This window comes from Coturnix japonica, chromosome 1 (assembly GCF_054131305.1).
Source record: "Coturnix japonica strain WE chromosome 1, WE-NBRP24, whole genome shotgun sequence".
In the NCBI taxonomy this organism is placed as follows: Eukaryota; Metazoa; Chordata; class Aves; order Galliformes; family Phasianidae; genus Coturnix; species Coturnix japonica.
Genome location: NC_140663.1, coordinates 138,337,014 through 138,409,102, shown reverse-complemented (window position 1 = coordinate 138,409,102; position 72,089 = coordinate 138,337,014).

The window sequence follows — 72,089 nt, the reverse complement described above, 5'->3', positions numbered from 1 at the left end:
ATCCAGTAGTGTATGCAGCAGCAATTCTTCAACCTGGAGACCAAGTTTTGCATTTAAGGGAAAAAGGTTTCTCAAGTCTTTACCTAAGTCTTAAATGAAGTCTTACAGAGCAGTAGTCCAAAACACCATATCATCTCCTGTGAAGAAATTTAAGTCTGTTCCAACCAAAACCAGGGCACTGCTGTAAAGCAAAGTGATTTGATTTATATTGCAGCGTTGTTCAGAATCTCCTAGATGAGTATCCCACCAGTGATGGTAATTGATGTTGGCTTCCATGGAAATGTTAATTTTGTAGCAGTCAGGGTCAATCTGTTCTCAGCAGTTACGTTCACATGTAATATAATGATGACCACTGTGAAGCCTCTAACAAGTAATCAAGCTTACCGAAAGAAGAGTAAGCTTTCAAATTACAGTTGTGCAAGTAAGTGGGTTAGAACTAAGAGCAACACACAGCAAAATACCTTATCCTTGTCTCTCATCTGCAAAAAGGAAAAAATAAAATAAAATATTTTGCATTAAAAAACAAAAAGAAACAAACAAAAAAACCAAAACATCACCTATCTGTTCATAAGAATACAGTCTTCCACAGTGGAATTTTACAGTCAAATGCTTACTTCCTTTTAAAAATCTCTTTCTTCTAATACTGATAATACTACTGCTACAAACATTCTAAGCATTTGTACCTATAAGTTTTATCTTAAAAAAAAAAAAAAAAAAAAAAAAGGAAGACTGTAAAAATATGCATGATGATTCTAGACAATATTTCTGTGTTTTTATAGTAGTTCTTGATTTTTATTCACTTATTTATTTGCTAGACTATTACCAGCCTTTTCCACACATCTTTAAAGATACAAATTGTCACCAAGAAGATGCTCCTCTTCATAATTCTGCATGGCTTTCCAACAAAGTAATCTCATTCTAGAATGACTATCAAGTTCTTCAACCACATGAGGTAAGCTATTTAATATGAAAATACGAAGTTTTATAATTTATATTTACTTAAGTATATTTGAGTATTCTACTTCATTTGGAAGTAGTCACATTGAATGAAAAAAAAATAATAATAATAAAAAAATCCATAACCATTTAAGCTTTGTCTTAGCTCATTTAAACTTGAGAAGAGAAGGATTCTAAGTGATGTCTTCATCTACCTGATGTGTGGTTATGGATTAGGTAAGGTCTCTGAGTAGCAGAGCAAGAGTAGATCTGCAATAATTTTTCCAGACAGTCTGTGTAATAACCATCCTTGGAATTATTCATAATTTGACTGAATAAAGACATATAAGCTTGTTGATCTTGCATCAGTAGTACACTGGACTGAATATTTTTTTCCTTTAATATTGAAAAATTAAATGTAAATACAGACTTTATAAAAAATAGAAATTAAAATTTGTATTTTGAAAATATGATTTTGGTAAGCTTTGTTTTGTTTCCAGACGTTTTCTTCCCTTAGCTTTTAAAATGAGGTCTTTGTCTGCATGGACAATCCCCATGTAGATTCTATAATCCATCTTGGACAAGCCAAGTTGGTTTGTTCAAAACTGAAGAAAACAGGGTAATAATTAACTAGTTGTAGTCTGATGCACAATCTCACTTCCTTGTTCTATTACCTGAATTAGTATAGATGTGACCTGCATCTTTTTAGTTTCCATTTCCACAGTTTAAAAGGTGAATGAAACAAAAAATTGGAGAGTGGTGACTGAGTTACTGTAAAATTTGTGATTTAGTACCTGAACATGTGATTAGTTGCAAAAAGAAAGGGATTTATTTATTTATTTATTTATTTATTTATTTATTTTATTTTATTTTATTTAAAAAATAACACACAACAAATAATCTCACAAATATTTAGCTATTTGCGGGTAGTTGTTTTCCTTGAAAGCCATTTGCTACACCCTTCAGTGTAACTGAAGAGTATCAGTGATCATAGACTCATAGAACACCCCAGGTTGGAAGAGACTCACAAGAATCACCGAGTCCAAGTCAAAATCAGAGCTGACATTCAGATTATTCGTTGATTACTGATTGCTATTTGAAATTGAAAGTTTCTACCTCAATCTTATAGCTAACTAGAAGATGACATAATTATTATCATTGTAATCGTCAGCATCATTATTATTTGTATATTAGTTTTTGACTATATTGAGTGATATCCTCAAATTAATATTTATTTTTGAAATTGACTGTTATGGAAAGGTAATTAGAGAAAAAAAACATAGAGGTGGTTGGAGCAAATATGCAAATGGCATAGTGACCTCTAACCCTAATATGGGTTTTATTTTCTTTTCCATATCTTCTTACTTATGTATCTTCAAATTGTCTGGAGGAATAACTTGCTCAGAAATTTCCTGTCTTCATTTGGAAGAACCTTTCTAGAGCAGTACAGAGACAATATTTCCTTTCTCTTCCATATTTTCTTTCTATTTTGTATTTTTTGTCTTGGTATAAACTAAAGTATCGGTTTTCCTTTAAATTCTCTTACAGAAAATAGTCTTAAGTAACACTTGTTTTACTGAAGATGGTTCCCTGTTACCATTCATTCAGGAGATTAAAAAAAAAAAAAAAAAAAAAAAAAAAGTAAGCTACACAGTTGCAAAGAAAATAAAAACAGTTACAACAAACAAACAAGAAATATCGTTCCCTAAAAGGAAGTCAACTGTTTACAAGGGTAGATAACAGCAAAACAAGGGGAAATGGTTTTAAGTTGAAGGAGGGAAGATTTAGGTTGGATGTGAGGGGGAAGTTCTTTACTATGAGAGTGCTGAGGTGCTGGAACAGGCTGCTCAGAGATGTTGTGCATGCCCGTACCTACCGCACCTAGAGGTGTTCAAGGCCAGATTGGAAGGGGCCCCAGACAACCTGGTCTAGTGTTAGATACGAAGGTTGTCAGCCTGTTAACGGTTTACAGACTGGTTCAGTCGGATTCTGTGACTAGTGGGGTGGAGGGATTTCACAAAATCTGCACCTACAGAAAAGGGAAACAGGAGATCCCAAAACAATTAAAAACAGCGGCAACAATCTGAGGAGAAACAAACTAATTTACTATATATGGTATCATAATGCAAGATAATACACTATAATACAATAGAATTAGAACTGAAGCTAATAAATCAAATATAATGAGAGAGTATCTGAAAGTTGTAGGACTTATACTGAAGTGATGAGCGCAGTCGGGATGGACAGCAAGGAGGAGAGGCAAAGAAGAAAGTTGAGAAGAGCCGAAGAGCCCAATCAGTCGACCTTGCCAGGAGTTATATCATCTCCTCTCTGACTGCAAAGCCCTCTGGGAAATGTAGTTCTTGTTCTTTTCTGGGCAGCTACCCAGAACTGGAGTATGTTTTTGATGCTCCATATATGATGTGGAAAAACAGTAAACAAAAATCATAAAACCATGACACAGCCCAGTCTGTGGCAGAGGGGTTGGAGCTTGATAATCTTTGAAGTCCTGTCTATGATTGAGGGCCATTCCACGATTCTATGATTCTGTGATTTTATCTTTCCAGACAAAACATCCAACATAAAGCTAGACATGCACACAATATGCGAACAATTGGCTGAAGAGTTTGAAGTGGAATAACATCAGGCTGATGCTAGCTCTAGAGCTTCATTTCAGGGTACGTTTTCTCCAGTTAGTTTTTAATGATGTGGACAAGTTTTGAGTTCTCACTGAGCTTGCAGATGATATTAAATGAGGAAGAGATGCTGATTCCCTTTAGGGTAGAGAGGCCTTATAGAGATCTTGATGGCTTAGAGTGCTAGGCAGCCAGAAGTTTAAGAAAAAAAATCAGAATCTGCACCTTGGACAATGTAATCTTGGATATATGTGTAGGTTGGAGAGTAAGTGGCTGATATGCAGTCTTGAAGATGTGGGCCTAAACACAGATAGAAACAAAGCCACTAGTAATGGGGTAAGATCTGGAAATCTGGATTGTTATTACAAGAATAGCTGTCGCAGAATCACAGTCGGATTGTTAAAACCATGTGTGATGCCTGATCTCCCTGTCTAATTTGTACTGACTACTTGTTTCAGGCAAACTTTTCACTTTTCAAGGATCTTTTGACCTAGTAGGCAATTGTAACAGATTATATTTGACAGTAGCATTATGTGTCTGATGTGCTATTATTATTGAATGAAATAAATATTTTACTTCATCTTACTTGCTGAATAACAAACCATCCATAGAAATCTTGTCTACATTTTCTGTTTATATCGGCATGTTTCTTCTGAAATGGCATGAAACAATAAACTGTTGATAGGAAGCATTCATCATCCTGTGTTTCACTAATTTTAAAAGACAATCAGTCACAGAATCACAGAATTATCAAGGTTGGAAAAGACCTAAAACATCATCCAGTCCAACCATCACCAGTACTTCCCAGCTAAATCATATCCCTCAACACAACATCCAAACGTTTCTTGAAAACCCCATGGTTGGTGATTCCACCACCTCCCTGGGCAGTGCATTCCATAGCCTGACCACCCTTTCCAAGAAGTAATATTTCCTAATGTCCAGCCTGAATCTCCCCTGTCGCAGCTTGAAACCATTCCCTCTAGTCCTATCACTGACTACACGAGAGAAAAGGCGGACTCCCAGCTCACTACAACCTCCCTTCAGGAAGTTATAGAGAGCAATAAGGTCTCCCTGAGCCTCCTCTTCTCCACACTGAACAATCCCAGCTCCTTTAGCCGCTCCTTGTAAGGCCTGTGCTCCAGACCCAGTTCAAATCAATTCTGTATGAAATTAAATAATATTATTTATTTCCCATTTTCAAAGTATGAAAAATCTGTTTTAAACTCCATAATTTCCACAAGGGTTAGAAGTATATATTAGTAATTAAAATCATGTCTTGTTGCTGCATGATATGAATCAGATGGTACAGAAAATTTGTTACTATATTCTAGTGTCATGTTTTTATGATTGGTTACTGTTATTCCACATCATAACATCATGTAGTGCACTGGGAGCTAAAGTGTTGATGGTCCAGTTCCAGGTACCTGCCCGGAGGAGAAGAACTACATTCCCCAGGGGACTCTGCGGTCAGAGAGGAAATACAACTCTTGTCAAGGTCACCTGATGGGGCTTTTCATCTCGGCGCTCCTCTACGTCACCTCTCTTTGCTGCTGCCCATCCCGACTACGTGCATCGCTTCAGTATCAGTGTAATGCCTTCAGCTGTTTGGACAGTCTCTCTCTGTCCAATATTTGGACAGAGATAAATCAAATATTTGATTTATTAGCTTCAATTCTAATTACATTGTAGTATAGTGTGTTATCTTGCATTCCAATACCATATTTAGTAAATTAGTTAGTTTTCTCCTCAGATCACTGACACTGTTTTTAATTATCTTCGGGTCCCCTGTTTCCCTTTCCTGGAAGCATGGATTTTGCAAAATCCCTCTGCCCCACTAGTCACAGAACTGGGCAGAACCAGCCCGTAAACCTTTGACATCTAGTGATTTCCTGACTTTCAAAGGCATTTGTTTCATGAGTTAGCACCAACATCAGCAATGATAGGTCTTTAAAAGAACTTTTCTCAATTTTCATTGCTATATAGAATGACAAAATCAGAACTAATATTCCCTTTTGAGGAAGTTCAGCTTCTATTCTCTATAATTTAGAAAGAATATAATCACTAGCCACATGTGAGATTGAAATACTATGCTTCACTTAAGTTTCCTTAAAATACAAACAAAACCAAATCATTAATAAAATAGAAGAGTGATATCCTACAAGGCAGAAAAAAATATTCAGAACTGATTAAAAAAAACATATTTGTAGATGATTAAGACATGCTTAAAAGTCTGATTTTTTTTTTAAATGTACCTTTATATATTACGCACATTTGCATATACAAAAATAAAAGAAAAAAACAAGTACATCTTAGATGTGATATGAATACATCTCAATAACTTTCAAAGTGTCAGTGCGTGGGAATGTGGGTGTATGTGTGTAGATATGGAGGTGTGCAATTTAGCACATATAATTTTCAGATCTTTTCCTAAAGTCAACTCTTACCCAGAATGATATCACCAATTTATGTTATCCTTTTCCTACTTTTTCCCATATTTAACAGAACCCTCTGGAAAAGAAGAGTACAAAATTATTTCTTTTTGTACAGTGTTTGGCAGCTTTACTACCTGCTATGCTGCCATCTGGCATATTTTCTCTCAGAATATTTCACAATCAACAAAAGCTCTTTGTGGAAGTAGGTGGCATTAGTGTTCTTAGATGATATTAGCAAAAAGGGAAAATAAGATGAAGATACAGACCATCGTTACCATGGGATGACTAACTTCACTCCCAGAATGAACTTTCCTTTAATATTTAGATACTTTAGTGATTGACTTCGTATCACTAAAGCCCAAGGATCAAGTTGTACATAAATGATGATGTCGTGGGGAGGAAAGAGGTACTATTCTTGGTGTGCATGAGATGACTCATTAAATGAAGAGGAGTACGGATGAATATTGACATTATATATACAAGACACTTGGAAAGACTGTGTTCGCAAAATGGCTTACTGTAGTAAATTGGAGATACTGTATCATAGGATTTTTTAATATTTTATTTGCAGAATCCATATGGTATCATGTAGCACACATTTTTACACACATATTTTGTATGAGACAGTTGATTATGTATCTCAATTCACTTCATCAGCCTTCATAACAAAGGACAGGATGATCCAGGCAGGTAGAGCTTACCATGCAATATATGATTACCAGAGCAAACCATGTAATATATGATGCTTATTTGCTACAATTAAAAAATTCAAGTGTACAAAATAATAACAAAAAGAAAAGCCAACAATTTACTGTTAGTCTAATGGAGATCTTAGCAATCAAATCAAGGAATTTTCAGAGAATCACAGAATTATATGGGTTAGAAGAGACCTCTGGAGACTGTCTAGCACTGTTAATCTCCCTGTTAACACTGTTTCTCTAGAGTTCTTTACACAAGAAAGTGTCCAGATGGGTTTTTAATATCTCCGGAGAAGGAGACTCCACAACTTTTCTTGTAGTCTGTTCCAGCGTTTTTACCCCCAAAACAAAGCTTTTTCTCAAGTTCATGTGGAATCTTCTGTATTTCTTCTTTTGCCTGTTACCCAAGGTCCTGTTTTTGGGCACCATCAAAAAGACTCTGTCCCCATCTACTTGACACATGCCTGTTAGATATTTCTAACTACTGGTAAGATCTCCTCTCAGTCTTCTCTTCTCCAGGCTAAACAGTTCCAGGTCACTCAACCTTTCCTCATAATGAAGATGCTCCAGGCCCTAATCATCTTTGTTGCCATCTTCTGGACTCTCTCAAGAAGACCCCTGTCTTTCTTGAACTGGGGAGATGGGAACTGGAAACAGTACTTCAGACATGGCCTCACTAGGGTAGAATAGATAAGAACCTCCCTTGACTTGCTGGCCAGTACCTGAGGATACTAGTAGTCTTCTTAGCCACAAGGACACACTAGTGGCTCATGGTCATCTATTGTCCACTAGGTTAAATGCAGCTCCTTCTCCACAGAGCTCCAGTAGATTGGACCTTAACCTGTACTGATGCATGCAGCTGTCCCTGTGCAGATGTAGAACTCTACAGTTATCCTTGCTGAACCTCACAAGATTTCTCTCTGTTCAATTCTCCAGCCTGTTCAAGTCTCACTGAATGGCAGTACAGACTTCTGTTGTGTCAGCCACTACTCCTGGCTTTGTATCATCATCTAATTTCCTGAGAGTGCATTCTGTCCCTTCATCAAGGTCATTGATGCAGTTGTTGAACAAGACTAAAGCCAGCACTGACTCCTGGGGAACACAAAATCACAAAATCACAGAATGACCTGGGTTGGAAGGGACCTCAAGGCTCATGAAGCTCCAACCCCAATGCCTGGCAGGGCCTCCAAACTTCCACATTTACTGGATCAAGTTGCCCAGGGCCCCATCTAACCTGACCTTGAACACCTCCAGGGACGGGGCATCCACAACCTCTCCGGGCCGCCTGTTTCAGGACATCACCACTCTCCTAGTAAAGAACTTCCCCCTAACATCCAACCTAAATCTTCCCTCTTTCAACTTAAAACCATTTCCCCTTGTCCTGCAATTATCGGTCCTTTCAAAGAGTTTATTCTCCTCCTGATTATAGGTTCCATTCAGGTACTGAAAGGCTGCAATGAGGTCACCCCACAGCCTTCTTTTCTCCAGGCTGAACAAGCCCAGCTCCCTCAACCTGTCTTCATAGGGGAGGTGCTCTAGCCCCCTGATCATCTTTGTGGCCCTCCTCTGGACCCTCTCCAACAGCTCTCTGTCTTTCTTGCACTGGACACAGTATTCTAGATGGGGCCTCACAAGAGCAGAGTAGAGAGGGACAATAGCTGCCCTATCCCTGTTGGCCACCCCTCTCCTGATGGAGCCCAGGATCCCATTTGCTTTCCAGGCTGCCAGAGCGCACTGCTGGCTCATGTTAAGTCTTTCGTCCATCAGGACCCCGAGGTCTTTCTCTGCCGAGCTGCTCTCAAGGACCACTCCTCCCAGTCTGTACAGGTGCCTGGGGTTCTTCCGGCCCAAGTGCAAAACATTGCACTTTGCCGTGTTGAACCTCATTAGGTTCACACAAGACCAGCTTTCCAGCCTGTCGAGGTCCCTCTGAATGGCATCCGTTCCCTCCACCATATTGACTGCACCACTCAGCTTGGTGTCGTCAGCAAACTTGCTGACAGTTCACTCCATTCCCTCATTGATGTCATTAATAAAGATGTTAAAGAACACCGGTCCCAAGACAGACCCTTGAGGGACACTGCTTGTTACCGGCCTCCACCTGGACACAGAGCCATTGACCACCACACTGTCTGCGGCCTTTCAACCAATTGCTTATCCATCTAGTTGTCCACCCATCAAATCCACTTCCCTCCAATTTGGAGATGAGGATGTGATGGGGGACCATGTCAAAGGCCTTGCTCAGGTCCAGGTAAATGACATCGGTCACCTTCCCTTCGTCCACCAACGCCGTCACTCCATCATAAAAGGCCACAAGATTAGTTAAGCATGACCTTCCCCTGGTGAAGCCATGCTGGCTGTCTAGGATCACGTGCTCGTTCTTTATGTGATCAAGCATGCTGTCCAGGAGGATCTGTTCCATAATCTTCCCAGGCACGGAGGTGAGACTCACTGGCCTGTAGTTCCCTGGGTCCTCCCTGCTCCCCTTCTTGTAAATGGGAGTGATGTGACCCTTCCTCCAGTCATCCGGGACCTCACCTGACAGCCACGACTTCTCAAATATGATGGAGAGCGGCTCGGCAACCACCTCAGCCAGCTCCTTCAGGACCCTGGGATGCACGCCATCTGGCCCCATAGACTTGTACTCATTCAGTCTAAGGAGGCACTCTCGGACTTGCTCTACCCTTACAGTGGAAGGGATTTACCTCCTTGGTCCCCACATAGAGGTATGGGGGTGCAAGACTTAGGGACATGAAAAAGACTAGAATCCTGGCCACCAGTGAAGACCGAGGTGAAGAACTCATACATACTCATACTCACAAAGACTACTCCCAAGTAGTGGAAAAAAACAACAACTCAGTAGAAAAGAACAGTCACTAAAAGAACTGCAGTTGTATTTAGACATACTAAATAGATGTAGAGGGTCATTTAAGTAAAATGTTACCACGCTAAGGGTCTGGTCAGTTCATCTTCAGAATATAGTCTAGAATGACAGACATTATTGTTGTGCACATCATGTATAAATCAAGAAAAAGTCTCACCAACTGTGTGATGTAAGTCATTCATCATAAGATATGTTTACACGCAATACATGCATCTCTTAACAAAATTACTTTATTCCTGAAACATGCTTAGTACTGCAATTTTGAGATAGTACAACTATAGTACAGGTAAGGATTTTCTCTGATCTTTTAGATGAAAGATAAAAAAAAATAGCCATGGCCTGGCTACACAAATTATATAAAATCTTTAAGATTCAGGAGTTAATTAAACATAGAAGATCTATCAAATACTTCTACTCGGTATTATTCTATTTTATGATTACATTTATTCTAATTCAATAGGAATTAAACCAAATTTTTGTAGTGTGAATGAAACTGTGATTTTTATTATATCTGGATTAGTGATACAGTTATATTATTACTAATACAGTCAAGCTAAAAAAGCTTTATTTCAACTAGCATTGTGCACTGACTTTATTTTATTTTATTTAAAATAAAAGCTCTCTATTCTGGCACTTTATTCCTCTTATGTTTATGTGACCATTAATTTCAGTTTTGAAAATATGATCTACAACATGAGTATCTTTCAACACACTGTGATATTTTATCACACAAACAGTTATTACACTTTCAAAAGAGTCAGCAGCTAGACTTCATATTTGCATAGAGCTCAAACATAAAATGTTAGCTTGATTAGTTATGAAAGTAGGAGAGTTTGTAGATATCACAGCAACAAGCGCTTAGAGTTTAAAATGACTCAATCACACATCTGTACTGTCAGGATAGTTATACTAAACATAGTTTTCTAATTAAAATATTTATACATTCTGTTGCTTTTGATTGTAAAAATATCCTTTCTGGTATAAACCTAATATAGAAACACAGTATTTTAAATCCCTGATTTCCCAGCTTCAGTTTCAGGATAGGTACATTTTTAGGGCACCAAAATGTTATGTAGATAAACTGCAGTAAGTTAAGTATATAATATATCAGTTTCTGGTTTATTTTCCAGGACAAGAGATTATTCCCTGAGACAGTTGTTATTATTAAGCAGAGCCAAAATTTTGCTTGTCAACATCTGAATAAAACATTTAAAAGTACTCTGCTAAGGGGAATACAGAACCTGTGACACCTAATACGTTAAGTTGTGCATATGTTTCTTACTCAAGTAACAAGTTTGCTACTGGTAGACATTCCCCACTCTGCACATATATATCAACCTGCACACATTTACGTGAGTGAGATTGGAGTAGGACAACATATAATCCTGCTTTGTGGGAAACCAAGACAGAACAGCAGATATTCCAGCACAGTATCTGAGTGCTTGGAATCCTCACAATCCCCTGAGAGCATTAATGTCAAAAGCACCTTATAACTACAGCTGAGGTAGTCTAAACAACAACAAGGTCTAAACAACAACAGCAAAAAAAAAAAAAAAAAAGTCTTTGACCTTTTCTGTTTCTTGTGCTACAAGTGAGACAGAAGTACTCAGTAATGGTTATTTATCTCCTGCCCTTTGTACACATCTGATGAGATGAGCTGCATCACTTTCATTCTAATTAACACTACTGACAGATCTCACACTTAAGAGTTTGCTTGTTTATATTTATTATAGAATTATTTATTTATAATAAATTGATAAATTATTTATTATGGAATTCTGAAAGATAAAGGCTTTGCAACCAAGTGAAAATTTGTATCTCTCTGCCTACATTTATTATCTTTCTATGAATCAAAAATCCAGGATTTGAAGTATTTTACTGAAAACAAAACAACAACAAAAACACATGTAAAAATGTATTTTAAAGACATTGCATTATATTCATTGAAGAGGTTTCAGATATGAAGACTCATAGACTACAAGTAGACAGTTTTATCAGAAAATGTTTTAAAGTGATAATAAAAAAGCCCTCTGATTTACTGAGTTGATTAGTTAGGAAATTTTGATTCCTGAATGTTATAGATCTAGTAACTATTTTTTCTAATTTATAGAAACTAATAATAGTTTTCTAATTTCAAACTATTATATAAAGTAACTTCTCAGCATACAACAGAATTTCCTCTTAATTATACACAAACATAAAAGATTTATTTTTTTGCACTATTCTTTTTCTAATGTGACTGTAGACACACACAAACCTGATCAAATGGAAAAAAATAAACAAATAAACAACAACAACAACAAGGAAGCAAACCAACCCACAGAGCAACAAATCAGTGATACAAGAAAATAGGTATTTTCAACTGCTTACATTCTAGTCTCACGTTGCAGCAAAATACACTTTTGTTATTGGATTCCTGTGGCTCCGACAAAGTGTAGCATTTGGTCAATTATACCAACCAAAACTTTAAAGCATAGAATTACTCAGAAAATGAACAGATTTTAGATTAGAATTCCATACTCACAGCACATATATATAAGTTTAGAGAGAAGTCATGACAGATATTCCTATTTTCCAGCTCCAAAGTACTAAAATTAACTTTCCCATGAAGATTATTCATAAAGTGCACATGCAAAAGACCCTTCCAGTACTCCCCACTCTGCCCCCCACACAAATACAGCCACCAAGAAAAGAAGTAAAGAGTAATCCATGAAGCAAAATTGCACAAGTTGTTATTTTTTTTCAATTTCCAAAAATACAAACATTCCAAAAATTAGTAGGTAGATTATAATAATTCATTACATTCTCAATTTGCACTAAATATGACCGTATTATTAAAATGATTTTTTTTCTTAAACAAATGAAGAGCATTCAGCAGGGCTTGGAAAGGCAAGGCCCTCTTAATATAATTTATAGCAAACAGCAATTGATCTTGATTTCTACAAACCATAATTCCACTTCACAAAAGATTACTACCTGTGAAGTTACATGTATCTTTTCTACATTAAGGTAAGTGGGAGTTTAAGTAGAGAATTTTGTGAAAATTATTAAAAGTATTTAAAAGATACCTCATAGGAAAACTTCTTAAATTAAAGCCCTATTATGTATGTTACTGTAATACTACAAAGAACAAAATACACTGCAGAGGGTGGGTGCAACACATTTTGGCAGAGGTACCTGAGGTCCCCTACAAAGAGCCTGTTTTCTGTTTGTTTGTTTGTTTGTTTGTTTTGTTTTGTTTTAATTTATTTTTGCAGGTTTGAAGTGTGTATTATGGCATAAAGATATTCTTGTTACTTTGTATAGCTTTTATAAATTTTAACTTTTACAACTCTTTATGAGTTCTTATATATTGCTGAAAAACTGTCTGTTTAACATCTAAATAGAATATTTTTAATTTTGTAAATTGTATTCATATTAAAATTTTAATTTGAATATACACCCATTCAGTATGTGTTTATGATACATTGAAATATCAATTGATATATCAATATATAAAATATCAATAATATTGAAGTTGAACACACTGTAACACAGCAGTACAATATCAGACAAATGATATATTTTTTGTTGACTTGCCAAGCGTTTATTAAAAATATTGTCTCAAAAGTTGAATATGAATCATCTCCAGCAACAAAAAGAGCTTAGTAACATAATGCATGTGGCACTTTTGTTATTTTTGTACACAAGCTTCCCTAAATAAAGCAAGGATTGTTAGAGTACAGCTTTGTAAGTCTACTCTCTTGAAAATAAAAATAAAAGTAAAAGGCAATCAACCATTTTTAACATTTTTCTTTCCTTAGACAGTATCATTTATTTCCACTGTTAGGATCATTTGGGTCTCTGCCTCTCTAAGTTTTATATGTGACATTTGCGTTAAGGCTTATTACTAGAACTAGAGATAAACCACCAGTCTCATCTGCATAAATTGGATTAAACTAAAAAAGAAATTAAAGTGTTTAAGAGCTGTACACAAATACCATACCTATGTTCAGTGTTCACCTGTAATGAAAATGTGTTTTCAGAAATTATTTGACAGTTTTATTTGACTGTTGATATTCATGATTCATTATAAATACAATTATATTTCTGGTGGCAAGTGCTTATTGCTGGAAATATATAGAAGAGGTTAGCATTCAGGAACCATTAGGAATATAAACACAATGAATTAAGTAACTGTGATATACTACCAATTAAAACTGCACAAGTATTTCGATACAGGTTTGACTCTCATTTTTCTTTATGCCCCTCTAAAAATAAGCTTTTGACAAAATGTAATGGTTTAATAATTTTGTAATTTTGCTATCAGTATTCCACATCATAACATCATATAAAGCATGAATAATTTTACTGAATGTGCAACTTACAGAAGAAGACTACATATCCCAGGGAACATCACGGTCAGAGATATGTCACGGGACCTGGACACTGTATTATCTCCCTCCCTGGCTGGACTGATGTCTTTCGAGTTCTGGCATTCAGGAGAGCCTGTGGGAGCCTTCGCCGTTTCACCTAGAATTTACAGTAGGCCTCTCGGTTTTGGGACTCATTCTCTCTCCTATCTTGCTTGATTCGTTAGCTTAATTTCAATTATATTATATTATATTATATTATATTATATTATATTATATTATATTATATTATATTATATTATATTATATTGTGTTATTCTGTATTTTGATATAGTATTTAGTAAATAAGTGTGCCTCTTTAGATCGCTGCCTCTGTTTTCCTAATTAACTTTTCCTTTCGGCCTAGCGGCTCTGTGAGGCCTGCCACCCCCCCGTCACAGATGCAGGTAGATTTTCATTTAAACCGTGACACAAGAGTTATTTATTCATTTGAAATTCCAGACCTTACTGCTTCCTCTAGATTTTTATATCTGATCTGCTTCTGTCACCATCATTACTTCTCTGCTAAGGAAAATGCTTTACTTTCACAAGCCTAAAATCAGTAATTTCTGGTGCTGTGTCTACAGCAGCTATTTTGGAATATTTTTCTAACCATGAGATTCTATTTGCATACTCGTAAACATATGTTCTCTTGTGCTCCTTAACATCATCAGTGGTACTTACAGTGGGACTGAGCGCACTCTCAACTAGTTTGCTGATGACACCAACTATTGTGGTATGGTTGACACAACTGGGAATGGGATGCTATTCAGAGAGACTTAGACAGGTTTAAGCAATGAACCCCAGGGAATTTCTTTAGGTTCAATAAACCCAACTACAATTTGTTGCAGCTGGGTCATGACAACACCTGCTATCAGTACCAGCTGGGGGATGTAAGGATGGAACATCTACCATCTGTAAGATGTAACCATTTAGTAGAGCATCCCTCCTATGTTGGGGGTTCCAGACCCCAAAAAGTACTCTAGATGGGGCTTCATGAGAACAGAGTAGAGAAGGATAATAAAAGACCCTGCCCTGCAGGCTACATTTTAGATTGGATGTAAGGAAGAAGTGTTTTCTTGTTTTGTTTTGTTTTTAACAAATAAGTGTGTTGAGGCAGTAGAACAGACTGCCCAGTGATGTAGTGGAAGCCCTGTCCATGGAGACATTCAAGGTCAGGCTGGACCAGGCTCTGAACAACCTGATCTAGTTGCAGATGTTTTAATTCACTGCTTTGGAGTTGGACGAGATGACCTTTGAGTGTCCCTTCCAAAGCAAAAGATTCTATAATTGTCTCTCTAAAACATGATCCTTCCTTTGCATTTTCTATAGATTCATGGTTATTGTATACTTAAGTTTGTTTTCTATACATAACTGAAGCAGAGAGGTAAATGAAGGGCAGAGCAGGAAAGAAAATAAATAAATAAATGAAAAGAGAGAGAGAGAAAGAAAAGAACCCTGAGAAATTTGAGATCTGATAATGGGTAAATTGAGTAGGAAGTTGTGAGATACTTTTCTAGGAAAGTAAGATGCTCAATGCAAAGTAGATTTCTCCAATCAGTAACAATTCCAGCTGCACTACTAAATATTCACTTAGAACAGACATTCAGAAGTGGGCAAGTCAAGTTTGGAATGTTAAACAATCCTACAGCTGCTCTGCGTCTTTCTTTTGCATTAAAAACTGTGCTTTCTTTGGGAGAAAATTCACATTGCGGATGCCAGTATTTTTCCTATCATGAAGGAAACTTTATTATTATTATTATTATTATTATTATTATTATTATTATTATTATTATTATTATTATTATTATTATTATTAGATAGTCTACTGAAAGGCTAAAGGTCTCTAGGTATGACCTTCTATTTCACTAACAGAATCAGCTGTGACTGGGAAGTGTTGAGTTGCGGATATATATATATATATATATATATATTTGTCAGTTTCATTTTTATTTATATGATTTATTCCCCTTCTCCAATTTCACATCCTTCATCTGACTTGTAACACTACCTTCAAAAGAGGCATTTGTCAGTTTGGTAGCTGGCAGAGAACAGAGGCTGGTCTTCATTATTCTTGTCTTCTCTCTTCCTCAGACATTTCATAAAATCCATACTATATCTTCCAACTTTGTGAAGGTTTTTGGGTGCTTGAATACTTGGATGCTTGGTACTTGAGAATGCTTTTATTGTGGATAAATTGATACTTACTTACTGATGTTTATGAAATGAATTATGCCCTGGAAATCCAATTAATATGATCAGTGTGTCTCAGATGGCAATGTCACTTACCAGACACACAGAGATCTGATTCAGTTGTCTAAACACAGCATTCCAGTCTATCTGGGTTTCCCTAAAGCATTTCTTTTGGTTCCATGTCCCTCTCCAGAAGGACTGAGATCTCTAGTAAAAACTGTATTTTATCAACCTGCTATGTGCAGTTATGGAGAAAAGTGTATTTACAACAACACTCTGCTAGTTTGTCTGATGGGAATAATTGCCCAAATGCACTTTTTCTGTGGAACCTCTTTGATTGTGAAAAATCTATGATCTTTGTTTTAATAAATTGTTTTCACATAAAAACAAACAAACAAACAAACAAAAACATAAAAACTAAATGTTAATGTTAAACATATTAATCTCTATTTTTTTCTGTATATAGATCTATATGGAGAGAAATATCAGTAAAGACTTAACAAGTCTCTTAGAAAAGACTATTATTTGAGTAATACAACAAAAATAAAGACCCTGTGTAATGTTACGGCAAATCAAGCACTGATGACAGTTAGCCCCTAAATTGTGACTATATAAGCAGAAACAGAAATAAAAGCAGAGATTGTTGGAATTTGTGAATGTTGAATGTTCTTCAGCAAAAGCAAACGAGTGAAAGTTAAGTCTAGACTCAAATTTTACTTTTAAAAGAAGCAATCACAAGTTGCAGTATAAAATATTGGAACTGAAATGTCAGTGCTGTTTCTGATTTCTTCAGTAATACTAATTAGACAGAAAATATCAGCATTGCTATTTATTTTTTTTTTAGAACACTTTTTTTTTTTTTTTTTTTTTATTTTTAAGTTTCTCAAGAAGTGTGGAGGAGGCTTCTAAGGGCAACTTAATTCAAACAGTGCCATCTAGGGCCAGGGAGATGTCAGCAATCTACATTATCAGATGGCATACATGGCAGTGTTACATGTCACAATTTTGATTATAGTCAAAGTTTTATGGACTTCATGAATATTAATATTTGTATAACTTTTCATATACTTTGCTATCACTATAGGTGACAACACCACTGTAACATAACATAAAATTAGGAATGCTTACACAACTCTATTTCTGAAATACAGTTTTACTGTTAAAAACAACCAAATATTCCCCCATGGTGCATACAATAATTTGAATACAGTTTCAACACTTTGAATTTTTCTGGGGAAGATTTTACAGTTAAGAGTATTCTTATTTTTGCAGTTGACAGAATTTGTTTTTCTTATATTTTCATTACCATTATTTTAATTAAAAGAAAGAAAGAAAGAAAGAAAGAAAGAAAGAAAGAAAGAAAGAAAGAAAGAAAGAAAGAAAGAAAGAAAGAAAGAAAGAAAGAAAGAAAGAAAGAAAGAAAGAAAGAAAGAAAGAAAGAAAGAAGGAAAGAAGGAAAGAAGGAAAGAAGGAAAGAAGGAAAGAAGGAAGAAAGGAAGAAAGGAAGAAAGGAAGAAAGGAAGAAAGGAAGAAAGGAAGAAAGGAAGAAAGGAAGAAAGGAAGAAAGGAAGAAAGGAAGAAAGGAAGAAAGGAAGAAAGAAAGAAAGAAAGAAAGAAAGAAAGAAAGAAAGAAAGAAAGAAAGAAAGAAAGAAAGAAAGAAAGAAAGAAAGAAAGAAAGAAAGAAAGAAAGAAAGAAAGAAAGAAGGAAAGAAGGAAAGAAGGAAAGAAGGAAAGAAGGAAGGAAGGAAGAAAGGAAGAAAGAAAGAAAGAAAGAAAGAAAGAAAGAAAGAAAGAAAGAAAGAAAGAAAGAAAGAAAGAAAGAAAGAAAGAAAGAAAGAAAGAAAGAAAGAAAGAAAGAAAGAAAGAAAGAAAGAAAGAAAGAAACAGCTAACAGCTTTTTACAGAATTTTTGAAGAAAACAAGACTTCAATGATGTACCTTCAAAGCAGAGATACTGACAAGTTGACAGAAGAAAGCAAACACTGCCACAGGCTGTGCAGTACCTGTTTCTTTGCTGAGCAGAAAGCTGCAGAATACTGGAATATGTCTGGCTCAATTATATTTGAGCAGTCACAAAGCAATTGCAATAAATAATCATACAAATGATTATGTTGACACTTTTAGACATCTGTGTTCACACAATTTACATATTGCTTTACACTTGTGAGATCCTTCCTATAGGTATGAATGCTTGAAAACACATGTCAAAATAGTCACACAGTTTGTTAGTTGCTGTTGGACAAAAGGTAAGCACAGTGTAAATAATAAGTATGTAACTCAGTTATTTGTAGACACTTTCTGGATAAGTTTGCTTGCATTTTGTTTTTGTTAAATGCTTTACTATTGTATACTAAGGAAAATCAAGACAAATATACTTTATTAGTTTTGTGAGGATGCTGTGCTTCAGATATTTCTGCTTCACAAATCTTTACAGGAACAGGTAATGCAAGCAAACACAAGTTATTAGGTTAAGCAATACCAGTAGTGTTGAGGACATTCACATCATAGAATCATAGAATAATAGAATCACCAAGGTTGGAAAAGATCTAAAAGATCATCCAGTCCATCCGTCCACCTACTACCAATAACTCCCACTAAACCATGTACCTCAACACAACATTCAGTCGTTCCTTCAATGCCCCCAGGGTCAGTGACTCCACATCATGGATGTTCCAGAATTTTTATTGCTTTGGATCAACTGTAATCTGAATCTAACAAATGTAGCACTCAATACAGTTCTAAAAGCAACTGCTATACTCTAAACCTTGTTCTGGGCACAAGGAAAACTTCATATAGATCAGTTATAAATCTATTTTTAGCCCAGTAATGTTTTATCTGCCTAAGACCCCAGATCAATCAATCATCAATCAAAACTTCATTTCAGTCTAGAAGACACTAATAAGAAATTTGTCCCTCCTCTTCAGTATTGTGCCCCTCCATCCTATTTCATTGCTCACAGCTATAGTTTGTGCCCTGCAGCCCCCCGCCCCAAGTGGAAGAAACAGGCTGTCTGATGTTAGTGTTGTTCCCCTCAGCCCTAGGTCATGCTTGGGTCCCTGGGGGTGTCTTTCTCCTCAAACTTCACCACCATTATCTCCCTTCTAGGGGTCTTGTGGAGGAGGCAACTGGTGCCTCTCCATCTCCTCAAGGAAAGGGCCATCAATCCTTCTTTTCAGGGTCTGCTGTGATCACCAGTGCCACTGGCAAGCAGCAGCTCATTCCAGAAGGTGACTGTCACCAGAGCACGGAGACAGGGAGACACGTCTCCAGCTGTCTCCAACCAGTTCCAACTGATTCCAACTACTTTCCAGCTGGCTCCAACAAGCCAAGATCACCCAAACCTCTTGTAAGAGAGGAAAGGGAGTGTTATGAGAATAGCATGTGACATCAAGATTATTTTCATCTGTAGGTAACCTGTTCTACCTTCTTCCCAGCTACTGGGATTAACAGAAGGCAGAGCCCCAAGTAGAGCAGGAATGCAGAGGTACAGATCTGTCCATGAAGATTGTCAAGGGGCATGACAGAATAGCACCCTTGCACCTACGTGCATTTGTGCCACAAATGTTACCACTCTTTTTGTTGCTGTATTTCAAAGAATTCAAGGCATGAGTACTCTGGCTCCCATAACTTGTGGCCAACATCTGAGCCACATATATTATTTATCCCTGAGAAAGCAAAAGAAGCAAGCAAACAAACAAAAAATCAATGAGCAAACAGGTACTACAGTAGTGAAATAAAATCTCTAATGGGTTAAAAGTCAAGGCTGCTTTCAAGTAAGAGAAGTACACAAAGATATACTGCAGATCACTAAACCTGTTAGAATAAAAGCACTGGTTTCATGAGTTAAGTGATAATGCAAGGAAGATCAGAGCTCTGAAAATAATCAAGCAGATGAGTTTGCTGCACTCCCAGAGCATCCATCTAGTTTGTTACCTTTGGCACTTGGCAGCATTCATCACTAGTCTGTACATACTGCTGTGTTAACAAGACAGAAACCTGTTGGTGTTTCTTTCTGCTACTTATTAGGGCAATAAAAGTATCCTGTGGTTGCAATTCCATCTGCTCAGGAGTAAACAAGTCACTTGGACAATGGAATAAGGACCTAGAACTTTATCTTTTTTAACAGCTTTTGCAGTAATCCTCACTACACAAAATATAGCCTGTTTCAGTCATTTCAGTATTATGTGTTGGGAAGAGCTCCAGATATTATGCATTTACCTGCACAGAACCTCATTCCAAAGCAATTGGACGTGTTGTATAAGAAACACTGCTGATTTTGCTGGACAAACTCACAGATGGCACATGTTTAGCTACATTTATGCAGCTGATTATACCAGGACAGAATTTGTGCCAGCACTTTCATTCCCTAAGGTTATTTTTATTTTATTTTATTTTATTTTATTTTATTTTATTTTATTTTATTTTATTTTATTTTATTTTATTTTATTTGCTGAGTAATTCTTGGAAACTAACATTATTTAGAGAAAACTAGCAAAATCATTGGATTTTCCCTGAACATTGGAAAGTGTAAATGGTACAAAAGATCAATAAATACTTGATCTGGGTTATTATGATTGTATTTTCTAATAAATTTTAAACTAGCAAAAATCAGCTTTTCTATTTTCATAAAAAACAGCCTATGATTTATGATTCTTTTTCCTTTGAATGTTGTAATGAAAGCGAAGTTTCTTAGAATTTCCTAGATGTACTACTGATCATCAGAAAAATGCATTTAGGTAAAAGATGACTGATTTGGTTTAATATTGACCTTCTGGATAGAACAAACTATACTTCACATATGAAAATAATTTCAAATTGAGCAACCAAATTGTCCCATTCAGTTTCAGGAAGGAACATGCTGATACTGAAATGCTCTAGCTTTTCAAAAAAAAAAAAAGTTAACAAGTAATCATTTATTGTCAGATACATTTGACACAAATCACTATTTTCATATTCCTTTGTACCTTTCCTAGAACTGCATTATAATAAACAACTACTCTCCTTAATTATAAAAAAAATATTTACTTTGAGTATGCTAAACTCAGAATTTTGCCACGTTGGTAAAGAGTTGCTGTCTTCATAGAATATAGCTTGGCTCAGAACCATGACATTTTTTCCTGACAGGCAAAATCTCTGCATCTTGCCTGGAATCAGATGGGATATGTATTATTCATGATAGTGTAGCGTTGCTGAGATTCATGATAGGGCAGAATTATGGTTTGACTTTCCATGCTATATTCTCCCAAATATTACCTTCCTCTCTACCTCCATCTCATATTCATTTTTAACTCTGAAAATTGTGGGCTTGTAACTGCTGGTGAAGACTTTTATAGCTAAGGAGGACATAATGGGGCAACAAGTAATGTGAGTAACCATTATCTTCAAGGATATTTGTAATAACTTTTTTTTTTTTTTTAAATACATAAATTTGTAACATATATTCTTATTTTTCTTCTGCTGCTGCTTATTCTTGAGGGAGAAGGGAGGAAGAATTTTCTTTTTTTTTTTTTTTTTTCCCTGAAGTTTTCCCCTGACGTTTTCTAATGATATAAATGAAGTTCTTAAATTGTTGCTGAAAATACAGGAATCTTCATAATCTTCCTACAAATTGCTCCTGTTAAGTTTTCTCCTTATTATTTTCCTTGCGCCTCTCCCACCTGAATACATGAGCATAAGCTTATGGGTTAGGTGAATGGTCCAACAGTGTACCATCAGGACAATGGCTGTCATTTCTAGTTACTCTGTGATGACTGAGATAAATGTAGAGATAGTCTGTATTTAAAAATACAATACAGTAAAATATAGTACAGTACAACATAATAAAACAAAGTAGCTCGATAACATGCAAAAAAATGTGTTACATTTATTTTATTTTATTTCTATTTTTTCCCAAACAAACAGGGCTGAGATTTTTCCAATCAGTTCAGAGGCTTAGTCACATACCCTACACTAAAATTCTCAGCCCTAAGTACCCTATTCTAAGTAGTGTCTACCCACACAGTCCTCACAAATTCTTCTAGTTTTCCATGGCTGCTGCTGAAGCCTAAAATCAGAAGAAAATGAAAGCTTAATCCAGCTGGAGATGACAGCAAGGTTCTTTTAACCAGGTTGTTACCTGCAAGCACTACAATCTTCTTTTTCGCTATGTGGTGTGTTTGTTTTGTCTCCCTCAACAACTTAAAATTTCCCTTTCACCAAGTGTTCTCACTGCTTTTCATTCTACATTCTGGTATTAATGACTGTAGATTACTGCAGGAAGTGCTGCACAGGAAGTGAAAGAGGCTTTGGCACCTTTGCTTACACGGAAGCAAAGAAAACATGAAATAACAAAGTATACTGTCATCAATGTTCTGTTTCCATATAAGGACTGTTTAGGATATCTTTTTCCATTTTCTTTGCTACTTAATTTGCTTATGTATGTTATTTTGAGACAACAGAGTAGCAAATATCTTCACAGGTGAAAAATACAGAATGAATACTCCCCTCCCCCCCTTCCTCCTTCTATAATTATTTACAGATATTGAAAGAGAAAAGGTAAAGGCATTTTTCAACAGTTACATCTTTTTCTGTCTTATTTTCTATGCTGTTTTCAAAACCACCAAGAACCTTGTGCAGAAATAATGAAGATCAGAAAAAAAGAATTCCTGGTTTTATTCCAACGATTATTATTATTATTTTAATGATTAAAAGTGTTTATTGTTTGTTTTTAAACTGAATTTGTTCTAGTTATGAGAAAAAGGAAAAAAAAAAAACAAAAAAAAACCCACAATAACTTACTTATTTTTTCTGAAATTTCTAATCCTCCTGGAAGACATGCTCAGACATGGAAAAGAAAGAGGGGAGGTGATATTGTACAACCAGCATGGTTTCACCAAGGGTAAATCCTGCCTAATCAATATAGTGGCCTTTTATGATGGCATAACTGTGTCAGTGGAGCCACTGATATCATCTAAGAACTTTGACATGTTCCCTTAAAAAAATCTGTCCAGATTTTATCAATATTCTCTCTAAGTTGGAAAGATTCAGATTAGATAGGTGGTCTGTTCAATGGACAAGGAATTAGCTTTGAGATTGTACCCAGTAAGTAGTGGTCAATAGCTCAGTGTCTGAATGGATATCTGTGACAAATAGTGTCCCTCAGATTCCAGTACTGGGATCAGTGCTCTTTAAAAACTTTGTCAGTGTTAATGACAGTGAGATCAAGTATACCCTCAGCAAGTTTGCATCTGACAAGTTGTGTAATGGGATCAATATGCCTGAGGGACAGGATGCCACTCAGAACCTAGTCAGGCTTTAGAAGAGGGCCCAGAGGAGACTCATGAAGTTTAGAGTCCTGCAGCTGGCTTGTTGTTGCCCTCACTGCCAATATAAACTTGGGGACAGAAGGTTTGAGCACATCTCTGCTGAAAATGACCTGAGGGTGCTGGTGGATGGGAAGCTGGACGTGAGCTAGCAGTGTGCCCTTTCAGCTCAGAAAGCCAACACTATCCTGAGCTGCATCAAAAGACGTGTGGTCCACAGGACAAGGGAGGTGATCCTGCTGCTCCATGCTGTGCTGGTGAAGCCTCACTTTGAGTATTGCATCCAGATGTGGAGTCCTCAGTAGAGGAGAAACATGGACCTGTTGAAGCACATTCAGAGGAGAGCTGAAAAAATGATCCAAGGATGGAACACCTCACCTACAAGGACAGGCTGAGGGAGCTGGGACTGTTAGGCCTGGAGAGGAGAAGGGCCTGGGAAGACATGAGAGCAGCCAGTTTAGAAATTGGAGCTTCAGGAAAGAAGGGGACAGACTTTTTATCAGGATCTGTTGTTTCAAACTATAAGAGGGGAGATTTAGACAGGATATAAAAAGAATGAAAAAAAAAGTGGTTTTTTTTTGTTTTTTTTTTTAAAATATATAATAAAGGTAGTGAAGCATTGGAACGGGTTACCCATAGATGTAGTAGATTTCCAATCCCAGAGACACTCAAGTTCACACTGGACTGGATTCTGAGCATAGTATCATAGAATCATATATTTGTAGTATCATTTGAACTGGGAGGGGACATTATAGGTCATCAAACTGTAACTCCATTGCAATGAACAGGAATATCTGCAGCTACACCTTGCTGCTCATCCCTGATTCTGTGATTCTCTGAATTTGTGACTCATCTCCCTCCTTTTTCAAGTTTTCCTTCCTAGTTTCCTTATAGCTGTTCTTCTGCCACACTGGTAGACAAAAGAAGATAAGGATGAAAGTGGATGACAGAAACTGTCAGGGCATTGCTTGTGTTTGGAATCAAAAATCACAGATTGCATTTAGTTTCTTGAAATATATTCTGTCAAAGCCTTTTTTGTTCCAAATAACCTTTCTAATACTTTAACATGTGCTGAAGGTGGATACTGACACACACTAGGTTCACTGAGCTATAGAATACTGTAGACACAAGATGTCAAATGTAGCAGTGTGTCATAAAATGAGTTTTAATTGCTAAAGGATATAACAACTTCCAATAAGTTATTAACTGTTCTAAGGTTTCAGTGTCAGAAATACGAGCAAAAGTGAGATAAATTCTTACCAGTGTGAATCTGTCTTCCTACTGATACAGTTGTGAAATTACACTTTGCTACAGAAGCTGTAGTGGTAGTGCAGCTTGGAAGATCAGAAAAACTGTGAAAATATGGTCATAAAGGAAATAAACAACACGGAGAAAGTATCTTCTCATGTTTGATCTTTGTTTACATTTGCATACTTGGATTTTTTTTTAATCTGTCTAAAGACTAATACAGCATCTTAAAGGTAGGGACTTACCCCTACTACTGAAGAAAAAGCTAAAGGCAACATTATCCACTGCAACTGGAAATTACAGGCTACATTGCACAAATATTGCTTTTGCAAATAAAATAAATTATAGTTGCTGATAATTCACCATGACATTCACTGGTAGCTATGAAAAATAGAAAACATCTTCCAGAATTGGTATGTCCTCAACCCCTTAAGAACTTTAAATTTCATATCCGGTAACAAATGTTTTAGATCAGTCATGACAACTGAAATGATGCCTCATAAAAGTTATGCCATCAGGATAATTTATCTGCTCCTTCGATAGGGCTGTTAGAAGAGCAGTTCAAACTGACTATTCAGACATTGTTCCTACACCACATTTATGACTTAGAAATTATTTCTACATTAATAGTGGCCCCATGGCACCACTTACTACAGGGCTCTTCCATGGAACTGAATCCTAAATCAGTCATAGGCTCTTATCAGTGCACCCCATTACAGACAGTTTCCTCTTACATCCTGAACCTCTTTGCCAGCCTTCACTAACATTTAAATTTTGATGCTCATTCTTAATCTCAAAGTACAGCAACATCATAACTTATTTATTAATGAACTTGTAGAAATGTATAGTGCAAACATAGGTATCCTTGTTACTTTTCCTAAGGAGAGTTGAAGGATTTATTTATTTATTTATTTATTTTCTCTTCATTGTCAGGTAGTTTGTGCATCCAGTTGGTCCTGAATAACAATGAATAATATCAAGATGCATTAAAAGTATTTACAATACTGTGAAATATTGTACCACCACAAAGTTCCAGATTTGATGCATATTTCTAACAGATAAAGTGAAGCAGACGTATAGACTAGGCTTATAGGTATATCAGGAAATTTCTACGTTAAATGTATTTTCAGAGAATAACAGTTGCCACTGTAAAGTCTCAAAAAATATTCCCTGTTTACCCACTTCATACCACACCTCTGGAAAATTATCAACTAATAGTCCTTCAAGAGGATGTTCAAAGGACTGAGCACTGAGTCATTTGCTTATCTGAGATAAAGCATTTGTGTATCAAGCATCTCTTCTTAACCACAGAAACAAAATAAAAGCAGCCTGGCCATACTAATATAGGTAAAAGATAATTAAATGATATTAAAAAGATATACAACAATAAACTATTCAGGATTCAAGAAGAAAATTATTTTGGAAATACACATGGACAGTCATTTGATTTTAGTCCATTACAGCTTTCTTTTAATGTGGAGTTATTTGTTCACAGAATCACAGAATTATCAAGGTTGGAAAAGACCTAGAAGATTATCTAGTCCAACCATTACCAATACTTCCTAGCTAAATTACCAGCACTTCCCAGCTAAATAGTTTGATCTAGTTGTATGATCTCTGTATGACTACAAGAGTTTATCTAGCTGATGGAAATTTCCAGTTCCTCAAAATATTATGAAAATTACCAGAACATTTTCAGCAGATTTTATCACTTTTCTAAGAATAGAATATCTGACTTGCCAACATATCTCTTCCATACATGCGGATGTTGTTATCTACAATTCCACCAGCTGAAGCTACTTTGAAAAGTCTAGTTTTTTGTTATTTTAAACCATTTCCTTTTGGAAAGGGAAAACAAAAAAAAAGTGAGAAACAAGGAAATTGATAGCACTTCATGTTTTTGAATCTGACACACCAGAAGGATTTTCAATAATCATAGTAATTACAACTTTTCATTCAACATACAAGCCAGCAACAGCTGATTCAAAATCCATCTTAACATCTGGAAAAAGGAAAAAACTTGCATAAAGCACCAGTCACCAATTGCACATCACATTACAAAATAAGGGAATCTTCAATTACTTATAAGAATTTTCCATCTGTCAGCTGAGAGTCAGGAGCTTGCATGAAATGTTTTAGTAAGAAACTAAGATTTAAATAAAGAAATACTTCCAGCTCAGAAGGGAACATACACTGTCAAATAGAAAAATACAATTTTTAAGTTGGAGGAAATAATCATACATTTCAGATCTGATCTTCTCAAGTCTGCTGATGGAAGTTGAAGGACATAGTATGAATTGACAGACAGTAGAAGACTCTGTCTGTAATGTATTTTAAGCTGTTGAATCAGTTTTAAATGTCTACTAAAATTATAGAATTGTTAACTAGTACTCTTATTATTTTTTTATTTTTTTCTTAAAAGGAAGTCTATTGTAGTTTACTCCAGTGGTCCTCTATTTATTTTTTCAAACTGCTCAATAAGAGGACCTTGTAGCTTCCTACTGATTTAAAAGACAGCAAGAGACAGAAATCAACATTTTAGACATGAAGTGGAACACCTACTGAGTTCGTAGTAGGGTTACTTTATGGAAGGCTGCTTTCCAGACAGATACAAAAGAGATTGCTGTGTTGAAATTGCAGTGATTTAGCGTTTTCAGTCTACTGACATTGCTTTGGGATCATCTGGAGTTCTTCCTTTGTGAAAAATTTGCCACTGTGAACTCCTCTTAATAGCTGCTGCCAAATTGTGACACATTGTTCTGACTAGGCCAAGAGTCTTGCTGATCCATGGCAAGTGTGCCAGAATGTGTCATAGGGACAAACTGTTGCACATAGTTTAAGTCAGATCAGGCACTGAAGTATTTAATTGATTTATTCATGATGCTCAACTGCTAATCAGAGCACTATGCATTCAGAGTTAGTATCAGCAGTATAGTATAGCATACACTGTTAATATCAACAGTATAGCATAGCATACTCTTTATGCTATAGACACACACTCCAAAATACCTTCTTATAACTAGTCCCAAAACATTCTAAGCTACCAATTACATGTTGCTACATGCATACATGCACTCCCCGCGTGACATGATTGCTACAAGCACATTCCCTTTTCTTGTGAGTGTGTATTCCTCTATTTTCATAAAACTTTCCTGGGATACAGGGGTGCTCTTGCACTACATCCATTCAGTTCCCCATAACTTTTACACATGAAGGAACAAGTTGCCCATGAGAGCACACACTCATTCAATATGTGGTGTTTTATTTGTTACATCTTTCATAGTGAGGATGCTAGTTGGATGCAGTCTACTTAGAGTAACCAATGGAAAGAAAACTCCATCTGTTCAATACAGAGGTTCTGATGTCTACCTAGCAGCTGTTAATGTGCTGTCAGGTCACTGAACATCTGACTCAGCTCACTAAAACTGAGCACCTGTTACTTCCTTCAGAAAATTGTTGCAGTACTCTGTAAGCTTTATTATTATTATTACTATTATTTATTTATTTATTTATTTATTATTCAGATGAAATTTAGTTTCATGAAAGAGGATTTACAGGCACCTTTTAATATGCAGAAGGAAATAAAGACTGACCAGTTCAATTTACATCTTACGCTTGTCCAAATGAAACTACTGAATGAAAATTTAGTAGTGAAAAAATAATAATGGAGAATACTTTCAATTCAGATCTGTGTTGAGAAACAGCAATTAAAATGAATTTAAAAGACCTACTTATATTTTGCAAAGCATCTTCTCTAAAAAATTAGTGCTGTAAAGTGGTTATGGTAACATAACTGTAAATTAGACACCAGAAACCCAGTGAAATATGGAAAGGGTTGGAATCAGCTTTGTTAAACGCTGAATGTTAGAGGAAGAAATATTGTCACAGTGTTATCTAGATCAATCTATGTCTGTGACACGGGGGACAGTAGGCCCGTGGGCCCCCTGGACCCCAAGAAATAGGAAGGGAAAAAGGGAAAGGCGTAGGGATATGGGAGCTGGGCTCAAGGAAACAAACAGAGAAACAGCAACGATCTAAGGAGGAAAACTTATTTTACTAATTAAAATCTAATTGAAATTGAGGCTAATAAATCAAGTAAAATAAAAGAGAAAGAGAATGGTTTCTGAAGACCGAGAAGCCTACTTTAAAACTGAAGGCGCCATGGCTTGGAAGCACACCCACACCCGCTGCCAGGCAGTGAGAGAGGGAGAGCCAGCCTCACTTCCATGACGTGTTTCCCTCTCCGACAGTTGAGGTCCTCTGGGGCGTATAGTTCTTCTTCTCTGTGCTCCACATCATGTTATGATGTGGAATACCAATAGCAAAAATTACAAAACAGAAAAAACTCTCTACCTCTTAGGGACTCCCCTGGTCTACAATATCTAACCATCTATAGTCCTGAACTTCCAGAAGCAGGTTAATTTGCATTGACCTTTCCTCATTCATTCACTCACTAACATTTCCACATACCCCACACATTGTCCTGTTGCTGGCACAACAGACACATGGGCCTCTGATCCCATACCAGCAGCTAGCACTCATCTTCACTCACTTTGGCCTCTCCAGTATTTGGAACCCAACTGCTGGCAGCACAGACATACAGACCCTCCAACACACACTTCATTGGCTTCCACTCACACATACAACATGTGCACTAAATAGGGAACATCTCATCCAGGTAAAGAATTAGGAACAGAGTAAGAAGATAGAACAGACTGGGCTGATTAGGCACAGAGCATGGCCAGACAAACATAACGAACAGAAAATTATTCACCCACAGCCAGTACATTTTATCCCCTTACCTCTTTCTTATTCCATAGTGTTCCTCCCCAAATGTCAGTGATTTATGGGCTGGTTCAGTGTGGTTCCATGACTAGTGGGGTGGAGGGATTTTGCAAAATCCGCACCTCCAGAAAAGGGAAACAGGGGACCCAAAAATAATTAAAAACAGATACAGTTATCTGAGGAGAAACAAACTACTTTACTAAATATGATATCAGAATGCAAGATAACACACTAATAAAATATAATTAGAATTGAAGTTAATTAATCAAATATAATGAGAGAAAGACTGTCCAAAAGCTGAAGGCCTTATACTAATACTGAACTGATGTGTGCAGCCAGGACAGGCAGCAGCGAGGAGAGGCAAAGCGGAAGAGAAGCATCAGGTGACCTTGCCAGGAGTTGTATCTCCTCTGTGACCAAAAAGACTCCTTGGAAATGTAGTTCATCTCTTCCTGGCATGTACCCAGAACTACTTTAACTCCTAGTGCACTACAGGGAGTTATGGTGTGGAATACCAGCAACCAAAAATCATAAAACCATGACAACAAATCACCTAAATCCATTCATTTCACTAGTTACTCCTTTGGTAATGTCTCTTTCACTGGCTTTTAATTTGACTTCATCTTCCACTGTGCCCCTTAGTTCCTGTAACCCTGTGAAGCCTGTAAAGGCTGATTCTTCTCCTTATAGTGGGCATAGGAACAGCAGGGAATGCTACTATTTGAGCTTATCTTCTACAATTGTTTCTCTGAACTGTTTTGCAGTTATGCAGATGAGGTTTTATCACATAATGTAACAAGCTTTCAATCCAGAAAATGGAAGGTAGGGTTCTCAAATATTGATAAGTTTGTGAAAAAAATAAATAAATAAATAAATCTCATTTGCCATTATATTCAGTGGGGTCTTGATTCAACTGTGTAAACACTGGCATCTATTGCTGTTTGAGATGTTCTCAGATGCTGCTTTTCATCCATTTGCCACTCCAAAAGAATGCAAGTCCTTCCTTCATCTTTCATCATACATGCCAGCACCATACAGATATCTTGGAATCACAGTGCAATGCAGTGTAGTAGAAGCATACACCTAATACTTATCACCATAATCAGTCCATATTCTATTTTTTCTGTTTTGTATAGTATAAAAGTACAAAATGCTTTATATCCCCCAAATCCATATGACTAGTATGTAGCCACTTGATTGCAAACAGATCAGTTTCAAACAGAATCCCTACCTAGATTTCACTAGTATTCTTTAGCTGCTTTATTGTTAAAAATATAATGTACATATATATGTATATAAAGAAGAAGACAAATCCAGAAAATTTGATATCAAAACACAAATAACTGAATTGCATACACCAAAGCTCATAAGAGAACTGGGATATATGCACTTTGAACCTCGTTCTGCATTGATCTCTACTTTGTACTGTATCTCATGAGGTTAGAGTCAGCAGGCAGTGCTTTTACTCTGATTTGCAAGGTAGTAAAGATAGCTTCTTCTTTCTAATTTTACTGACAACAGAAATATATCATTAAATTATAATAATTAAAATTCTGTTTAGGTTTTGTTGTTATTGTTTTTGCTGTTATTTAATCTGTATTACTAACTTTCAAATAAGCTGCAGTATGGTTTATAGCATGCTTTTCTTGGTTTATTTCATGTAATTAATCTTATGATAGAAAAAGCAGATTCAGCAAGTGAGGTTTTAAGAAATCTGGCTTTTGCAGTTCTGAGACCCTGAGACACCTGCTCCTGCAGCTTGCTGCAGCATGAAAGGCTGATCAAGCACTCTGTTGTCTTTTAGCCACTGTACTGCTCAGATTATAGAATCACTCTGCTCTCCCTTCAATTCCCTAGGAAGCTTTATTCTCAGGGGTTTCTCCATGACCCTATTGATTTCCTGGAGACTGACCATTTTTCAAAAAAGGCTTCAACTACAGCCAGTTTCCAAATGAGTATTACTAGAGAAAACAACAACAATGAAAACAAAACAAAACAAAACAAAACAACAACAAAAAAAAAAACCATGTATTTTTATCCTACTCTATGTATCTACATGAAAAGCAACCTGAGATGTAAAATCAAATGAATCAGAATACTTTTAAAATAACTTTTTTAAATTTCATTAACTTGCTAATCAAGTGATCTCAACAGATTTTCAAAGGATAAGTAATAGCTTGCTGGAGCAGCAGATTTATGAATACACAGGATAAACAGGTGCAAGGGACTGAGGAGGAAAGAAAGATGCTGAGACAATATTATACAAAACTACAGTGTGTTTTTGTTTGTTTGTTTGTTTTCTCACACTGTATTTTAGTTTAACTGCTTGTTGAAGGATAAACCAGATTTCTGTTTTTATTTTGTATGGATCTTCAAAGTAACTTTCCAGCAAAGTCTATTATGCTGTTTCCCGTTAAATTAAATGCAACGCAGAAAACATTAATAACATGTCATATAACAAATTTGTAAAGAACCTGAGACAGTAAAAACCTTGAAATTTCTAATGCAAGCTTCTTCTCTGTTGTTGCTATGAGTTTATTTTTTCCCTTAAAAAACATCAACAACAAAAACCTGTTTAGCCATGGCATTTAGCACACAGATTCTCTTCTACCTTTCATTCAAGACTGATGACTCTGTATTCACAGTATAATCATAGCATGTAACTTTTATAACATAGACTTTAAGCTAATGAACAGTACATCCTTAGTGTAGATGAGCGTTCTCAGTTTGCTTCTAATCTCAGTAGAATATAGCTGTAAAATGACATTTAGAGTATACTCAGCTAGAAAAAAGAATCCAGGCATTTTATGGTATCTGAGTAATGTCTTCAGTATCTGGTGGAAAGGAAAGCTGCAGTCTACAACAGTAGAGTTGGAATCAGTGCCCAGAGTTTGGTCTTTACAAGAGCAAGGCATTTTCTATTGTCTCTTCACAAGCCTGTCTCAGTCTGCTGAAAATAGATAAGCTCAGCTCTGCTTCATTCTCAACAACAACAACAAAAAAGTGCTTTCAAAAATGTTAGGCAACTGTTTGGTATTACTTTCATGTACTATGAGATTACATAGCTTAAAACTGATTTAAATTCATATCTATGTCTGTAAATTCATGATGACAGACTGAACATTCTGTGGAGCATCCAGACTTGAGCAGCTACCCTGCTCTATGTTCTTCATTCTAGATCAAGTCTCTGAGGAACAGTTTGAATGGATGTACTATATGGAGTGTCTTTAGTGAAAATGTCCAGAGACTATTTATGTTTATTTGCCACATCTTGTTCTATCTGATCTCTGTCACTTACATACCTGTCTTATTCTTCATGTACACACATAAACAGAGTCTACCTCTGTTCTAATCAGGTAAAAGTGGTAGAGAATGTTTACATTGAAGCCATCAGTGGAACTGATCATCTATATAATTTTTAAAATAGTTCCTCATATAAATATCCTAGGTGCCAATTAACACTCTCTCAAACTTGGTCCAAGGTTTGTTATAAGCCATAGTATATTTCCACTGGACAATTTGCAAATACCCTCACTAACTTGGTTTGGAAAGAGAATGTAAAAACTTGGACATGGGTAATTCCATACTAGTTAGTCTGTGTACCGTGCACACTTCTCACAGATTTTACAAAAACAGTGGGCATAGACAACATTCTGAAAAAAAAGGCTCTGATCTCTGCACTGCTATTTATTACTGGAAAATTGAAATACAACAACCGGAGGCATGTACGCAGCATAGAAGATTTAGTATGTGGAGATATTTCTTTTCCATCACAACCCCTCTGCTGATCAGGGCAGCCTGTTCCAGCACCTCACAACTATCATAGTATTTCCCCCTATATCCAACCTAAATCTTACCTCCTTCTACTAAAATCATTTAAAATCATTAAAATCATTTCCCTTTGTTATCTACCCTTTCAAATAATCGACGCCCCTCCTGTTTATAGGCTCCATTTTAGTACTGAAAGGTTGCAATTAGGTCACCCCCACAGCCTTCTTTTCCCCAGGCTGAACAAGACCAGCTCCCTCAGCCTGTCTTCGTAGGGGAGGTGCTACAAGCCTTTGATCATCTTTGTGGACCTCGTCTGGATCCTCTCCAACATCTCTCTGTCCTTCTTGTACTGGGGTCTCCAGACCTGGACACAGTACTCATGAGGGCAGAGTAGAGAGGGACAATCACCTCCCTGGAATGTGAAGTTTTATAGTACTGGAATTGAAAAACAGAAGATTTCATGTCCAAGTAGACAGTATTGTGTTCTGATGAGTATGAGACATCATCTCTGTCTTTTTCCTGAGCTTGAGATATTTTATTACTAATATCCTATCTAATATCCTATGGAGACAATTCTTTGTTCTAAATTCTACACATGCTGTTCTCATATACTTCCTGAATTAAAACTTGGTGTACAGTCATTCATCTTGCATTGACCTGTTAAATAATCTCCTTTTTTTGGAGTAATGAAAAGTAGTGCAGAGGCTCCTGATGTTCTGTATGCTCACTCCTGATGTTCTACATCTCACTGATTTACCATGACATACATTACATACACAGTATACTCAAAATACAAATGTATGTCCTTTTAATTAAAGATCAGCAACTTTATGTGTAAAATACGATTCTGTGTTATCTCTAACAATTTCAAATCTAGACATGTGAGTTAATGCCTTCAAACTTCAGTTCCACTGTGAATCTCTCAAAAAAACTTTCTTCTCTGTCCCTCCTTATTGTCTTTCCTACTTTCTCCTTACACTATATCTTTGTTTCTACTGGTAGAAAATGCAACTGCATCTCAGCTAGGACCTTTAACTTGAAAAGATAAGGGGACCAGAATCTTGGGATATAACACTGAGTTTGAAAACTGGATAATGTGATCAAACACTAGCATAGTTCAGCACCAATTATTTATTTTATTATGGTGAAATTAGGGCAATTAGCATTTAGTCAACTGTCACATATACCTAATCAAGATGCATCTAAATTCTGACAATCCAGCTAGCTAAATGTCTCCTTACTAGAATATGGTTTTATTTATGATTTATTTCATATAGTCTTATTGTTTTTCCACTAGTTTCATCTTTACGATAGATTTATAGCATAGATAGTTGCTCTCAATAAAAATAAATAAATAAATAAATAAATAAATAGATAGATAAAATAAAATAGTCTTTACCAATTCATCTTTGTAGAATAAAATATTAACTTTTTCATGATGGGGTGATAGAACAGCAGATTGTAGTATTCCATTAGTGTTTTGTTGTTGCTGTTGTTGTTGTTGTTGTTTTTATTCTTGTTTTGTTTTGTTTTGTTTCCCCCAATGTGTAGTTGCCGAGACCTTAAACACATCACTGTTAATGTTATCTCCCTTATAGGCTTGTCTTGTTTGTAATTTTCAGAATAAAACTTTGCCCCTGGTCTATGCTCTTGCTGTACACTTTTTAATACTCTGATTCTAAATACATTATTTTGTCTTCTAATTATGCACATCCATAATGATTTGAAAGTTTCCTTTTGACATCTGCTGTGAAAGTAATAAATCTACTTCATTAGAATCCTGTTGCTATAGCATATATACATATGTACATATATACTACATATATATGTATATATATTCATATGAATGAAAAATACAAATGAAAAATAATTCTCCTGTATTATTATGTTGGCCCACATCCTAAGAGGTGAGGGAAGCTGAAAATTCCTGTCAGTATCAGATTGGTAGAAATGGCATTTTGGTGCCATGTGACAGATGGCAGCAGAGGGTCAGACTTCTGAAATGGAAACTGGCATGAAAGTGCATGTAAAGCAAGTAAGTGTAATTGAAATCCTCCATGTGGAAAAGATTGTACCTGCTGACATTCATGTATCTGATGTAGTTTAACACTGTAGGCAATAAAAATACCACACAGCCATTCACACACTCACCTTCACAGTGAGATGGGAGAGAAAATTGGAAAAACTATACCTCATGGATTGAAATGAAGACAGTTTAGTAGGAAAGACAAGAGGTGGAAAAAAACAAACTAACTAAAACAAACAAACAAACAAAACCAAAACCAAACCAAACAAACAAACAAACAAACAAAACAACAACAAAACACAAAGGAGGTGATGCACAATTCAGATGACTGATGTTCAGCCAGCACCTTAGTAATGGTAGCCCTGCTGAACCAGCTATCCTAGCTGTATCGTTAAACACAATATCACACGACATGGAACATTTATTAAGTCAGCTTGGGTCAGATACTCTGATTCTGTTCCCTCCCAGCTTCTTGTGCACCTCCAACCCTCTCACTAGCAGGGTAGTAAAATAAGCAGAAAACTGTTGAATATGTGTAAGCACTGGTCAGCATCAACTAAAACATTCTTTTGTCATCAACATTATTTTCCTTCTAAATTCAGAACATGGCACTGTACTAGCTACTGTGAAGAAGATTAACTGTATCCCAGTCAAAATAAGGACAATCCTTATTTATTTTTTTTATTGACAGATAACAAGCTATTTCATGAATTGAAGCAAATCTTTTTCTAAACATATTAATGACCATGGAAATTTTTAATGATATACTATAATACTTTATATTTCAATAATAACATTATTTTAAATGACACAGTCTATCTGATTCTGAAGACGCTATGTGCATTACACATTTGATATGACAGTAAATGAGAGAGAGAGAAGGAAATTTAGAAGAATATTGATTTTACATAGTCATCTTATGTGACAGCATGATGGCTAAACCTTAAACAAAAACACACATTTTTTGTGAGACTTTGTGATATTTCATATAATGACATGAAAAGGGACTATTTCTATGAAAAGAAATTTCTATTACTATGAAAAAGGGCTAAAGGGACTATTGCAGATACTCTCACCTAGTTCACGAACAAATTAATTTATACATGTCTGAGGAACAGGAGGCAGAGGGGAGACGTTATTGTTCTCCTTGAATACCTGGAAGGTGACTGCAGTGAGTGCTGGACTGGTCTCTTCTCACTGGTGGCAGGTGACAGGATGAGGGGAAATGGCCTCAAGTTGCACCAGGGTAAGTTTAGGCTGAAAATGTCAGGAAAAATGTCTTTATAGAAAGTGTTGTTAATCACTGGCATAAGCTCTCCAGGAAATGGTTGAGTCACCATTCCTGAATGTGTTTAAAATCATTTGGATGTGGCGCTCAGGAACACGATTCACTGGTAGTTTGTTAGAAATAGTGTAGTATGGTTAGATAGTGGTTGGACTTAATGATCTTTAAGGTCTTTTCCAACCTGAGATGTTCTAGGATTCTATGAAAAAAAAATAAAATCATATATATATAAAATATAATTATGAATATATATTATGTATTATGTATTACATGTTATATATTTATATATATTTCATTATGTGATACATTTTATATAATTATATATTAACATATTATATATTTTATGTATACGTTAATGTATAAGCAATATATATTATATATATAAGGTAGATATCTGTATAATATATACATATATATTATATAATATACAGTACATATATATATACAAACATTTATATAATATTATATATATGATATTTATATATGTGATATTTATGTGTGTGTATATATATATATATATATTTCCTGGATCAGATAAACTAAAATGTCAGTGGCTGAAAACTGACTAGAAATGGTTTGTTTGGTGTCATTTAAGACCTAATTGACCTGAGTAAGTGTAAGTGACTTGCTAACCCACTTGAGTGTTTCAGTGCTCCAGAAGACTGTATTCTAAATAGAATAAAATAATTGTGTAGTTAATTAACATCATGACAAATAAAACATTAGCTAGCATAAATCTAGCCTCCATTAAGTTCTTTTTAATTTGGAACAGTGAAGACAAGATGTAGGAGTGCTTTATCCAGCCTACTAGCTTCAACTTTAAAGCTAAGTAGAGCCTTAAGATGAATGCTTTTTCATGTTGTGAGCACACTGTCATATGCCAAGAAACTTTAGGTTAGATTCATGCTTCTAATATTTTAGAATCAAAGAATCATAGTCACCAAGTTTGGAAAAAACCTCCAAGATCATCCAGTGCAACCATTCACCTATCACAGAATCAAAGAATCACAGAATAGCATCATCTATAACCAATATTTCCCATAAAACCATGTCCCTCATTAAAATACATATAAGTTTAGTGAACACCTTCAGGGATGGTGACTCCACCCCTCCCCTGGGCATCCTCTTCCAGCACATGACCACTCTCTCAGAGAATATTTTCTCAACATCCAAACTTAATTTGCTCAGGCTCAACTTGAGGCCATTCTCTCTAGGCCTAGGAGAAGAGTCTGACCCCCACCTCACCACAGTCTCCCTCCAGGTAATTGTAGAGAGTGATAAGGTCTCCCAAGAGCCTCCTCTTCTCCAAACAAAATAACCCTAGTTCTCTCAGCCATTTCTCATAAGACTTGTACTCCAGACCCCTCAATAGCTTCATCACCCTTTCCTGGACACACTTCAGGGCCTCAGTGTCTTTCTTGTAGTGAGGGGCCCAAAAATGAACACAGAACTTGAGGTGTGGTCTCCACAGTGCCAAGTACAGAGGGATGATCACTTCCTTGCTCCCACTGATTGCACCACTTCTGATACAAGCCAGCATGCCATTGGCTCTCTTGCCCACCTGTGCACACTGCAGTTTCACATTTAGCATGGTTACTATTGGTTACTGTCATGCATACTCCAGAATATTTGACAAGTTTTTATGAGAACATTTTGCACACTGTATCACAGTGACCAGAGGGAAAAATTATAAATAAATAAATAAATAAAATAGAACTGATCATAACAAAAATAGAAATTACGAACCCTAGGACTTCTGAATGAAATTAAATTATGCAAACAATATCACCAAAATGTACTTCAGAAATAAAATGTTTATTGCAGTTATTACAGTAAATTACACCTAAAAACAAAACAACAACAACAACAAAACAAACAAACAAACAACACTTTTAGAGATTTAAAGTAACTAATTAAAACACAGATTAAAATTAATAAATATGATCATAGGCATCAAAATTCACCACCTAATTTACCTACAGAATTATTGTGCAGATGAACTGATTCAAGTTGGTAACATTCCCTTTTCTGAGATAGCCCTGGAAGAAAATATTGTATCTGTGTAGAAGGTGATGCACCTTAAATCTATTTGTGAAAGGCTGATACATCTCTAGTTCAATAGTTGTATACAACAGCAACATTCAGTTTGGAGAACTGGTCTTCAAAAAATTCATTATTTAATTTCAGTTTAGACATTAAAAGTCTAGTTTAGACATTAGAAGTGTAGTATTTGATTGTCGTTTTATTTGCAGTTAAATAAACATTTCTGGAGAAAGATTAATCTTATTCTTAAATAAGCAGTTTAAACGAAACAGATTAAATACACTCTCATCTCAAAGTGTCTACTTTTAGACTGAAAATAGGTGTTTCTGAATTCTATCACCATTATTGCCCTTATTACAATCCAAAAAATTAAAAACAAACAAACAAAACGAAGAAAATTAGAGTGAGGTTATTATAACAGTTTCTAAATAAGACTATGGAGGTATAGTTTGATTCATATTGACTTAAATTGTATTAAATCCAGGGTTCTACCACTGAAATTGCCTGATTGTAATAACTAACAATAATGTTAGAAGAACATGCAATAGAGACAAACCAGACAGCAAAGCAAATCAATAAGCACTGAGGAAAAGTCACTTATTCATGAATAGTTCAATTTATGTATCAGTGATGATAGTCAGTGCTTCTACACAACAGAGACCTGACGTAAAATGAAATTCCCTAGCTGTCACATAAAATTTTCCTTTTCCTGGTTTTCTCATTCCCAAGGAATGCATACTTCTGATTAAAAGATAAATTATTTTCTTGCAAAAAAAGACCGAGTCTGTGAGCAATAGTTTTTCTTTTTGCCTTACTATCTTAGGCAGCAATTTTAGGCTGCTGCTGAAATAAATGAATATACAACAATATTATGGTTCAGTGAAGACCTGTAAGTCTAGAAAACAACAGTTTTTAAATTTAATTTAGTAGTTTGCTTTTAATAAAATTAGTAGCTTCGTGTCTCGATCCAATTTATAGGAGGGAGGCATGGTTCTTCGATATGTGTATACCCAGCTCGAGATTATCACAGTATCACACAGTATCACAGTCTCGTGCGGGTTGGAAGGGACCTTAGAGATCATCGAGTCCAACCCCCGGGATTCGAGCCTCTGTGTAGCAGAGTGGCACTTCTACCACTTGCGCCACAGGGGGGATTCGAACCCTGAGCCTCTGGTGTTGCAAAGCGGCGTTCTTAACCACTGCGCCACCAGAGGCAGACCAGAAGCAACGGTTCAAATGTTGGTCCAACCAGTTTATTAAAGTCCTAGCCATTTTAGGGAGATGAGGAAGGGAAGGTAAGCAATAGGAAAGGTAGGAAATACAAGCAAGGTGTCTATGTAAAGAGCAAAAGAGATAGGCACCACTGTGTGAAGGCTTTACAATCGTTAATGGCTTTACGATCTCTCGCCTCCAGCTGAAGCAGTAGTTAGACCAATTACCAAGTGACAGCAAGGTGGTAGGGTGGTAAAATGGCGATTTATTGAAGCATACACGACCTTATATAACCTATGTCCATTTAGTCTACGCCTACTGTATTACACGTCAGTAAGTTTCTTCCAGAATATGGGGAAGGGCCTGTCACGTCACATCTCGATAAGATCCCCGTATTTCACCTAATACAACAACTGTGGGTCCAGTGAGGTACACAGTAGGTCCGTTGATCTCAGGAACTTGTCTGATCACCACAGGGGATGGGAGAAAGCCAGGCAGCTCTGCAGCAAGCTGACCTTGGGGGTTCTTCCAAAGAGGTTTTCCCCTCAGGGAAGTCTCCATCAAAGGTGTCTTTGGGAGTTTGTCTTCCAAAGTCCCCAGTTTACTGAAGGCCTTTTATCTCCCATTTCTGTGGTGTTTTCTTTCTTCTTCTTTGAAGTTTGAGGATTACAGCTCAGCATTTTTTGAAACATATCTCGAGCAAACACTGAACTTCTAAACAAGCAGACCCACTTAGGCAAACACTCTTTGTAAAATGGTTTAAAACCAGCTTTCGTGACATTCCTGGCCCACAGATAAACCAGCAAGGAGTGGTGCCTCTGTTGCCAGACACAAGCATTATCGCCTTCTGCAGTGGTTAGCTCCTTTGAGCAGCACCCCTGAAAAAGACTATTTGTCCTGTTTCTGCTTATCTTTGCAATCGTAAGCAGAGGTACTGTGGCACAACAACACCCACCATTCACCCTCCTAGATAGTTAGCAGTCGCCAGTCAGAGTCTTATCATCAGAAAGGCCTCGGGAAGCAAGCTTTGAGACAACAAAAGAAAAACAGTTCTGTCCTTCACACTTGGTTTTAAACTTCACAATTTTGTAACACATGGACACTTCCACTTGCCTCCAATATGCTCTTAGATTGTCTGTTAGAAAAAATGAGTTTAGGCTCTGAAAATATGTCCTGTGATACAGACATTTGAGGGGTTGTTTTCTGGGGGCAGACACAACAAAGTTCCACTCTCTCCATCAACCACATTAGAGTAACTGCTTCATACTTAGCTGAAGCTTGTAAGCCCTTTCTGTGTTGGAATTTAAACTCTATGACATAGGAAAACAGCTAGACATCTTCCAGTTGTCTCAGAGTGAAGGTAGGGTAGGCATTATTGCAGTAATATGCATCCCCACACAGAAAGGCTGGGAAAGAATCTGAGCAGAAAAGTATTATTTTTTTTTTCCCAAATCTTTGGGAAGTTGTATTGCTGAACAGATGGTAACTGTGATGCATCTTATTCCCAAAATGATAATTAAAGGCATGTACCTGATGTAAACTAAAAAGATCAGCAAGTTGTAAGCTAAGTCACTAGGAGGCTGCCTTTTTCCACCTTTAAAATGAAACATTTTCCCTGTTGTCCTTAAAGAAAGGATGCAGAATAAATACAAACAATAATTATTATTGCTTAGTTTAAGAGCAGAACTTTCTTGTGATAGAAATAAATGTCTTTCATTTCTAATTACTTGATTGTCAACGGTTAATGGGCAGGTTTGGCCTGGTTCTGTGACTAGAGGGGAGAAGGGATTTTGCAAAATCCTCACCTCCTGAAAAGGGAAACAGGGGACCCAAAAATAATTAGAAAACAGTGGCAACAATCTGAGGAGAAACAAACTAATTTACTAAATATGGTATTGGAGTGCAACATAACACACTATAATACACTACAATTAGAATTGAAGCTAATAAATCAAATATAATGAGAGAGTATCTGAAAGCTGTATGCCTTACAGTAATAATGAAGTGATGTGTGCAGTCGGGATGGGCAGCAGCAAGGAGAGGCAAAGGAGAAGAGAACGAGAAGAGCCAAAGAGGCGGATCAGGTGACCTTGTCAGTTCTATCATTCCTCTCTGACAGCAAAGCCCCCTGGGGAATGTAGTTCTTGTTCTTTTCTGGGCAGGTACCCAGAACGGGAGCATTAACACTTTAACTCCCGGTATACCACGTGATTCTAGGATGTGGAATATCAGTAACCAAAAATCATAAAACCATGACATTGATAGGTTTGATGAAAATACATGTATTTACTTTCTTTTCCCAGAGGTATAATAAGATGTAAATTGTATTTTAATCTCATACACCATGGTAGAAATCTTAATGGAGAGTAAATGTGAACAGTCTTGTCGTACTAGACATTCACAGTCCATTCACTAGATAGAAGAATAAGACTGGAATTGTTACTTATGCTATTTATGAAGAACTTTCAAGTTTGTGCAGCAGTGTGTTTTTTGGCTGTCATTTTGGTTCATTATACTCTAGTGTCTAAGAGTTGCCTAAATTAACCAAACACTACTTAAAAACAGGGGAAAAAAAAAAATTAAAAAAAAAATAAATAAAGGTACCCTTATGACAAACTATCTCCTCTTTCAAGTACATAAGTTCAGGCATATAGAAGCTGCTACAGAATAAAGTGGTAAGAATTCAAGCTGTGCTTTAAACTTCAAGGAATGCTTTTGATTAAGTGCAACCTGAATTAATCAATTTTAGAAATAATTTAAAAATAACTTGAAGCTTAATATTATCTGAAAACATGAGGAAAGAAACTTCAGGCCTGAAACAAAAATGAAATAGAGCTGGTTTCAAATCAGCAAACATTTTCCACTGTGATACACTGAGAAGCTGACTCTTAAGAGACTTTTTGACAGGGTAATTAAAATAATGAAATACAGTATCTATTGATTCCAAACGACCTCTTTTTTTTTTTTTTTTTTTCCCGTGTGGTGGAGCTCTGAGTAGTGATAGAAAAAATTTATTGATTTTTTATTTTATTGTTTGGGGTGGGCACTCATGTTAATTTTACATTTTGTTTTGTAGTTTTTAATTATTATTTTTTTAAATACAGTTATGCTATCTGACAACTCCATGAGAACTCCAACTGTTAATTCCTAAAAGCTAAGCTGTTATCATTCTTTTCATAATGCATTTTGCAAAAGTCAAACATTTGCAATTTCTTTTTTTGTATTTGCAAAATATTTCAAAACAGTTACAGCCATGACAACAATTTAAACTTGCTATTTCTAAAAATAAAATCCTAAGACTATCTTTTGGCTTTCCACAATTCTGTCAATATTGTCTAAGTATTTGTCCTTTTTTCACTTGAATCCTATTTTATCTTTGTATAAACTAAATATTGGTAGTTCTTCAGTGGTTTATAGTTTATAAAAGCATTGAAGATTTTGTTTTGGTATTAGATCATCAGAAAAGAATATTTTAGATATATCCGTGACCTTAATGTAAGTAGGGAAATAAACCAGGGGGAATAAGTTCAGTTATATTCTCTGTCAACACGTAACCCCCTTTGACCAAAAACATTCATATGGAAGTCTAGGCTTACTCTTATACAGAGAGTTGAAAGCTCAGTGTGAAAAGCAAGAACATTTGTTTCTACTCCCTATATTTCTTATAACATTTAAAAAAAAAAAAAAAAGTGTTGTTATTATTATTATTATTTCAGATTTTAACCTTTTCTTCCCGATATTTATTTGAATTCATTTTTCTATGAAACAGTAAAACCAGTGGAACCCTAAGAGGTCAACTGTGAAAACACAGTGGAAGAAGGAAGATCATGTTTCATAAATATCTTTTTAACAATCAGAATCTGGATGAATTGATTCTAGATGGCTAGAAAGACAAGTTCAGTAATGAGTTTGTTAATTTATACAAGAAAACACTCATATCTTTTTGAAAGTCCACCTTATTAATCAGCAGAGTGATACAGGTTAATAATCACAAGGAATCAGCAGAAAGATTTTTGCACTCTGCAACAGTCTAACTGACTTTATTTACCTTTGTCTCACACTTCTGACTTGCCAATGCCTACTTATGTTAGTTTATGAGACAGGACACTGCAGTGTGTAGTTAAACAGTGATTAGAAGACATGAGTCAGAAGTTTTATTGCTTCCACAGTTGTAACATAAAGACGTAGCAGGAATAATTAGTAAAATTCCCAAATTAACATGACTATAAAACACTGATGTCACTGATTAGTTAATCATCATTTTCCAGTGAAAGCATAAAATAAAAAAAGACAAAGGTGATAGTGTTTGAATAAAAAATGTAATGAAAGCTCATCATCCCTGTGGAAAATAAAAATACTCCATGAAGAACTGTAACATTTCTGCCTCACAGTCTCAAGAACTGGTGAGACTGTACAAAGCAAAATTATAATAACCTCAGTTTCTTATCTCCTTTGGGTTTTCTGAAAGTGATAGTATTACAGTATCTCTTGCTAAAATCTTGAAACTTTGTAGATATATAAAAGAATTTAACATATTTATCTGGAAAATTCTCACTATTACTTTGTGAAAAAGTGGTGTTTATTTTTTCATCCCTTAAGACAGTTTCAAAGAGAGAAAACAGAAAAAGCATAAGGATAATTTTTCATAGTAACTTCATTTTTTATTACAATCTCTCTTAGTAGACTTGCTTTTCAAATCTTGTATTATTATCTATATCACTTTGTTTAGCACATTTTAACCTTAGCTTCTGTAGCTAAGTGAGACACTGAGTTCCAGCAATGGAAGTCAAAGCTACACAGCACTGTTTTAGTACTTCTACATGGTATCATTTGCTACTTAAATAATATAGTTTGATCTAAGGTCTTCTTGGAAGCAATAGGGTTGACCCTTGGAAGAAGCTTCACATAAATCTAAAAAAAAAAAAAAATACATTGTTTTTGTAAAGTAGTAAGTTCAAAGAAGCTTCTGTAGAGAAAATAATGCAGTATGCTGTACACTTCTTACTGCCTTACTCTTCAGGAAACTGTAGGAAAGTAAGCAGCATACCACATGAATGATTGTACTGATAGCAGATGGTCTCTATGCTTTTATAATTTTACTGCCCTTTCCCAATATGTCATTAGCTAGATATGTACCTTACATCAAGAAAACCTCTTCCTAGCCTCCTAATGGCAGTCACTACTCTAAAAGTCTCCAACAATAATCTCTCAGGGAACACACATAAAAGAAGATGAGCAACAGTAGTTCTCAGTGGACTTGTTTGGCTAGGCCCAAGCAGCAAGGCGTGACCTCCTTCCAATCTGTGAAATTCACTGTAATGACTTATCTGCCTCGCGAGAACCACACTACCACTGCAGTCATTTGGCATTAGCAGTAGTGCCAGTTTCCCTTGGCTTTAATAGAGGCACTGTAGATAGAGCTAGCAACAAGCAGGAGTATTTCAGGGAATTAAGATCCCAAATCTTTTCCACTAAACAGCTTCCAGTGCTCTGATTATTCTTTTACAGGTAGGTCATACTTTGCTGCACTGTGCCACAGCATACAATGTAGACAAATGCTTTGAGCTGACTTCTTTGGAGTCCTAGATTAGCAAGATTTTTAAGAGCTCCAGGTTCTCTATACTCCCCGAAAAGGTCACAGTTACTCACAAATCACAAATCCCACTGACCTCAGGGAAAGCTGAAGTTGCTTAGGAACTCTCAGAGAGAGCTTTACATATTGCAAAGGATTAGAACTATGTTTGTAGGACATTCAGTTTCTCCTTTCTTTTACCTTTTATTAAAGAAGAATGAGTTATTCATTAGATGTTTATTACCTTGATTTGCTATCTGCTTGCAGCTTTAAATAGTAACAAGCAAAACTCTTCTGCAAGGTAAACACAAGTTCAACTTTTTAGTAAATAACAGAAGGATAACTGTACAGTTTAAAAAGTTTAGGAGAAAGTGAGGCTTGGTAGAAAGCTTCTATGATGTGGATTCTATCATTTTATAAAGCTCCTTTCAGTGGATTAAAAACACTTCTGTCAGCTTTTCTCCTTATGCTGCTATAAATCCTAACTAAACCCAAATCTCTACTTCAGGGAAGACAGATGTTAAAAATGCTAACACAAAGCTCTAGATAAGAAAAGACAGAAAAAAAGAAAAAAATAGAAGTTATACTGTGATTGTCTGTGATTTATTTAATAGCCAAGGTATTTCATAAGATGCTTTACATTGCAGTAAACCATTTTTAGACATATCTTTATCTATTTCATGAATATCTCATAAATATCCATCCATAGAGTATTAATCGTTCTCATATCTGCATAAATAATGAATATAAATATATATATTTAGGTTGCATGTAATAAGTCAAGCCTTATCAAGCCTTTAATCAAGCCTGGAAATCTGTAAATCTGAGAGTTTTTCAGAGACATATACAATACAGTATTGTAGGAAACAGCATCAGGAAGGAAGAAAAATTCTGCTTCTTTTTCAGCGTTAGAGTCAGCATTAATAATAATAAACAAAGTTAACTGCAGATAGTTCTTAACACACGTTTGCATCTTGAAATACTAAACTAGCACAGTTAATTTATATTCAAAAAATCAAAGAACAGAGTTTTATTCTTAGTAGTAACTAGCTGAAATATGTACCACTCCACTGGAGGGAGTTGAGTGAGAATGTGAATTTAATCCTTCAACACCTCTTTTCTCTAGATTAAAGCTACATATATATAATCAGATACTGTGAAATAAAGGGGCTATTTTTATAAGGCATAGTCCATATGAAGATAAAAACAGAAATTATCAACATTTTTGAAAAAAGACATTTATATTTACAGTAAATGTAAATAAAGCCTATAAATAGACAAAATGTTATTCCATATGTCTTTTTGTTCTGTTATTGAGAAGTGTAATGTATCAGAAAATATATAAAATGTATAGTAGTACAGCTACTTCAGTAGTGGAAACACCTCAGGGAAATATTGTGCTTGATTCTCAAATACAGTTATGATCCCACTGTGCCACTCAGCTGCTATAAACGAATCATAACCTGACTGAAAATCACTGGCAGAGGATTTTCTGTCTCAAGTGAATTCTCTTCTGACATTATACATATCATTTCCATGCACAGCAGTTTTATGCCTTCACTGGGGAAAAGACACATCAGAAGTACAGTCTTACTACACCCTTTCACCATTGACTTGAGGACAGAAGTTCAGGAGCTCATAAGATCAGAAGTAGAAAAGCACCAATGGATGGCAGATAGACTGAAATCCCTAGTATCTTTTTCCCTTGTGTAGAACCAGACAGAGGTAAAGAAGTTGTTCCTTAAAAAATTTTCCTTTGTAGATCTACCGTGTTTATTCATTCAAAAGTAAAAATGTTGTATAATTTATTTATATAAATTTAGCCTGTTTACTTTGCTACTTACAGAAAAAATAAGATACATATAACTTCATTCACCACATTTGAGTATTTCAGATATATATATATAATGTGTATAATATGGAGATTTTTTCCAAGAATCTTTTTTATCGGTCATAAAAAGATGTGTGTTTATTTTTCTAAAAACAGCTGTATTCTATTTAGTTTTGTATTATTTTCTTATCCTCTCCTCTCCTCTCCTCTCCTCTCCTCTCCTCTCCTCTCCTCTCCTCTCCTCTCCTCTCCTCTCCTCTCCTCTCCTCTCCTCTCCTCTCCTCTCCTCTCCTCTCCTCTCCTCTCCTCTCCTCTCCTCTCCTCTCCTCTCCTCTCCTCTCCTCTCCCCTCCTCTCCTCCCCCACATTTAGAAGTTGTGAAACTGTAAAAATAAATAAATAAATAAATAAATAGATTCAGTCACAGATCCATTCAGTTGTTCCACCACACTTTACTTAGAATTCTGTAAGTTAATGAAGACTAAATATTAAAGTTCATTGTGTCATCAAATCTCATTCCCTACTTCATGGGATAGAAGTCTCTTTTTAACTTTTGAAAATAATAACAATAATAATAATAATAATTTAAAAAAAAAAAAAAAAAAGGAAGTGCTTCTTTTGACATAAGCTTGATTGTTTGGTCCATATTTTTCAACTTCCTGAATTAAAATTCTTTTGTTGTCTCCTCAGAAATCCACCTGAGTGCTTTACCTCTTCGATGAGATCTCAGTGAAAGGGTGCAACAAAACTGCCACCTATTTATCCACTTGTAACAGAATTGCCCTTTAATTAAATTCAGAATTGCATTGTTCATTTTTCCTCACTTCAGCCCAAGATAAAAAAAAATGAGGGAAGACAGATTTTAAATGACATAATTCCCATCATATACAATTTCAGCACAAGTTATTATCCACACATTAGGAAATAATAATATATAAATCATGGCTGTTGTGGTTTAACACACAGGCTGCTAAATGCCATGCAATCATCCACTCGCCCCCCGGCCTTCTTCCCAGGTTGCTGGAGTAGAGAATTGTAAACAAACAAACAAACAAACAAGCAAATAGAACTCATGGATTGAGACAAAATTCATTTACAAAGAGAGAAAAACAAGAAATAAAGATATGAATGATAATAACTACATATATGTGCGTAAAACAAGTGATGCACAAGCAATTGCTCACCACTTGCGGACCAATGCCCAGCAAGTTCCCAAGTAGCAGCTCTCCACCCAGTGAACTACTCAGTATTTTCAAGTTCTTCTTGAACGCTTTCATATGGAATGGAGTATACCTTTTGCCAGTTTAGGTCGGCTGTCCTGGCTCTGTCACCTCCCAGCTCCTTGTCCCCTCCCCCCCCCCCCCCATGTTTCCCTCACAGTCATGGCATTCTGTGAAGCTGAAAAACTGAAATGTCCTTGGCTCTGTATGGTACCATTCAGCAGCAACTAAAAGCTTGATTTGGTAACAACATTGTTTCTTTTTCTCCTAACCAGAGAACTTACACCGGACGCTATGAAGAGAAAATCAGTCTCTGTCCTAGCTGAAACGAAGACAATGGTACCTATAATAAATTCATAATAAATTTAGAATTGAATAGGATCTTGAATTGTCTGTGACTGTGTCTTTATATTTTTACTGGTAAAAATTTGTAAAAATAGCATGACTAAAAAGCTTAAACGTGAGATAATACGTATTACATTGAAGAAAGATGGAAATGAATTTGACATTTAGCATTAATGAATAGTAATGGTTATTAATGTAGAACAGAATTAAGGCAATTAAATTATTATGTAGTACTGTAAAGGAAACAATTTTGTCAGCTTGACATCTTTTTATAGTGCTTAAGTGTGACTGTGTCACCAGTGAAAGAAAACAAGCAATTTAAAGATGAATTCTGTGTCATTATTCTGTACTGCAAAAAGAGAATACAGGTTACAAAGAAAGCTAGTGAACATCATATCACTCAATATCACTCATACATCTATTGTCTGAATTAAAACCACAATCACCAACTCTTCCAAATCAGGGATGGAGAAAAAGAGCGCTAAAATCTTGTTAAATGTTAAATAAAGAAATAAATAAATAACAATAATAAATTACATCATAGACAACATTTCATGATAATATATATGAAAATATTTAATTGTACTCCTTGGAGAATTTAAAAAAATTGAAATATGTCAGGATCTAAGAGAAGAGAAGATGAAGGGAGAAGTATGGGCACACAATATTATTACACAGTGTTCCAGTATATCTGCAACATGAAGAAACCAGAGAACCCGAAGTATAGGATAGGTTATGATAGAGAACTATGAGCACTGTATTGCACTCATGATTATTCAACATAGTAGTGTACTTAGGGTCAACAAAAAATTTTGTCACAACTCAGATCTGCAAACCTTGGTTTTTCAACAGCATCACAACCCAAGTGGATGCAATACAAATTCCATGAGCAATGGAAAAAATAAAATAAAATGAAATAAAATAAAATAAAATAAAATAAAATAAAATAAAATAAAATAAAATAAAATAAAATAAAATAAAATAATAAAATAAAATAATCCAAAGACCTTTAAAATCAGTTTACTATATTACTATCTTATATAACTATTCTTATGTTCTAGAGAGAAATTAAAAGTCTACCTATAGAAGGGAAATGTTAGAAAAAAAGTAATGGCATTATGTATACCAGGAGAGAAAAGGGAAAAATAAATAAAAAAGAGAATTTAAATATTAACTTTAGATATTGTCTGACTTAAACATGCAGTGTATGAAAAGACAGTTTTTGCAAAATCTACTTTGAAGAATATGTGTTTTTGAAATACAAAAATATTAACTAAAACACTTTTAAGGTAAATGGTGTACCTGAGATAACTGCTGGAATTATTGTAAAAATTTCCATCATGATAAATTGTGCTTCTTTAAAGTAAAAGTACATATATATATGTAGATAACATTTTATAAGAAATGTTAATACAAATGTTGCTTTCTCTACAGTTGGAACTACTTGCTTTCTACATAACCTTTCCCTAGATCTCTTTGATTTCATGATTCAAGAATGGGATCTGAGTGAAAGTACGAGATCATAAAGAAAATAAAAATCAGTCACAATAGAGTAGACCTTAGATATGCAGATTGCTAAAAAATGTTACTGTACAAATGTTTTTAATTTGGAAACAGAGTGAAATAAAAAAATGAAGCAACAGCAAGAACCAGGAAAAAAACAAAACAAAACAAAACAAAAAACAACAACAACAACAAAAGAAAAACAATACAGACTCAAAGAAAGTCATATGTAAGATTTCAGCAATAGTACTTTTGGTTTTCTTTTTAAGTTTAAGTTTAAGAACAATTTAAATTATGTCCAGATGACATTTTATAAACTATTGATCAAAAATATATTCTGCCATAGAGTTATCTGAACATGAATAGTTATCTTTCATACTTAACTAAGTTTTCATTCTATTACTTAAACCAAGTTTAAAAAATGTCTCTTCATCTGTGCTGCATATTTATTTTTTTCAAAGGTATCAAGCTCAGACATTTAACTATTAATTTTACTTTTAGCAAGTAACTTTTGATAGCTTTTCCTCTGATAATCAATCTCAGTTGCATTTAGTCTTTACTTGTGTCTCCTGGCTATTTATAAAACACTGGTATACTGGAGACAGTATAATTTGATAGAGATGTTTCCTACATACATTATGTGGAATGTGAGCAGAGCTAGTAATCAGCTAAATCAGAGTCAAATGTAAATTTACCACTGGGCTCAGTCATTAAGAACTTACTTCATCATCTAATTTTCTCAGGATTGTTTAAAAGTTTCATTACAAGGTTTAAGGCACCTGGGGAACCAATAAAATAAAATAAAATAAAATAAAATAAAATAAAATAAAATAAGGTAAAGTAAAATAAAAAAAATTAAATAAAGCACAAATGTACTGAAAGCAAAATATTTTACAGTTGTGTCAGTTTAGGGAAAACTTTCAAACCACTTTTCCTCAGTTTATCTGGAAGCTTAATTCTGTTTCATGGAAGTTTCTTCAGAGGCTCTGTATTAGAATAATGTGCAGTGAAGGTCTGCCCATTCTAGAACAACATACTTTGCAGATTTTTTTGGAGATGAAAAATTCCCTGGAATTAATCATAAATTATCTTGCTGTATAAAAACTTGAGATAGGAAGACAAGGGAACTCATTAAAAATAATAATAAACAAACAAACAAACAAATAAATAAATAAAAAGAAAATTAGATTACCTCTAATTGTTAGTTTTGGTTTGGTTTTCAACTAACCAACCAACAAACAACAACAACAACAACAAAACTAATACAATTGATATTATACTTTTCCTGTTAAAGTCCTCCACGATGGCACATATCTTTGCTTTGTCTGCTTGAAATAAAATTGTTTAATTTCTTACAGCTATGCTAATGAGAATTATACTTGTTAAAAAATAAATAAATAAATCATGCTACATGTTTATAAACATAAGATAAATATCAGAGTTTATTTTGTTATTATTATTATTGTTATTATTTTGTTTCTTTTCTTTATAATGATTGAAGGTGTTACTTGGAACATTTAATGTTGAGAAGACCAATTACAAATCATTATATAGATCGTGCTAGCATATTCACCTGCATTGTAAAAATGAACTATATTGACAGTTAATCTTGAACTATACTACTCCTGTCTTGCTGGGTAATATAGAAGTAACATGAGGGAGATATTTATTTCTCGTGTGGGAAAATATATATATATGCATATATAAATATATACATATATATATATATATATGCATATATGACTGTGCAACCACTGAAAGGCAATGAGCAATTCAAAGACAAAACCTGCAGAGGATGCAGGGTATAAGTGAAAGGAATCTCTGCCTAAATCCCTAATGAGGTATAGAGTAACTCCAATGAATACGGCTACATCAATATTTATATATTGAAATACAATCTGTAATATTTCACTTACAATTTTTTATCAATATTTATATATTGAAAGTACGATTCTTAATATTACATTTTCAATACTTTTGAATTCATTTGATCTTTGTGGTTCCATGAGTTAATAGCAGTACATAATCCTTAGGAGAAGGAAGTCCAACTGTGTACAAAGCACAGCCAGACAGAGAGCAATGGACTGAGGAATAAGATTTTCTGAAGCTGCAAATTAAAGTTACGTTCTTGCACAGGCTGCATCTCAGGAGAATTACAGTTCTTTAGCATTGTATTCGTAATGTTGAAAGGATTGAAAGTTTGCAAATCTTAGCATGTCAGTGAAAATCTCTGCACGCAGTTGATTCCCATATTGTATTATTGATATGAACATAGAAAAGATTGTGCAGGTTTTTTTTTGGTTTGTTTTTTCCTTATTTGGCAATTGGCCATTTTCACTGTCTTTTTGTCTTTTTTCCTGAACTTTGAACTTTGTCCATGAGTCTGACAGTGGACTGCATGATCTTGGAAGTCTTTTCCAACCTTGGTGATTTTCTGATTCTTTGATTCTATGAATCCTAAGGACACTTACATTTAAGAAACTAGCTTGTATGACATGGAAGAAGAATCATTTCTTCATTTAAAGGAATTGTAAATCTTAGCAAAGAGCGACTTTTCATAACCGTGGAAAATTTTCTAATAAATTTTATCTAAACTGCTTCAATGTATAAAATCCCTGAAGACTCTAATAGAAAATGCAAATTTCTTCATCAGCCTTAAAAATCTTTTGTGTTACTTTTACATCAGAATGTAGCCTAGCACCACAGTTATCACTGCCTCATCCTCCAAAGATGTCAGAAAAAAAAGTAAGAAAAAAAAAAAAAGGCCTGTTGTAAGCGTTAACGCGGCAGAACCCTGTTGTATTTGGGGAGGGTGAGATGTTGTAGGCACTAACAAGGCAGAACCCTTTGGGGAGGGGGAGATGTAGGCGTTAAGGAGGATTCGGGATGTGACGCAATAGTACCTCTCCTCTTCCGTCCCCTGCCATGTGATCTATCTTGGGCGCGCATTTCAAATGTACACCCTAGGGGGTGTAGACGAAGTGATTAAGGTATATAAGGTGCTAATTATTCCTAATAAACACCATTTTGCCATCTTTCTTGCTGAGTCATGGTGGCTCTTTGACCATAGTGGGGGGTAACGCTAGAACTTGGGACAAGGGGGATTTAAACCATGGGCGCACACGGCAACAAAGGCCATAGACTGAGATAAGGACAGGGAGGTCACTCAACATCTAGAAACTCAGCATAAGAGAGATTAATGTAATTTATTGCCAATTAATAACAGACTAGAGCAGTGAGAAATAAAAGCAGGTTAAAATCATCTTGCTTACATCCACCTTCTACATCCTACTTAAGAAATGCAGGGGAAGGAGGTCAACACCATTCCGGCTTGAATCAGTAACCATGTAGTCAGCAGGAACAGACAGGTGACAGTTTCTTTGTACTTGACACTTGGTACCACATCTCAGGTACTGTATTCAGTTTCTGGTCCCTCACAACAGGAAAGACATTGAGGTCCTGGAGCACGTAAAGAGAGGGGCAGGCAGCAAAGCTGGTGGGGAGTGTGGGGTGCAAGTCTTATGAAGAGTGGCTGAGGGCACAGGTATTATTCAGTCTGGAGGAGGCTTGGGGGAGACCTAAAAGTCTACAAATAGCCAAAAGGAGACTATGGCAAGGTGGAAGTCAGCCTCTTCACCCATGTAGCAACAAGATGAGAGGTAATGGCTTCAAGTTGCAACAAAGGAGGTTCAAGATGGATATCTGGAAAAAAACATTCAGTATAAAAATGGTCAAGTGTTGAACAGGCTATCCAAGGATAGCCTGCTAGTTCATGTTAAGTTTTTGATCAACCAGGATCCCTAAGTCCTTCTCAGCAGAGTTACTCTCAAGGAGTTCATATGAGACTCTGGGATTATCTTGATCCAAGTGCAAAACTTGGTACTTTGCTTTGGTGAACCTCACTACATTCACAAAGGCCCACCTTTCAAGGTTATCAAGGTCCCTCTGGATGGCATCCCTTCCTTTTGCTGTATCAATTGCATTGCTCAGCTTGGTGTTATCAACAAACTTGCTGAGTATTCACTCAATCCTGCCATCTATGTCACTGATAAAGATGTTAAAGAGTAATTAATCCAAAATGGACCCCTGGGGGACACTGCCTGTTCCTGGACACTCCCTGGGCATGGAGCCATTGACCACAACCCTCTGACTGTGACCTTCCAACTAATCCCTTATCCACTAAATAGTCCACCCTTCAAATCCATCTCTTCCCAAATTACAGAGACCATAGTGATGGAAGTCTATGTCAAAGGCCTTGCACAAGATAGATGACATCCTATGTCCCTGTGTCCACTGATGCTGTCACTCCAACATAGGAGCAACATAGAAGGCCATCAGATTGATCAGGCATGGACCTCCTTTGGCAAAGCCATCCTGGCTTCTTTGGATCACCCGCTCATCCCTCATATAACTTAACATATGCTCCAGGAGGATCTGTTCCATGATCTTCCCAGGCACAGAGGTGAGACTCACCAGCCTATAGTTCCCTGGCCCTCCTTCCTCCCTTTCTTGCAAATGAGAGTGATAGTTCATTTTTTCAGTCATTGGACACTTCACTTGAGAGACACAAAATGGATGCTAAATCAGAAAATGTGAAATTGTGTTTTATTGTATTAGATAATAATTTCAGAATATAATCAAAACCAGAAAAATCTGCGTTTTTTTGTTTTTTGTTTTTCCCTGTTTGGTTTGTTTTGTGTTTTGGTTTTACCCTATTTTATTGAGGCATTTTCATAAAAACTGAAGTCTTTAAAAACAAACAAAAACCCAAATCAACATGTTTGTTTCATCCCTCTGGAGGGACAGAAAGAAAGCAATTTGGAACTGTAAGACAAACAGTTAACACTGAAAATCACATATTTATCCTTAGACACCCATGTTGTAGATAAGCCGGTCTTCCTAATTTTGTTTCAGATTAAAAAAGGAAAAATTGGCAGATTTAAGGCAAAAATTATCTGAATTATCTCAGATGTCTACATTAAAACAAGACTAGCAATGTCCTGGAAATGTACTTTCTCTGTTGACTATTAAGGTTGCCAGGGTAATCAGCTCAGTTGTATACACAACTGATGAATTTTCCCTCCTGTGCATTAAAGGAAAATGCCTTGATATCTGTGACTGATCTAACAGCAGCACAGCTAAATACTTCCCAACTTAAAGAAGTAATTTTTATGGCTTGTGTTTCCAGAGAACTAAAGGGAAATAGTTCAGTGCTCTAATCATGTTCTTCAACAAAATTTAGTAAATAAACTGATGATATATCCAGCTGACTTAATTCATTGAATCTTAATCATTCACGAATTAGCTAAATGATAAAGCATTAATCATCCAGGATGATAATATGCTGCTAGATATTCTGGACTTACTTCTCAAGCACGCACACTTAAGAGTTCACTAAGATTGAAGTAGTTTTAAGTTCAAAGTAGATAAAGTAATTCTGAACTTAGCTCTTTTGAAATTACCTACTAGTCATCTCACTACCTAAAACAGCTTAAGTAAAACTTGACTGTGACATAATTTGCAAATGAAAAGTAAAAGTATAAATAAATAAATAAATAAATAAATATCCACTATGCAGCAGAGATACATAATTTAGTCATGAATATTCCAGGTTCATTCTGAGAAATAATGTAATTATCTTTATCTTCATGCTGCCTTGCAAAAATCAATGAGATGCAATGCTATGCTAATCTCTGATGGCCATATCAAAGTGACCTCATAGAGCAAGGTAGGCTGTCATTATTTGAAAAAAAGAGATGGTGTGTTTCTGAAATTGCAAGTTCCATTGATATTATAATGCACTTCTATCTCAAAGTTGATATATTTCTCCTTTATTTCAAGGTTAATATTTTTGTTTAATGATAATTCACGTGAATTTGCTCCTTATTTTTGGAAGTCCAGTTGCAGATTTATCTCTGGAATGAGATTCCACTATGATTACCCCACAGGAGGGATAATTTCTTTTGAGGTGATATTTTAATTTTGTATATTACAAAATATGTTACTAATACACAATCTGAAATTCAATTATTATATTCTTAACTAGAAACAAATTTTGACTTCTATGTCTTACTTCTAAATTAGTCTTCAGAGAAAGATACTATGCACAAGCTTGCTGTGAGAAAGAGTGAAAGAAGAAGAACTGATTGTTCACAAAGAAATGACCCCGTGCTTTCCCTTTATTAATTTTCAAATAATTAATAGTTTACTTCATTTAAGTAATAATAATCCTGATAATCTTATTACAAATTTTGTCAAGGGAACAGTCAAAGTAGCAAACATAATAATAGAGGAAGCTCTCAGTATTCATTATCATCTTCTGGGTTCTTTCAAACTGTCAGTATGTTGGGGAACCAGACTAGATAGACAAGTGTACTGATATTAAGTTTATATAGCAAGGTTTTTATTGCAGTGGCACTGCACGAGTGGCCTCTGTGAGAAGAACAAGGAGCTGCCCCATAATAATGTTGCTGGGAAAATCCCAGCCCAAATAAAACTCTTTAACACCAGTGTAGTATTAAGAAGCATATGTTACTTTTTATTACAGTGCTGGATGCACAGGAGATATTTCCACATAACAGGGACATCAAAGGAACAATGGTACATCCTTTATATACATCTGGGAAAACTATCTCTACTAGTCTGGAGAGATGTCTTGAGACCCTACCTCTCACATTCACACATTTGGATAGTTAAAGATAGGGCTAGCCTCCCTTCCAGAAGGCTAGATAGATATGTTAATATTCAAGACACTCCTAAAGGACAAGATTATCCATATTGACAACATTAAGATCCAGCTTGAGTCAGCTCCAAAAGGAATCTGTTGCTGACCAGAGCAGAGCCAGTGATCAATGCTTGTTGTGCCTCTGGGAGAGCAAATTCATAAAAAGGACAAATTGCCACAGCAGCTAACAGAGAGGACTGAGAAAAAGTTGCAGACACACAGGTCAGTATAGAAGGAGGGCAGGAGGTGCTCCAGGTGCAGAGCAGAAGCTCCCTGCAGCCCAGGAAAAGCCCATGATCCTCCATGGGGAGGCTGTCTCCTTGTAGCCCTTGGGCAGAGGAGATCTCCTCATTTAGACACTGAGGAGCCCATGGTGCAGCAGAGGATGAGGACTGAAGGAGGCCCAGCCCATGGATAACCCCACAGGAGCAGCCCTGGTCCAGAGCTGCAGCCCATGGTGGGGCAGGAAGGATGGGGGAGCTGCTGCCTGTGGGGACCTGTGAGGAGCAGCACTTCAAGGGTGGGCCCTGTTATAGGGAGACATATCAGAGCAGCGCTTAAAGAGCTGCGGCCCATGGGGACCCATGCTGGAACAGTGCTCCATTGAAGGATGAGTATAATTGGAACAGTTCTTGATGAACTGGATCCTGTGTGAATTCCATGTTGAATCAGTTTCAAGGACTGATTTCAAGAAGGACTGCATCCTGTGATGGAACCAGTGCTGTAGCAGGGGCAGACAGTGACCACAAAGGAGGAGCAGGTGATGAAGTGTTGCATATTGGCTGCAGCTCCTGTTCCTTATTTTCCTGAACTGCTTGAGAGTAAGGACGTAGAGGAGCGTGGCTGGGGAAGAATGCTTTTAGTTTGCATTTAGTTCTTGCTGCTATAGTCTGATATTAGTTGGCGGTAAATTGCATTAACCTCCCCCATACATACTTTGATGTGGCTGTGATCGTGACTGTCCAGTGATCCCCTTGCCCTTATCTCAGTCTACAAGCCTTGCTGGTTTTTGTTGTTTGTTTGTTTGTTTTTTTTCCCCCATCATATTTTCTCTCCCTGATATGTCAAGAAGGGGAAATGAGAGTGCAGTGGAGGGATGCTGAGCTACCTACTGGTGTGAAATCACCACTGAAAAAAACAACAACAAGAAAAACAACAAAAGAAAAACTCTGCCTTCTGGTGCTGTCTTTGGAACTGTCAGATCAAAGAAATGCATCCTAGAGGGCAGAAATGTGTAAAGCAATATTAGGCTGCATGATTAGTAACAAAGGAAGTCAGAGATCTAAGACCTTAATGTAAGAAACACTGTCAAAACAAACAAAAATTAAAAATGGAAACCCTGTGCATTCATGAGTAGACTACTTATTATTTTAGTCGTTATTTTATATAATAAACTGAAAATTATGTGCTATCTGTTCTATGTTGATTTTAGATGTTGATGCAGATGTTTATATGTGAGCTAGTTATTAGTTATACATGGTGAACTGAACAGTATTTAGAATTTATCTAAAATTCAATAAATTTAACTTCATAATGAGAGAAACTGTAATAGAAATCCTTATTTCATTCACCGTCTGTTTTCTATTTTAGATGCAGAGCTTTACCTTTCACCAGCATAATCTTACCTATAAATGGAACCAAGCTGAAAATTAAAACAAACAAACAAACAAACTTTCATTTACTTATTTATTTGTATTGTTCTCTTCAGTTTTGTCTTAAAACATATGTTCTTAAACTTCACAAATAAACAACTGGGAAGTGTAACATCAAGTACACGCTACAGATACAAATTCTAACAAAAACGATATACATGGCCTTTCAGAAGCATTGACAAAATATGTGACACTAACAATCCAGAAATTTAGATAAATATTCACAAAAAGACACATTAATCACTAGATCTAGCACTGTCTAACAATAGAATAGCTAAACAAGAAGAGAATAGAGTGCTTTTATCCAAAATTATTTTATAGTTAACTATAACTAAGATAAAAATGCAAGGCTGAATGCAATAAATGCATTTACAATTGTGCAATGATTTTTCTATAGGCATAGTTTTATATTTTTAAAAGGAAAAGATCCTCTCCACATATGATGTGAATAGCAAAGTTCACCCAGACTGCAAAGTAGAAATGAGAACAGACTTGATATGTAGAAATAATCTGTTGCTTTGTCATAAATATAACCACACTTCATTTTAATCAGCATTTCTTATCACTCACTGTTGTATGACCTCATTGCCTCAGTTTAATTTTTTAATGTATTTGAAAAATTGACAAAATGATTCTTAGTATAAAGTCCATAGAATCAGTGAACTCTCATGTTGTGAAAAAAATAAATAAATAAATAAATAAAAAAATTGTTCAGCTAACGACTTCATATATTGTAGTACAAAGTGTAGATAACTACAATTAATTTTATTAAAATATTAAGTATATCACACTTGAAGAAAGAGACAGGTATACAAATATTATGGCACAATAGGCAATACTGCTATTTCTTATCCTGTGCTGTTCCTACAAAGCTGTTTGGTACTGTACTTTATCTTATTTTGACATGTAATCCTATTAAAGATTGACACTCTCCCTTGCAAATGTAGCTCACTGCAGACTTAAGCAAATTGATCTGTGAAGACTGATCGATAAAGTGAAACATGCATTCATCATGCAGAGTGTGCACCATAGTTGCCTGCAATAGGAATCTGAAGGGATAACATTTTCCTCTTTCATTCCCCATATCTGGACAAATGCAGTATAGTAAATACAAACTGTACTGCTGTAGAACAAAAATACAGAGACACCTGAAATGAAAGGAAACAAAATTAATTAAACAAACCATTATGGAACTTGGTCCAAAATAATCACTGTTTACTAGGAATGAAACAGAAAAATCATAGAAACATTGAATATGATTGGAAGAGACCCACAAGGCTCACTTAATCCAACTCCAGGTTCCATTCAGGACCATCTAGAATTCTAACTGTATTTCTAAGGGCACTGTCCAAACACTTCTTGAACTTTGTCAGGTTTGGTGGCATGACTGCAGCCCCAGGCAGACTATTCCTGCTCTCAACTTCCCCCTGGTGCAGACCTGTCCCTAATCCTCAGCTACCCCTCCCCTGACAAAGCTCCATGCCATTCCTTCAGGCACTATTGCTGTCACAGGGAGCAGAGCTCAGTGCTTCCCCTCCATTCCCTGTGAGGAGCTGCAGCCACCATAAGGCTTCCCTCAGCTCCTCTGCTCAAACCCAGGGACCTCAGCCACTCTTCAAACCCCCTGCTCTCCTTTAGATGGTCTCCAATCGAGCAAGGGAAATGCAAACAAATATAAGAAACCCTTTAAAAAAAGTGTCTTTATCTCCTCCTATTTCTAAACACCAGTTAGTGAAGCCTCATGTCTTTCAGATGAAATACTGCATTTTCTAATGAGAAATCAAAGTTCCACTTCATGAGAAAATATCGAATCTTGTAAGATTTCCATGAGACTCTTCTATTTGATTCTCTAGAAAGACACAACTGAATTTAGCTGAAGATTGATTATGATGGTTAGTGTTTGTAGTATTCTTATGCAATGGAATGACCTGACAATTTTATTCTCTTCCTTGGTATTATTCTGTAAGAATATGAAATAATTCAGGTGGGAGAAAAAGTTAAGTCAAAATGCTAAACATGTTCCAGCATAATATTTATTTCCAGAAAAGATACTGCTTCACATTCCACCCAGATAATGATTGTCTATAGTGTAAACTGAACAAGCACTATGTATCTTTGCATTCTCATTTTGAAAAAAGTATCCAGATCTAAACTCAACAGGAGTTCAGCTGCTATAGAGTTCAGAAAGTGACTCTCCAGAGAGTGATATGGTAGCTAGGAACAGCTGCTTTCATGCAGACAATAATCTGCATTATATGAGACAAGTAAAAGAAGCTGTAAAGAGGAAGGATTTATGACAGTTTTTCTTGCATGGAAGATTGTCTGCGTGGCAGAAGATCATACTGAGTGTTGAGTTCAGTAGGAACAGGGAAGTGAAAGCACCATCATTTGCACAAGGAAGATCTTCCACTGAATGGCAAGTGTTTTGAGTTCTTAATGGGCTGTAAGATCATCATGAAAGGAAAATTATGAAGCATGAGCTCTCACAGAAGATTATGGATCACTTTTCCCAATAAACGGGGATTAGACTCGATGATCTCTGGAGATTGCTTCCAACTCTGTGATTCTGTGATTCTGTGGTGCAGCTACAGCCTGAGAAAATGTCTGCAACCTATGTGAGATTATTAACTGTGCTTCCTGTTGTCAAATACTGACAGGAGCAGGGCCTCAGGAGTCATATAAACCCTGGAGGCCTCCCATGATCTCATGCCTCTAGGATCATTCACCTTAATTCTTTTTCAGAGTAAGGTCCAATTGGTTATTCTTATTTCACAGTCTCTTGGAAAAGTGTTGTATTACGAATCCAAAAACTTACATGTTCTTGCTGAGCTGTTAGTAGACCCAAATCTGTGGGTGACTGGTGTTTAGCTTAGGCATAGCTTTTACTGCTCACAGGAACTAGATCTTGACAGAAAAAGTAGAATTAATTCATACATATAAGATACCGCTAATCAGCTGACCAACAGTTTTTTTAGCTTTTGCAATTTGTTCTCAGGAAATAAACATGACCTCATCAGTAATTCTGGATAAAATCCTCTCCTTAACCAACGGAATATATGCTGTATTTCACAAGGAAGGAGCACGAGTGCTCCCACTTCATTAGTTTTTAACAGTGTTTTTGGTGATTCTGATAGACACATACAAGATATTCAAAGAGGAAGAAAAAATGTAAAAAATATAAAATTTACTTTTAACCTGAAGAAATGTTCCAACATGACATTAGGGTTCTTTGTATGTTAACAGCTGATAGTAGATTCATATATTTGGGATTCTCTAGAAACAAAGTTCAAACAAAATTACAGACAAATTACACCCGTGATCTATAATATACAGTAATTTATTCAGATATTTCTTAAAAATACAGACTTATGTAGTCTACCAATTAAAATCAGACACTGAAAGACTATACATACTGAAGTCAAGATCACAGTCAATCTCACTGTATACTTCAAAGCGATTTTGGAAGTCTTGAAAATACAAGCGAGAGAGTGTTCATAAGAAGCAAGAGAAATGATATTATTTGCAATGATTTTAACCCACAGCCTCTAAATAAGATAACAGGATGTGATTTTAGATATTTCATATACATATTAAATTATTATAGTCATTATTTTCAACATTATTTTCAACATTATTTCAACATTATTTCAACAATAGTTAAATCCACAATTTTCATTTTAATTTTTCAAACACCAAAAACCGCAATTTTAAAAAAAAAAGAATATTGTGCAGAGAAAGATAATTCATATCACCTTCTCATGGAATCCCCTTCTTTTGGATTTTTGTATGTGGGATGAATTTTGAAGACTTTTGCAATGAAAGCAATTATGTCTCTGTAAATGAAGATCTTGAATCCCTTCCTTTCACATGCTCTGCAGATCCTGAATTCAGTCATCTCATCTTTAAAACTGAGGGGGAGTTGGCTTACCTTTCTGCCAGGTTAAACATGAACGTATATATTTGAATTGTAAGAAAAACCATAAAAATGGATCTCAGATGAGCCAAATGCTTATTATAATATTTTCTTAGTGCAAACTGAGACACTTAAAAGTTCTGCTCTGCATAGTGTGGACTCTTAGCAGTGTTGGGGAAAGTCATTTCAAGCCACTGAACACAATGCAAGTCACAGATGCAATGTTTCTCCTAGGACTTTATTTATTTAGCAGTATACAGGGGTTCAGTTACAGAGTGCTGAAGGGAAGCTTAGCTATGTAGTATACAATATCACATAATTTAACATCATCCATGAGTGACTTGACATTTATATTTATCTGTGATTCATAAATTGCAGGACCATATTTTGAAGACATGCTTATAAGAACCAAACCAGCAAATGATCAGAGTTCAAGTAGAGCTGGCTAACTCAGGTTAACATCACACCAGAATTTTCTTTTTCAGATTGATAAATTGAATTATTTAATGCCAGTTTCAGTCATGGACGCAGTGAACTTGTCATTTAAACATATCCAGAATCTTTATTATCCTGCAGAAAAACAAACAAACAAACAAATAAATAAATAAATACACGTACTTAAAGTAAGTATCTTTGCCTGGTTATACATCTAAGTTGGTATTTAAAAAAAAAAAAAAAAAAAAAAAAAAAGAATGAGACAAATATGACCTGCAAAACTATTTTCTATTTTCTTTTCCAGTTTCACTGATTCTTTGAATTCAAAACATTGCCCTCAGTGTACCTGTCTGGAAAAATAATTAGGGGACAAAAAAATAAGAAATAAGTAACCCCTTACAAGTTTTCCAGATTTATATTATTATTATTACTATTATTATTACTGTTGGTAGCACTAACATGAGAAGTAAATTTTTAATCCTATTAATATGTATAATTTAACAGTCTAGAAAACCAAGACAATAACAATCAATCTAATCTGTTAGGATATTTAAATATAAATTTTATATGCAGTCTCTTTGCACCATAAACTCATCATATTGAGTTAAGAGCTGAAAAGAGCAATAGAAACTCTTCCTAGACTATGGATAATTTCTTTGTGTGAAACCACAGTTCTGAAAGCAGTACTTCCTCATTCAAATGTAAACATAAAAACAAACAAACAAACAAACAACAACAACAACTAATAGAAATTAAAAATATAAAACCATGAGAACCTTTATGATTACTGTTGAGAATCAAACTGATAGTGGTAGAACATTGCTATAATATTGTCAGAAAAAAATGGACTATGATCAGGCTTTTTGAACAGACAATGAAAAAAAAAAAAAAGTGCAGTAAGCCTTCACATCTTCAGTACTATCAAAGAAATCTTGAGTTTAAAATATACCAACCACCTGCGAGTAGATTCAAACATTAGTTTGCAGTCAAATTTTATAAGAAAGGAAGATTTGGAAGATTGAATATTAGGAACAGAACATTGGAAATGATTCCTCAGATAAGTGGTCATGACATCTAACCTATCGGGAATTTAAAGGACATTTGGACAATGCTCTCAGACATAGGATTTGAAGTTTGAATGGTGCTGTGTGGAGCCAGGATTTGGACTCAAAGATCCTCATGGGTCCTTTCCAACTCAGAATATTCTGTGATACTATGAACTGTATACCTTTTTTACTTCAGTTGATTATATATGCAACAACATACACAGTTGTATACTATTTTAAATTTATTAAAATGCAAAAATAAATAAATAAATCATATTTTGTAAAGAAAAGGAAGATAAGATAGCCTGGAGCCACTGTTGGTATTATTAACTGCAGTCCAGTTTCCCTGAGGAAAAACAAGATAAAATGAAAACAGAAGCAGAAAGGTTGTAGTACTTCTTGCTAGTGATGATATTTAACTTGCAAATTTGCTGTTAGAGAAGTACGCACACACTCTTATCAACCTAGCAAAGACCAAGAGAATTTGTAGAAGCATCAAGCTGTGTAAAACATTGTTTTTATCTGCTTCATTCCTCAACAGTTCTCAGCAGTGTATTAGAGAATATTGTTTTCTTAGCTAAGCTGGAGGGTTATTAAAATTGAATTAAAAAGAAAAAGACAACAATGGAAAAACAAAACACATAACAAAAAAGCAACGAGCAAGACTTGTTTGTTGACATTGCGGTCCTATGTTAGACTTATATGCATTTTAGAAGATTTGAAGATGTAGAAAGTGCTAAAGTAATCAGGTTCACTTCTTAGCTTCAGAACCAAGTCATTGTCATGGTTTTGTAATTTTTGCTACTGGTATTCCACATCATGACATCATGTGGAGCACAGAGAAGAACTACACATTCCAGATGACCTCACAGTCAGAGAGGAAAATACGTCACGGAAATGATGCTCTCTTTCTCTCTCTCACTGCCTGGCAGTGGGTGTGGGTGTGCTTCCAAGCTGTGCACCTTCAGTTTCAAAGTAGGCTTAGTGGTCTTCAGAAACCTCTCTCTCTCTCTCTGTCTCTCTTATTTTTCTTGATTTATTAGCCTCAATTTCAATTAGATAGTATTATATTGTGTTATCTTGCACTCTGATATCATAGTTAGTAAAATAAGTTTTCCTCCTTAGATTTTTGTTGCTGCTCTGTTTGTTTTGTTGAGCCCAGCTCCCATCTCCCTACCCCTTTCCCTTTTCCCTTTTCCCTTTCTGCTTTCCCTTCCCATTTTTGGGGGCTGGGAGGGCCCACAATCCTACTGCCACCCTGTCATGAACATACATTGATCTAGACAACTCCGTAACAGTCATAGATTCCATATAGGTTGTTCCAAAAGTATTTCCTCCTAATTATTTCCATGGAAACTAAAGCAGATACAAAGAGCACACTATTTACTGGAACTAATTATTCACTACAAAACACTGGTTTTCAATGCAGTCACCACCATTAGCTATGCATTTTATCAGTGCTAAACAAGATCCTACATGCTGTGCTCATAAAAATCTGTATGGTTTCCAGAATGTGGCTTGTCTTTCACTTCACTGTTGCCACTGCTGAAATGTACCACTCACCGCCGCATTGTTTCAGCATCTACTGCTTGGTTTCTGTAAGCATTCATCAAATATCAATTGAAGTCAGTGGATGTAATTTTTTCCTTAACAGATGAATTTAATTACACTCCTTTGCTTTATAAATGCGCTTCCATGTCAGATACCATTTTCTCAGAGTGCCCCTCTGGTACCAGCTGTCACATGGCAACAAAATGTAACAGAATATTGGTGGGAAGGTTAAATCTCCACTACCATACCACCAATATTGGCCTCTGATGTTGTGGATCAACGTAACAAAATAGGAGGTGTTACTTTTGGAGCAGTCCTCATAGAAAATAACAGTAATTAGAATACTAGAATACTTTCTTTAGCCATACAGTTAGGTTTAATTTTCAATTAGCTTGCAGTGCTAATTTCAAAATACTTTCTTTAACAAATATGATCTCTTTCTGGATTAAAAACATATGTTGGTCACAACTGTAGGAACTGTCATTAAGCTTCAGCATCCTGAAATTACCAGTGCTTACACGGTTGACAGTTTCATAACAAGTGAAAATGATGACAGTGAATACATTTAATTTTATGCAGCCCCAAAACTTTAAATGATGTCTGCCATAAGAACAAATCTTAAGAGAAAATAGAGGCGTGATGACTACATAAACTAATTCACGGTAACTGACAATATGCCTCCAAAGCAAGCTTGAAATCAATACTATTGACTTCGGTGAATGAAATTTCCTTCTTTCAGCAGATCTATCCACACAACAGCCAGAAAAAGAAAGAAGTTACACGTCAGCTGATGGATTATTGGAAGAACAAAAATCATTCTGTTCAGATTTAGACATTGGGATTAGCTATTGTTCATTCTTTGATTGCAGCAGAAAGGAAGCATTACCATAGCATTACCATGGCATTTTAGGGAAAATGTCTGTCAGAATTTACTGATTAATACTTTCCTTGCATAAAATTGTGAATTATTTTCAAAAACATTTTTTATAGCTGAAATCAGAGCACTTCTGGCTGTGCTTTTCTCAGATATCACATAGTAACTTGCCTTGAGGTGGGGTGCTTTCAGAAGAAATCTGTAATTGTGCAGATATTAGGTTTGATGATATGGATACATACATTTTCTTTAATTTATCACTATAAAAAAATGTTATCCTATGACAGAAAACAAAGAAAAATAAATGAGAACTTCATCACAGGAAAAAACAACAACAACAACAACAACAACAAAACCAGCACATTCAGAGTAAACAGAATATTTAATGAATTATTATTGTTTTCACAATTAAACACAGCTATTTTCATAAGTTTTTATGCCATATTTTAAAACAAGATTTTAAGTCTGTGTAGGTTGTGTTATTATCCATCTCTTGAAGTTAAAATACTTGCAAAATAATATATGAGAAAGAAGTATGATTTCATTAAACTGAATGTAAATGAACTGAAAATGTGATAGTTACTGCCACATTTCTAATTAATGTGTTCTAGTCTCAATTTTTATTTATTTTAATTTTAATTTTAATTTTAATTTTAATTTTAATTTTAATTTTAATTTTAATTTTAATTTTAATTTTTATTTTTATTTTTATTTTTATTTTTATTTTTATTTTTATTTTCATTTTCATTTTTATTTTATTTTTTAAATCACAGACAGTAAACAAAGAATGTAACACTGGACCTTTTAAAATTTATGTATGTTTCAGCTTCTTGGTCTAGATAATGTTCTGTCATCCTGTGTTAGGCTTTAGCAGAAATTATTAAAGTAACTGTCTCTGCAAAACAGGCCACCTTTATGACTGGATTAATAACCCTAAGGAATAAATAAATAAGTAGTAACTGTATTTATTTTTATGTATCTGGAACAAATGGAGCATTCAATTCAAAGTATTCATTTTTACTATTTTCTTTTCAAAAATGTGCAGTAAATAGTGATAGGCTTCGATCATTTACTTACCATGTAATACAACCTTCCATAGCATTTGTAAATGATGGGTTTTTGCTTTGAGACGTTATGAAAAAAAAAACCTTTATAATGCTGCAGTAAATTTATTTACAAAGTAAATAAGGGAGTTCTGTATTACATGATAGGAAGCCACAATAATTTTGTATTCTTAACATTCTATATTTTAAGGACCTAAGCTCGATTTTAAACCTACAGCAATTCACAAGCATGTCCACTGTGTTCCTCTATTTAAAGATCAATTTATTTACTACTATCATTAAAAATAATGCTCTTTTAAATTTATGAATGATTCTCCATTATAAAAGATACAATATAGGTACTGCCTAGTGTGATTTCAGGTACATAAATACACCTTCGAAATACATTTCCATTGTGAATATTTATTATCGAGAGCAACTGATAACCACAAACAAGCAAAAAGATAAATAAGGAAATCTCACCAAATATTATAAGACATATTCAGACAAATCCACCTCTGTAAGTATAAGCTACTGTGTTCATGAAACCCTCCGTGAGACTGTCGTATGCTGTGTTGCAGCTTTATTGCCATACAAATATTAAACGGGAAAGGATGAAATATGTCAACTTGGTGAAAGGAGACTTAAATTTCTGAAAATACATTCACAAAAGATTGTCAAGCATATCACCACCAACCTTAAAACAATTATTATCCTTCCAATAGTCCTTGCTTATTCATTTTCTCTTAATAAAATGCACAAATGCATCTGTTTATTTTTCTATAGTTCCCAACAAACTTTGTCTCTTTACCAATAAATCTAATCTCGCAACTTCCTGGAAATAAACCTTTTGTTCATTTGTTTTTAGTAAAGGAAAATAAATAATATGCATCAAGTGTGAAATGATGTATTAGTTGTATTCTACTCACTACTGACATACTGTAGCTAAGGAAGCATAGAATTTTCTTGTTCAATGCTTCGTAAATGGCACTGTAAATCTGAAAAGAATGATTGTTTAAAATTTGCATAAATGTTGTACATTTACCAAATTACTGAGAAATTTAACGAGATTGTTCCATTTCCTTTTTTTCATTGCCATGCTATTGTATGTATTCTATTTATCATGGATTTTTCTTTCAATATCGTTGTATTTTGTATATAACTCTGTAAGAGGAAGCAGTCTCCCTCAGCTGGAAGTACATATAAACTCTGACAGTGAATATCCCCTTTTATCTAACTCGTATTTGTTTTACACATTGAAAAAGTCATTAGAATTACCACTTAATTTAATCTGTCATACATATTTTGAAATGCAAAGGAGTGACAAAATGTCTAACTAAAATTTACTTGCTTATTTTTAATAAGACAGATCAAGTAAGAATCTTTGAAATACTGCATTTTGTAGATTGTTCATGCTGAACATCTACTTTAAAGCAGCTGATGATTTTTTTTTTAGTCCTGATGATATTTTTAGTTCTATTTAGTGTTGTATATTTTCTTTCTAAATGAGTTTCATGCATACTACAATCTGTTAAAATCGCTAACTACTGCAAGACAATTTTGAAACTGTACTGAGCTTACTGTATCAGTTTGTTTCATTAAGCATGCTCATAATGCTCAGTTTTTTATTTTGTTTTTATTATCTGTGCCTACTTAAATATTGTGCTTGGAAATGAGGAGAGAGCATTCTGTTTACTACTTTATCTTTATGCTCAAGTACAGCCTATTTGAAGTTACCCATCACAAACACTTCCCCCCCCCCCCCCCCCCCCCCCCCAGGAATCAACTGAAATTCCAGTTTTGTAAAGACTGAGGTAGGAGGAAAATGTATTTGGATGTAAATATGAAATAGTTGTTCACATTGTTTTTAGATTTTATTTCATTATAGCTTGTGTGTGTGTGTGTTTGATTTGTTTTGTTCTGTTTTTTTGGTTTTGTTTTTTTTTTGTTTTTTTTTGTTTTTTTGTTGTTTTTTTTTTAATAACTAGATAAGTACTGCTAAAAAATAAAACACTCTTCTAAATCTCCTGGGAAAGTAGAGCCTGGTTGATTTTAGTGTAAACACTTTACAAGTGTAAACATTTTTAGAATAAGCACTTTAAAAAGTCATGGAGGCTAGAAGCATGGACATTTCTGTATGGCTATTATCTCTCAGTATCGCTGACTCTTGCATGACCTGGAGCGATATAAAGAGTTCTCTCTTCTTCTTTGCAGCTTCTTTTCTCTCCTGCAACTGACATATTTGTCCTCAAAGAAGTTACATTACAAAAGTACAGCCTATTTTATCACTCTTAGCCAGGAAGTGCACTTTGCATAAATGTTGTCATCCAAAGAAATGAAACTGAGTACATCAGGGTTAAGGTGTTTTTTTTTGTTGTTGTTGTTTTTTTTTTGGTTTTTTTTGTTTTTTGTTTGTTTGTTTTTTCTCACAGAAATAATTTATGCTGGACATAGCACTTCCAAAGAACAATGCTAGGAACTGTAAACGTACAATCATCCTCTGTGACATTGAGATGCATCCAGATTGTTTCAGTCAGGTAAACCTCAGCTCACTTATGTAGGAATAAATAAGATTCTGATTTTGTTTATGGTCACAGATACGTAATTGTCACTATACTCTTCTGTGATATTTGGGATATATTTTCAGTCAGACAATGCAATTCTGGCATGTCATATTGGACAATGAGGTAAGCATGATAATTTGTTCTTCTCTCTGTTCAGTAGTGTTTTAATAAAGAAAAAGAGAGAGAGAAGAGACTTGATCATGCATAGTGATGCACTGGTCCATTTTCTGCTATGCATATTTCTGAGTGGTGCATTGATGTGTCTGTACTACTTCTGATGAGTGGCACTCTATTTTGTAGTCATCTGGACTGCCAGACAAGGAACAGTGGAGAGGAAGAATGGTTTCTTAAGGTAAAACTTTTTAATTCTGCTTCAACTGAAACTCTGTGTTAGCATTCTGTCAGAAAATGGACAATGGAATCATTTTCATCTTAGGTACTTTTATCTGCCTACATGTTTTCTTTTTATTACATGATTTTGCATTATAAAATCAGGTGAAGAATTTTCCCCAACCAGCTCCAGAGGTACACTATACATCTTAACAATTCATCTTAGCACTACTCATCTTAAATTCAGTTCTTGCCATGTTTCTCATCTGACTGTTAACTATTTTGAAAACTGTAGATTGAAAATTGTTTGTGAAGAGTCATGAAAAGCATTTACTCCCTAGCAGAAAAAGTTCTGCTGTCTCATAAGGTATGTTCTTCCTCCCATATACAGACTTAGAATATTCTCTTTGATGAACAGCTGAAGGAACACGTTTGTCAAAGTTCATGTGCCAAAACAATCTAACAGTCTCCCTACCTACCTATATACATATTCAAGCAAGTGGATGTTTTGAAGATGCAACAGGATTTATCATTCTCTGAATATGAAGATGAAATGGATTATGTTTCCACCGAAGGTATTTTTGAAGTTCAAATACCAGCATTTAACTCAGAAATTAATAACTTCCTGACATGCAGTTAAATTCATCATTATGTGTCTTCACTGCAAGTTATTTAGATTTTTGGAGAAGAAATACCCATTATTTGTACAAAACCATCAGACCTCATTGCAAATACTATTTTTTGACCTATTTCATAAGTTAGTTCTTCAGCTCTATTTTTAGCAGTATTAACTAGAAATGAACCAGCAAATCTAAGTCCCTGGAGAATAGGTATTACCTAGTGCCAAATCTGTGGAACCATTCATCAGTTTTCTTAATTAAGCCATATGAATTCCAGGGGAAACAAACAAACAAACAAACAAACAAACAAAAACCAGTAACTTCACTATGTAAAAGAACAGCTTATTTGGAATCCCTCTAAAACCCGTTGTAAGAATTTCCTCTTATTATACTGAGGTTTACATAATCATCACTATGTGTTGCAAGGAACAAAAAAAGTACCATTCAACAAAGTGATTTGAAGACATTAATGTGAAGAACATTAACAGCAAAGTTCTGTTACCGTTAAGCAAGATATTCTCTATTGGCAGCGCTGGGGTAGCATTGAGATAAATCTCCAAAAATGCTCCGACAGTTATCATTCATGAACACGTTATATTTTCATATGATTTACATATTCATTACATTCCCAAATTAATTATCCTATTCACTCCCAATGATTGCCGACATAGCCTTATATGGTGATCTTCAATGTAATCTAGTGTCCTTCTAGCAGTGTAATGGTCAACTTTCAGTCCTTGGGGGGTTGTTTACTTCCTCTGAACACTCCTTTTGTCCCAGAGATTGCTGTGGAATGGAAAGACAATTGGAAAAGTTTCTGCACACACAGATAAAGACAAAAGGGAATGTCTTGACAGCAAATTCTACCTGGCATGTGTAAATCCTGGCTTATAAGGACTCCACCAAACAGGCAAATTCTTTTCTGTTGTTGTTCCTTTTGCCTTATTAAAGCAGAACAGTCTTACAGCATGTCCTCCATCTATGGCCCTACATAACAGTTGTCATCCATAGCATCTAAAAGCTAC